A 69,192-nucleotide genomic window follows, 5' to 3' on the forward strand; every position below is an offset into this window, starting at 1 on the left:
CGTTTCGTACAGCAATAACACTCGCAAATGAACACACATGATTGTGTTACTATAACCCCTCCAAATGAATTGCAAGGGGATAAAAGAATATTTCAGCAAAAATACTCTAAATGTTTCTTTCATTTAGTCTAACACCAGGCAAGAAGATGCAATTCTATGTACTTTTATAAACGATATCTTTGACGTACTATACAGCCATGCGTACAAACATTCTGTATACATGTGTACCATGAAACATTTATCATATTGTAAAATCACATATTTTTTAGGGGTCAAATTTTCGTGGTTTGACGAAAACATAATGATTCACGGGGATTTTATTTCGTGATTGAAGAATTGTTTAGTAATAATGAAATTGAATTTCGTCGTGGACATAAAGTAGGTATCTTCATACGTTAAAAAACAACGAAAATTAATCCCCGCGAAAATTAGTGATTTGATAGTATTTATTTCATTTTTGTTTTGTTGCTATTCATGTGAACTTTATTTCTTTTTGATCTTCGGAAAAAAACATGAAGTTAAGTCCTTAAATAATTTTTTTTGAAAGAAACAGGATCAGGATGTGACTCCCTATACCTTTGATTTTATTTCAGGGATGTGATAGTTTGTCTGAGGATAAAGAAAATGCTACCTGTCACCTCTGTCAATCTTAGACTGAAGTTTGGAGTCCCTCAGTCTGTGTCCAAGTAAGTTATCCCCACAGTTAAGATCTGTTTGAAAAATATAAAACCTAAGATCTATCATCTTTAAAATATAAAATAATGCACATACATACATATATGATTAATAATTTCCATGCAACAAAGATGGATTATGTACAAACATGGGGTTTATTATTTTAGTCGTTTTATATTGAACAAATGGCTGTGCAAGTACAGTGTACTTTAACTTTATAGTTTTGTAACGTATAAAGCTAAAACATAGAACTGAGTTTAAGAGATTAAGGAACGCACTTATCATAGATCTCCTTGAAGTAATAGAATAGCTACAGATTTTTCCGATAAAAAGTTTTAGGGGTGGATACTTCTCAAGGCATCGTCCATCTACGACTCCCCTGATACAAGCACTCACCTAGGCCTACTGTGAAGCTCAATTACAAAGATAGAAGTGGAAGAGATTTGTATCAGAAGATACTCTTGATATGGCAAAGGAATTTAAAATGTATTAAATTGTGTCTGACTATATAAACTCTCAAATTATTTGCTTTATTTTGAACATTTTCTCAACTTTTAATGAATTTAGATTTAACATGATATATTAATTTATATTACACAGTTGATATCAACAAAGTAAATGTTGCATTTAAGGGGGCAGCCAGAAATATTTTCTAAAAATAAATTTACTTTTGAAAAGAAACAAAGTAGTGACACTTTTAAAAATATTCAAAATTTCCATAAATGTTCAGTCAGATTTTTAAATATCAATGCGATTGTATTTCTATAGTGAACTGATGAACTTCACTGAAGATACTTGATTTTATTCACATGTTTATTTCTCCATCGAGCAACAAACAGATTGTCATATGTATCGGTACACAGTCCCCTGGGTTCACTCAGTCCACCGTCTAAATAACGGAGGAACTGTCCATCTTGGTCTATGATGTGGACGCAGTCATTGTAATAATCAGCTGTAAGGATGTGACTCTGACTGTCTGTAGTGATTCCTTGTGGACAGAATGCATATAATTTGTTCTTTGGAGTATATCCAGTGTACCTGAATCTCATTTTCCCGACCTGAGTGACCACAACTACTGCTCCAACTTTACTGTCAGTCACACAGATATCCAGATTCCTGTTCTCAATAATATGTCTGTAATAGGGACCAGATGAATAGAGAGGTTTACCTTTACTATCAAACTGAATACTTTGTTTCTTTGTGGAAACAGAGTAACGAACAACTTTAGTTTGTTTGTCATCATCACTATACATGATAACCAGGAGGTCACCAGAGGATGAACTACAGACACCTTTAGGACTCCAGTTCTGAAGTCTGATCACCTCCTCTATCTTCTCATTCTTCACAATATTCACAGTTCTACCATTAAAGTCGGTATAAACTAGATCTCCACTTTTTGTCACTGCTATGTCGGATGGCCTGTCTCCTGACTTGGTTGTGATTGTCTTTAGTAGTGATCCTTGATTGATGCTGAAGAGTTTCTTTGTGCTGTCATCTCCACTTGTCCAGATTTCTTCATCACTCAGACAGGCCACATTGTAAAGGTATTCATACCCAGTGTTTATGGTGGTTACAGTCTCCGGTTCATCAAGCAGCTGTTTGACTGGAGGAGAGGATCCAGCTTCGGGTGATTTCTTTGTGGTCTTCATGCTATAGCCTTTCTCTTCTGAGGATAATGAGGTTGAAGATAAAGTTCCAAACAGTTTACCGAGTTGCTGTTCATTGATTCTGCCTTGAGTGAATGTAGGTGTAGAGACCACAATTTTATGTGGTAGCTGGCTGTACTTATCTGCGTTGAATGTAGTGCTAAATAGTTTAGAAGTATCGTGAGAAGTAAGAGATTTGTCTATGGAATTGATTTCTTCTTTGATTTCAACAATTGTATTGTTTATTTCATCCAAATGTTTCTGTAGAGTCTGAATCTGTGTGTTTTTCATCTCATTAACTTCAACTTGAAGGTTCTTGACAAGTTTGTCAATTTCTACGTGCCAGTCCTCTCCATGTTTTGTTATGGCTGTTGAAAGATCTCCATATTCATTTTCTAACTGGTTCATTCTGTGTTGTACATCAGAGGCAATGTCCTGGTAGGTTGGGTACATAACTTCATTTAATTCTGTTTGATCTCTGCTTAGTTTGTCTTTTCTTTCATCCAGAATTTCACATATTTCCGAAAACCTATGACCTAGATGTTGATCAGATGAAATACACTTCGTGCATACAGGAATGTTACAATACCTACAGTACATTTTACATCGTTCTTTGTCATGAAATGTACATCCAGGGTAAAAAGGAGTAGAATTCTTGTCCTTGAAGTCAACAATTTTATGAGGTTTTGAAAGATCAGCAGAGAAGTGTTCTCCCACACAGGCCTTACACAGGTTGACAAGACATGTATCACAGTGCATCTGTACTACAGCGGTCTCACACAGATCACATCGCATTACATCCTGGCAACTGGTACGGGGGTCCATGATCAAACTTTCAATTCTGAAATGTAATTTTTAAAGCCAGTTTTGCTTTTGTAAGTCAAGTTATCTTAAGAAAAAACTTAATTGAACTTGATTGAATTAAGTAACATATTGATTTCTGTTTTAACTTGTTAATGTCTGTAGTATATTATAAATTGATTAGTAAGTTATTCCTTCTTGACTACATAGAGGCAATATTTTGGAGATATGAACAAAGAATTTCCTTTTTTTTAAGTTAGCTTAGCTGAAAGCTTAATCTGATCACACGTTATCTGGGATCTGTCCATCCATCTTTCCTTCTATATTGTTCCGATCATGACACCAGGGATAGGACGGTTCCTCAATCGGGGATTGTACATTGAAAATACATAGGGTATTCTTAAAAATTTCTTTTCAAGATCCATTATAATATGATTAAAGTCGTATAGCAGTTGAGGTGATTTTTTTATTCTAAATTATTTAAATTGTGGCCCACAGTGATAGGATGGGGCAATAATGTTTTTTAAAGATTTACATTTAAATATACATATGCACACGGGAAATATTTTGGCCAAGAACCATAGGAACAGAAAACTTGTAATTCATATGGAGGCTACCTAATGTGATGTACATTATAAATTGTTTAGATCATGGTTCCCAGATGTAGGATGGGCCACACTGAGTTTACAGTTAAATCTTCCCAGAAACTATTGGGACAGAAAAGCTGAACTTTAATTAAAAGACACAACTGAGTTTGCCAATTAACAACTAATTTATATGACAAACAAGATGACTTTATGTCTCGAAACTTATTCATGAATCAAGAGCTTTCTCGGAGTACGATCAATTTTTAAAGCAAGGCATGCTATGCACTGATAAGTTGATGTTACAGGAAATTCAACAAATTCGTTGGTATTTTACTTATTAGCAATATATACTATTATTTGGTTGTATTATGGTTGATTTCTTTCATACAAATTGTTAGGCTTATATTTTATGCTGAATTGACTTCGGATACCTGATCAATACATTGGGCTCACAGCGGGTGTGGTTGGTGAATAGGGGATGTTTACTCCTCCGAAGCACCTAATCCCACCTCTGGAAATTCTAGAGGTCTGTATTTTATGCTCTCTTCACATATTTGCATTGTTTATATTTTTTTAAAAAAATATTAATCGATTGCTGTTCGTCATCTTCACTTTTTACTCTGGAAGTTTTCTAAGGCAGTGTGATTTTTTAATTCTTCAAATCATGTCACATGGAAGTAGGATAGGATCACAATAGGGGAATTAAGTCTTGCTATGCAGTATGTATTAAGCACAATATCGAAAAATCTCCCCAAGTACCCTTTGACTAAAAAAGCTGAATCTTATTTTTAATCTCACTGAGATAGTGTGTATTGTATATAATTCAGCTTATGGTCCCTTGGGTTAGTATGAGGCCACAATATGGATAATAAAGAGAAACTCTTTTAAACCTTTCTTCTTAAAGAACAACAAGTCATGTTAAATCACATGAATGTGGTAGCATCCTGTAGTAATGTAAATTGATATTGAGTGTTGTACGTCCTAATTGAGATATCTCGATATGTTTTATTTTACTCCTATAAAGACTGCATCATACACAATAGAATCAATAAACTATTTCTGGAACATGGTCAATATATCTTCGTTATCTAAATTTAGTTATATCTCACATGATAGATACTTTTTTGTCTCATTAATATCAGTTTGAGTTCACATTTTTTTTAAATTAATCTATTTTTGTATTCCTCATCTTGTTCTTTGATACAGTGTTCGGCCATTTTTAAAATCGCATACCAATGACACGGTTGTAAAATATTGAACATGTTGATATTTGAATTCTTAGAATAAGATCTTCAGTGAAAAATTAACTTATCATAATGTCATGTTACAGAATCGTGTATATATTACCTGACATCAGAAAGTAAAGACAGGTGTCCTATCAATAAACAATATGCCGTAGATAAACAATATACCCTTGACGCTAAACACATACACTTTGAGTTTGAATATCTAGCTAGACAACGTGACACACACCTGTGCACCTTTTTTTACTTCCGGTCCTAGAAGGAGGGATTTAAATTCAGGTTTTTTTTACATCTATCATTTTGTTATTATTGCAAAAAAACCATTATTTCTGTCGTTTTTAATTTGCTCTGCAGTATTTCAAATTAACATTACAAGTTATAACCATACAAGAATGATATCTATATGGACATTGTAGAAAAGATCACAGTTTTTATAAACGCTAATGTAAGTTAAATGTTTACTTCAGATTGACATGACAAAAGAAATAATTTTTCTATAGAGCGTGATACTCCAGCGCAAGTTGACAGACTTGATTACTTTAAAATCAGTTATAAGTATCATATTGTCACACATTTTCGTGACCGGCAGCATTCATTAATAATTAAACTTTTTCATCACTTTTATTTTAATATTGCTAAAATATATGAACAAATTTGGAACAATCGTTAATTTGTAATTTCTTACATTTTAACGCTTAATATGGGAGATTTTGCGATATTTTAATTACATCTAGACAATTTACTGTTCATTGAGTCTACGGATCTGCAATACAATTCACCACTAAGTATTTCAAGATTACAGTCTCTAAGATAATTGAATCTCCTTTAATTGTATTTTTATTTTATTTTATCATGATGGCAAAGAAAAATTTCATAAATTTTAGTTTTAGATTTTGATCATTTTATCATATTTTTATATGGAGTTCTTCTTCAATCCAAAATGTTATATATAAGCTATTTTTTAATTTATTAAAATGATACACATACGACTTTATTATTCCTATGCAGCCAAGAGGATGTTTTGTAGAGACATGACGATTAAGTATTGTTGTAGTATTGTATGTACGTCGTATTGATGGATTTGTAAGTAGCTATATAACTTTATTGCAGTTAAGAACATGGAGAAAACATGAAGAAAATGCAATATATTTATGATTAGTATATTAACATAATCTTACTATGTATTGCTGAGCTTGAGTTGCAACATTTCATTCATCTGAAAAAAAAAACTCACTTTTCTGTGGCACCTGATCTTAACTCTGATGGTTTGGGGAACTGTGTTTGACTGTTTGTTCTGCTCCTGTTTTGCATTGTTTTATGGAGTTTTAATTTTGAATACTGTTCGCTATCTCCGTATGTTTCATTTCAATGCTTCTCATTTGTTGAACAAATGTAATTGAAATCAAATGAAATTATATATTGTGCTGACACCAGCAAGCATAATCAACATGTCCCATTTTTCATTCTGATTCACTTCAAATGCAATTTTTAAAAACATACTTTAGTCATGTTAAATCAACGATGAAAATGAAACACAATGTTCAGTGCTCATAAGTTTTTTTTTTATCAAAATATTGTAAAATATAACAAAATATAACATGTATGATGTGTGATAAAATAATAACAACTATCATTAAAAAATGGCAACATTGAATTGAGAATTGCACTAAAATGTCTTCTTCATATCTCGCCTACACGTCTCCATCATGACTGTTATTAATGTGATATACTGATGGTCTCGATTTGATGACAACCAATTTTTTCTCCCAACTGCTTCACACTGTTCAGAAGTCTGTCAATTAAAAGATGCAGTAATTATAAATATTATAAGCTCAAGATGAAACTGGTATGTATATTTAAAGTATTTCTGTTGAATATTCAAAGTGGTCAAAATTCTTACTATTTTAAGAATATTGTCTTTCTTGTGAGAACATTTCTGAGTAAGATGTTTTAATAGTTTTATTAAGTATGCATACCCATGACCTAGCTCAAAATGATCCTGGATATACCTTTACTATCAATCAAATGTCCTCTAGGTTACAATATGATATTTTCATCAATAACAATAATTGTTAATTTCTTATAATAAAAATAAATTTTTCCCTTTATGGTGTATCTCATTATCTTTGATTATAATTATAAAAGGCTAGAAAATTGTCCTCAAAAAGAATAGTTCCATTTATTCAACATCCTCAAGGTTTTGTGATTTCAGATTTCCAAAATCACAAAACTTTCAAGTTGACATTGGGAGGATATTTATTGAAAAAATCTTTTCCAGCCTAAACATCTTTGATTTCAGCAGCTAGACTTTTTTTTTGCTTTAAGAGGCGGCTTACGTGTCACTCAGCTGCTGTTGGTCTGCCTGATCTCGATCAATGACAATATCTTTAATCCATCCAACCTGCAGGAAAACAAAGTCTTTAATAAGTGTATGTGGACATTTCCCTGAAATAAAACTTAAAAAGATCAGCGACTAGATTGTGTTTTACCTTTGGACAACTGTGGTTGAATTGTAATTCTGTTACTAGAGTTGCCGAAGAAATCACCCTATTTGTTGATGTGTCTTCAATGACTGTTACATAGTAATTATCTGGCGATGATTTCATGGCATGAAATTGGCCTGAAAATAAATTTTTGATCTAATTTAAAGCAGTTGAAGGCTACAAAGCTATGAACCTTAATATATATGTAACTCAAGTATTTTAGATTTCTAATTAGAGAGTATGCATTTTGCATGTGATGCATTGTTTTAAAGGGACATTGACATAGTTTCAGCTAAAAACTTTCCATTTTCACAAATATTTAACTAAAGTCTTTCTAATAATCATCTAAAATTTAACTTCAGTTGTCAAGATACAAGACAGATTTAGAGCCCCAAACCTTATGTTATGTAAACATGGTCCTTTTCATGTTTTTGTTTACTTATGTTTATAAAATATAATAATATATGTTCGTCCAAAGCAGATTTTCAATAAAAAGTTAATTCTTAATACGATTAGACAGTTTCTAGTGATTTGCTGCATTTCATTTCATTATAAATATGATATTTTCTTTATGTAAACATAAACAAGGCACGAGTCTTGTTTACGTTATGAAGAACATTAAGTTCTGTATCTCGTTTGTTCATCAAAAAATGATGTTCAAATTTTCGCTGATCACTAAAAGATGCCTTCGTAAGGAATTAAAAACATTAAAATTGGTTTAAAAATTAAATTCAGTTTAAAATGTCTTCATGTCCCTTTAAAAGCTTCTTTGAAGAAATTTCAAAAATGCATATTTGTTACTAATAGATACTCAGATACTCCAGTAACTATATCAGTTTACAAAACTCTCTACTTTAAGATTAAATGAGAAGAGAAAAAAAAAAAGATTCTGTTATATTGCAAAGCATGTGCAGCAGAACACTTACTAGTAAACTCAGGTTTAGAGATATTTCCTATATTGCCTCCTTGAGATATAAGTTCAAGGAAACCTGAAGTAAAAAAAAAGTAATAGAATGTGATTGCATTCAATGCAACTGCAAGTCAAATTCTGTAAATACTGCTTGTGAAGTTAATCTAGGAGTACATTCCTTTCCCTAAAAACTTTCATATCTTCAAAGCTTTATTTATCACCTTACCTCTGTCAAAATCTGACAGCTGAAGAGGTCTGACCTGAAGGTCTGGGGGCAAAGGTTGTTTATTTTTATCCCGGGAGTACAGCAGGGAGACGTCATACATCCTCATCTCTTTATCTTCTACTTGTTTTAAACAAGACTTCCAGTCCCCTGTCTATAAATTTTGACATTGCACTTTATGTTTCTGAAGTGCCACCTTGTATTCTAAATAAACTGTTAATGAGATTTCATCTCTTCTTGCAATTAAAAGTTATTTAAACAATAAAATGCTTTCTTTGTTTGTTGTTACTGGAATGAACGGAAGCAGCTGTTGCAGAAAAAATACATAACCCGCGTAAGCGGGTTATGTTAATTTTTTCTGCAATAGCTGCGACCGTTCATTCCAGTAACAACAAACAAAGAAAGCATTTTATTGTTTATATTTATATCTGTTTAAATAATCAATTAAAGTAGGATTAAAAAGATTAATTCTTGTATTAATGATGCGAACGTCTTTATACGTTTCATTGATGGAACAGCCACTGATTAAGAAATATGTACAGGCGACCTGCCTACTGTAGTTTATGCAGTGATGAACGCAATGGGGTTTCTTAAGAAATAAAGGAGAAAAAATATTCAGTGGATGTAAATATTTCACAATGAAATATATGTACATGTATTTAAAACACAGGTAATCATGATCACATAAATCACAAACATATTCAATGGTCAGTTATTTGAATTTGATATAATTTTCTATAGAAAATCTAAAGATCCTGGTATAATTTAAATATGAGGCAAATATGATTAAATAGTTAACTTAGTCCCTAATATATGTAAATTAAATATTACAGAGGGCAAATAGCCCAATCAAATATCAACTTACTGGTAGTTAATTTTTTGCATTAATTTATAGCTATCAATCATGATGATCATAGGTATAAAATCCCCTTGAATACGACAATATACATCGCAGTTTATTAATATACTTAATATTACAATGAAAATCAAAGTAATCATTTACCGCTGTTGCCTCCACCACCCCCTGGATGGCTGTTACCCACAATGCCTTATCCTCGGGGGTGTCCGTATAGTACATCCTGTCCACTGGTCCACCCCTCAGGATCACCCCGTGAACAATGAACGTGTTAGGCTTCGGTTTTTCTTGCTGTATTATGGTAACATCCTCTATCGAAATAAAAAACAATCAATATCATTATATTTTTTAATCAACAAACAAACTGAAAAATAAAGCAATGAAAAATATAAAGTTTATGAAATAGTCTCGTTCTTGAATATGTTTCTTTGATTGTTCTGTTAAAGAATAATATACATGATTTAATATGTATCACAGTCTTTATAGGAACCTGATGGAGGATACACATAAACACCAAGTGGGGATCAAACCTTGCAACTTAAAGTCGTTCTGGATGTCTCCTTTAATTAAACTCTCCTCTCGAGACTTGTATCCGGAAAACGTGCCATCAGCTCGTAGGATATAGTAACGCTCACGCCAGTTACGAATAAATTCACCTGCAACATCAAAGATAATCATTTTAAATAGAGGCAATATTATTGATATATTTAAAAAAAAATTATAGATTCTTTGTTTCAAGTTATTATAGTCAACATTTCTTAGTGTTCATGACAAGTCTATACGGTTAATGTCATTTAAATTGTAGAATATTCCACTTTCATTAACAAATATGGCCAAATCAGCCCCTGCCCCTTATGTGAGCCTTCGAAGTTGTGTCCCAATTTCTCACCTCTTTTCCACAGGTATCCCTCTTTAACTATAGGAGCTATCTCTTTCGGATTTTCCGTTGCCTCTCCTATTGCAGCACTGGAAAATTCCAAGCATTTAATAGTTTGAGCTAGGTATACTATAAATATAACAAAGTACAAAATTCGTACAACCCCTCCCCATTTTTTCTGAATTCGAATTACCCGTAGAACGTAATAAATTAGCACAATGATACACTTTAATTAAAAATCTAGTTTCATTATGTATCGATTCATTTCCTTTCGAGATCTTAAGTAACAAACTCTATCAAATCGAAACAAGCTATAATCACATTTTTATACATGTAACTGAAATAAGTTCAAATAACATTAAAAGGACAGTCCGATATTTCGACTTTCTTTCAATCTTCTCTCAAAATATACTGAAGAATTAACCTACCTCCCAACTCGGGATTTCATTGTAGCGTTCTTCACTTCAGAACGGTTGACGAATATTCGTTTCTAACTAGTGTTTTTTTGCTTCTCCTCCAAATCACACATGATGTACTTCAACTATCTATGTTTGTGTAAACTTTCCCTAATTCGTCATTCCTCTTCGGTGCTATGAACGTATATATTTAGAGCAAACTTAACCATGTGTACCCGATGAACAAATCAATATGTTTATGAGGTTTAAAGCCTTGCTTCACTGCGAAAGAATTTAAAGAGATCAATATATTGGTACTGATCTACCTTGTTTTCAAAGGTTGGATCGGTGAACCAAGAATGTGCATTTAAATGAATATCTAACGAGAGCTGATTGTCAAATTTAAGGCATATGACGTCATTTTTCAATGAGAGAGAAAGGGGGTGAATTATTGATGAGACACGAGAAAAGTATCGTAGAAAAAAATTGACGACCCCCCCCCCCCAATAAAACACCATTCCTTTAAAAAAAAAAATCGAAAAAATTATATAGTTGGTTTTGCTGTTTTGCGAGTACGTTTTACGTTTTTAATTTATTGCAATTGTTGAGGGAATAAAACAACAAGAAAATACATAACAAAATAGTTTCTGCAAAGTATTATATAGTTTAAACATGGAAACATCAAAGGTTTCAATACCCTTTTTTTACATTGACAGAGCTACTTTTTTTTCATTTTTTCTCCTAGCGCTAACATGGAAATTCTTTTTTAAAGCGATTTTTTTATATTCTAGTGCGGAATGAATTTATCAAATAAATTGGCTAAGAAAATATGACAATCAAAGATGTTACTTCCTATATATATATGCATACATTGTACATGTTCATGTGCCGTCAGTTTGTATTGTGTGTTTTCTGCGAGTTGTTTTTAAAGGAATCCCATCCTCCTATGATGTCATAGGGTTTTTTTTTTTTTTTTTGGCAAAATTGTCATTAGTTAAAATTCGTACCTAATAGAACAAAATCTTTTGAAAGAATGCTTTACAATAGGTGTAATGATAAATGTTGTTAAATAAAAGAATTTTAGAAATGCATCTTTTCTTTATTTAATCAATTATTCAATCTTTAAAAATATGTTGATAATGGCAATAACTCCTCATGTCTCTTGATTCGGGCACGTGCTTCATTGTACTTCTAATGTAAAATAGTTTCCCTGATATTCACAATTCAAAAGTATCTTATAAGTAGGAAGTATATAGGAGCATTCAGCATCAGAATTATGCATTTTAACCAGTTTTTACATATTTTTCATGATACGGTTTACAAAAATTGTGTGATTTTTTAATGTACGTTGACATACACTTCTGTTTATTTATGTGTCGCATCCACAGGAGCCTGAAGTTTTTATCGTCAAAAAAAAAAAAAAAAAAAAAATCCGGAAAATTTTTTTCCTACCCTTAACTAGTTAGATCTAAGGGTAGGAAATTTTTTTCCGGATTTTTTTTTTTTTTTTTTTTTTTTTTTTTTGACGATTAAAACTTCAGACTCCTGTGGTCGCATCTTAAATAATATGGTGACCTATACATTTTTTGCAATAATTGAATAATTTAAAGAATATTAATTGAAAACAAATGCAGTTTTTGTACTTTGAACGATAAAAAAATTGAGGGTGGAAACACCTTAATACATTTACGTTAAAACAGCTTATAAAATGTATTTCATCTTATTTTTTTTTTTATTTTTTAGGGGGTAATATACTTTTATTCGTTGAAATAAAATAAATATATATATATATATATTTTGGCCAGTTTAGCACTTTAAAATCCTCGGGGATCGAGGGGGGAGGGGGGGTGCAGGCTCCTACTTATTTTTCTTTTAATGAAAAATAAACCCTTATCTACACGTAATAATAAACATGTTTATTATTAGGTAGGGTTATATTTTTTATTAAAAGAAAAATAAATAACGTCAGGTCCCTGATGGCGGGGGGGGGGGGGTATAATTGGAACAACTTAAAAGAAATCACACATACCCTTTGACTAATATTGAAAGTGTATAATAAAATATGCATAAAAGTTTCAATTCTTCACGTTAATCTTCATGAAAGTACTTCGTGTTTGATCATATTTAATATTAGGGTACGAAGCATGTATCTCTCTGATTTAAAGGCATCGGGCTCGGCATACGTTTTATTAATGTTGAAAATTCTTGCTAAATATTCGTAAACAAAAGAAATCAAGATTGGGGAAAATTAATAAGCAGATTGTAAAACCATAGGGTTTAATATGTCAAAAACAAGGCGGGCCACCCATGCAGGGAGCTGGTATACAAATGATGGTAAGTTTTATAATTTATTTCCATTACTTAAAGCGAAGTTTCTAACAGCTTTCTTTCATGCATATTTAATAATTTTTCTTGCAATGTAAATGTTTTGCGTGGAGAGCAATGAATGCATTATACATGGCTTTTAAGCCCTGAATATTGCGATGACAAATCTACATTTTCAAAATGTCTTTATTTTCCATGACAATTAATTTTCTTGATTTTTAAAAATGTTTAATAATTCATGGTCTTCATGTACATTGTATTGTATTATATCAGGTTATAATTTTGTGTTTATTTTCAGGGAGGGAGCTGAGCAATCAGTTGGAAGAGTGGCTGTCAAAAGCTACCCCATCTTATTCTCCAGCAAGAGCCATTATTGCTCCGTAAGATTTTTCTAGATGAAAAGCGATTGACTTTGATATTGTAAATTAACAGACTGGGACCATTGACTACTAAACCAAAATATTTCATGTTAAGACTTGGCAGTGTGAAAAATGAGAGAAAAAATATTTACCAAAATGATAAATCACCATTAATATACAATGAAGAAGACAATTGATTGGCTATCACATTTTTTATGATCTCCAAAAGGTTTTCAACTTAATTCTGTTGAGAGGATCTCCTAGAGCATATGAAAAACATCGTTGGAATCCCACGGTCGGTCTCGCTTCTCTTTCTCTTAAGTAAGAGAAGCATGACTGACCATGGGATTCTGAATATGATGAAAACAGAAACTATATGATCAGGGTTCGACATTAACGTTAGTCCGTTAGTCTCAGACTAATACATTTCCATTCGGACTAATAAAAATTGAAGCTAATTAGTCCGAACGGACTAATAAAGTTTTCTAGGGAGAAAAAAGAAATTACCGATGTTCGACAATTTTCACTGGAAAACCCCATATTTATTTTTAGCTTTCTAGCTTTCGGCGGGAAGTTAGGTAATTCTGAGTCAATTCGGTGCTTAATTTTAGGACTCATTGGTATGAAATTAAACATTTTAGTGATAAATGATTTAGTATGACACATAAAAAAGATGTCGGATGTTTAGATGATGTAATTATGCATAGAGAAAAACGAATGAGATCGGGAATACGATCGTAGTTCCTGATTGAGCGATTTCAACGAATTCTTGGTATAAACATTTCATGTAAATGCTTTGTTTATTTCAAAAAGTATAAAAAGTACATTGCAACATTAATTGTATTTATTTATTTTTATATTTGACGGACTAATAAAATTGCCCGTGGACTAGTAAAAGTAAAGAAGCACTAGTCCGGCCGGACCAAAGCCTAAAAATGTTAGTGTCGAACCCTGATGATATACATTGTATATTGATGTGGGGTTTTATACAATGTAAATAATTACATGAAATATATGGAAGAAAAAAATTATATTTTGTGTTATGAGTCTTTGATATTTAATATTTGCTGTCATTTTTCAGCCATGCGGGTTACTATTACTGTGGAGCATGTGGTGGTCATGCCTATGGACAGATTGATCCAACCAACGTGTAAGTTAACTGAATGTTTGTCAAACACATTAAAGGAAAAAGCAATTGTAAATCAACCAACATGTGTAAGTAAACTAGTTGTTAATAAACCACACGTAAGCATAAACCAACTGGTATTCAACCAACATGTAAGCAGGGATGGGGTAATGGTAATGTGTAATGGTAATTGACTGTAATTAATTACAAATTTTGATGTAATTGAACATGTTGAAAGTCATGTGTAATTGACCGAATTTTCAATTACAAGTAATGGTAATTTAATTAATTACTTTCCAAAAAGGCATGTAATTCACAATTACTTTTCAATTACGTTCAATTACACTGGTTTTAAATGAATGAAAAATAGTCTCCTCTCCCTCAATTTCATTAACATTATTTAATATTTATAAAAGGTTAATAACTTATATTTTGGACCAAAAATTTTAATAATAAAATTTCTTGAAAAGAACTTCCCTTTTTATGTCAATTGTTGTTTAAATACAATGCCCCTTTTCATTTAAAAAAAACTTTTAAATCAAATTAATCTTTGTAAAGTTTACAAATAAAATTCATATTTTGATTTTTTAATTAATTAATCCATATGAAAATAAGAAGTCCAGTGGCTTCTAATCCTTTTGTTGGCCAAATCTTCAGCTTGTGTAGGAAGTTATTAACAAGTGCTAGTTAGTGTCTTGGGGTCATATACTTATTCCTAAATAAACATTTTTCACATCTTTGACTTTGTCTGTTGGTGTTTTTATACATACTCTTTGACTTTAAATTGTAGTTTGGCCAAAATAAATTGATAAGTCAAATACCCACATTTTGAGGTAAACCTATGATGCTGAAATAAGGAAATATAAAGGCAGATTAAAGCATCAAAAGTACATTTAGCATAAATTTTTCATTTGTTTATGGGAAAACTAAAAAATGATTCCAAAATTTAAACACATGAATTAAGGTAAAACCATCTGTAAACTTTCTACTAGTCAGTATCTACATGTATGCATTTTTCTCACAAATACCCCAGTGGAAAGAATCTTCAGCATGGCAGGAAAATCTTCAAATTAATAGAAGATATATTAGGTTAGGGGACACAGTATTTGAAAAATACATGAAGCTTTTAATATTATTGTAAAAAATGTTATAAAATAATCTGTTATAAATGCAAAGGAATATACATGACTATTTACTTTTATACGTGTATTCTTGAATGTAATTTGTAATTTAATTAATTACATTTGCAAAGTAATTGTAATTTAATTAATTACATTTCAAAATCCATGTAATGGTAATGGTAATTTAATTGAAGGTTTTGGGAAAGTAATTGTAATTTAATTAATTACTTTCCTATGTAATTGACCCCATCCCTGCATGTAAGTAATCCAACTGTAGAATGCAATCAACATGTGAGTAAATTTTATCTATAGAAAGTTTTATTTTATTGATGGATAAAAATGTTTGGTTTTATATTTCAAATAGAAAGGATTAACACAAAGTATGGGTAATTTTAAAGCATAAAACCTTGTTTTCTAATTTTAATTCTAATTTTTATCCATTACATAAATTATATTTATGGTGAGTTTTATTTTGTACTTTCAGAAAGAGAGTGTTTGTTCTAGGACCCTCCCACCATGTCCGTCTGTCTGGTTGTGCCCTCACCGAAACTTCCACATACCAGACCCCTCTGTATGATCTAATTATAGACCAAAAAAGTAAGTGTGAACATCAAAACAAAAATGTTGAATTCATGAATACTGTATACATGGAAATATTTTGCCACATTAATATGTTTTATATGTACACATTATGAAAAACAGTATATCATTTTAAAACTTGTGCATATTGTACAGATTGGCATTAATTTAATTATACCCCACGCAACTAGTTGCGGGAGGTATAATGTTTTTGACCCGTCCGTCAGTCAGTCCGTCAGTCAGTCACTCAGTCCTTTTTTTTGTCAGCGCAACTCCTCATAAACCACTGCACAAACTTTGCAGGTATTTAGGACACAATGTGTAGATGTGCATATTACCAGGAAATTCCGATTCCATTATTTTTTCCGGGAATTTCTGCACTTTTTAACTTAGGCATTTGGCAATACCTTGAATACAGAGATGAACAGTTTGTCAGTGCAACTCCTCATAAACCGCTGCACAGAATTTCGTCAAACTTTGCAGGTATTTAGTACACAATGTGTAGATGTGCATATTACCAGGAAATTCCGATTCCATTATTTTTTCCGGGAATTTCCGCACTTTTTAACTTAGACATTTGGCCATACCTTGAATATAGAAATGAACAGTTTGTCAGCGCAACTCCTCATAAACCGCTGCACAGAATTTCGTCAAACTTTGCAGGTATTTAGGACACAATGTGTATTTGTGTATATTACCAGGAAATTCCGATTCCGTTATTTTTTCCGGGAATTTCTGCACTTTTTAACTTGGGCATTTGGCCATACCTTGAATATAGAGATTAACAGTTTGTCAGCGCAACTCCTCATAAACCGCTGCACAGAATTTCGTCAAACTTTGCAGATATTTAGGACACAATATGTTGATGTGCATATTACCAGGAAATTCCACACTTTCCAACTTAGACTTTTTGGCCATATTTTGAATATAGAGATGAACAGTTTGTCAGCACCACTCGTCTTAAACCGTTGTACATAGTTTCGTCAACCTATGCAGATATTTAGGACACATTCCATCATTTATCCCAAAGAGTTTTGCCTATTATTCAAGAAAATTTCTCCCCCCCCCCCCAACCACTTCAAATTAATGTTTGGATTTGTATAATGCCAAGAAATTTTGATTCCATTATTTATCTAGAAACTTCATTCCACATTTAAATGTCCTCATATGCAAGACATTTTGATGTGAAGATTTTTTTGCAATTATTGCCCTTTTTGATCTATACTATGTATTTAAAGTGCACTGTGCCTTTCATTATGTGTTTCACCGTCAAGTTTTGGGGGAGCGTGGGGTATGTGAGCTAGCTCACTTTTTCTTTCATTATTAAAAGAATCTTGCATGTAAGATTTTTTACATAATTTCTACAGTAAATGAAGAATTAAATGCCACAAATGCTTTTGAGAAAATGAAGATTGGCACAGATGAAGATGAGCACAGTATAGAGATGCAGTTACCCTACATTGCCAAGGTTATGGAAAGGTATGGATTCCTTGTTTTCTTGCTTGATTTTTTCTGAAGAACCAAATTAAGAATAGAAGAACTCCAGAGGCCTGCATACATGTGATAATTTCTAGACCCAGATACTGTACAGCAGCCTTTAAAATACTGGAATTTGGGTGAAAATACTGTACATTGCTAACCAAAAAAACGGTACAAAATATCGACCAAAAAACAATGTAAGGTGTTTATTTTTTGATAATAAATTTCAAATCAATGTTCAGGTGCACCACTGCATAACATGTATTATGATTTAATTATTTTTTCATTTCAAGAAACTCTTGAAGAATTTTGAATTTCGGCATAAAACTATGCTAAATGCTGAACTTAATAAAAAGTACAGTGTTTAAAAACACTTTATTGTATGAATCTGGTCGTTTCCATTCAGCTGCATTATTAAAATGTTACTAAAAATCATTTCTCTTAATCTGTGTTTAAATAGACAATACGTATGGCAATAAGTATGCCTGATCAAATAATGGACGAATTTTCGTTTTGCTGTCACAAAGTGTCTCCGATTCTTGTGAATGGTGTTTTCTTTGAAATGTCTTTACTTTTAATAAATTACAGTTTAAAAGAATCCTTGATAAACCTGTCCTATTAAAAAGTAATCAGCCAAACAAAACGCTTTGATATCTCCTAATTACGATGTAATTATCGCGGGAATATTTCACACCTTCGTTCATGCTGTTTTGTTTACATTAATCAAGGGCAGTAAGTCACGCATACTTCGAGATTTCCGGTGTTGCGAGAGTGGGAAAAAAAGAAAAATGGCGGTTTCCGGTAAACATTTCAAAATACGGTACACATTTTCATTTCCCGTGAATTTTGTTGTACCGCCTGTGACACTGTGATGGGGGTCGAAAATACGGGACATTTCCTGTACCGCCGGTACATATCACATGTATGGGCCTGTTCAACAGAGCGAGCACTCACCAAAATTCCCTTTACCTTCAACAGACATGTTTGCAAGTGCTTGCTCTGTTGAACGTGCCCCATGTATCAAAATAATACACCAGCAAAAATTTTTTTTAGCCTTATTCTAATACTGTAAACAAACTTTTATTAGTGACATTATTTCCCGATTTACCGGGAGTAAAATGTTTCGTGACAATTAATATTTGGAAACAAACCTTTGTGGATTAGTTGTTAAGAGATACCGAGACTTTTAAAGATCGGTTCACAATGTTAATATTCGGGATGACAATGAAAGCTCTCGTGAACCTCGCAAAAATTTCTCGCATGCAAATAAAAGTTAGTTTACAGTATTACGTAAGAATATTATATGTAATTTCATGTGACCCTGTTGTAGGAAGCGTGGGCAGTTCACGGTGGTACCAGTTTTGGTTGGTTCCCTGTCCTCAGACAAGGAGAAGCTCTATGGGTCTATATTTAGTCAGTATCTTGCAGATCCCACCAATTTGTTTGTGATATCCTCCGATTTCTGTCACTGGGGACAACGATTCCGTTATACATTCTACGACAAGTCCTGTGGTGAAATCTGGCAATCCATTGAGGCCTTAGATAAAATGGTAAGAAAACTTGCGAATCATTTTCAAGAAGATAAAGTATTTGTAATTATATATATATTATATATATGGAGACTTGACATTATGCATGTATTTATCTATATGCCATTTTTGTATAAAGCTTTATTGAATAATTGATTTCAATGTACCTGGTTCTAAGTTCTAAAAAATGTGGAACAACAGATTGATTTTCTTGGTGTCTTATTCCCCAGTTTTGTTCTTTATTTGCAGGGAATGAATGCAATAGAACAAATGGACCCTGTTAAATTTTCTCAGTATCTTAAAGATTATGAAAACACTATATGTGGCAGATACCCTATAGTTGTTCTACTAAATGTAAGTTTCACTGCCTTTTTACCGTAGCATATTTCAGTTTTTTTAAATATTGATTCATTTATTTGAATTTGTTCGACCTGCAGGCTGCTTGATAAACCTTAAATTATGAATATTAAAATGACTTTAATGAATTAAAAAAAAATTATTTACAATCTAATGAAATATATATACTGGTTTTCAGGCAATAGATGTTCTAAGAAGAAATGGAAATGGTCACCGAATGTCCTTCAAGTTTACAAACTATGCCCAGTCCAGTCGATGTAAGAAGACCAGCGATTCGTCGGTCAGTTACGCAGCAGGTGCACTTCTGATGCAGTAATTCTAATATCGTATATTGTCAGTGGTCCGTTAATTTACACGAAATTTTCGAACTTCATATTATTTTTTGGATATTTATGAACACAGTTTAAAGTGTACACTCATAATTGGGTAATATATCCCTTGTCTTAATATGTGTCGAAATAATGAATTAGATACGACTATAAAGTAAAATTCTGAGTTGTCAGTCTAAATTTGGCTTGAGTCAAGTATGAATGAGTTGCCAATTTGCATTTACATGTACATGTATTTTGAAGTTGCCTTTTTTTCTTTTGTAATAAAATGTATAAAAAAGAAGTTTGTCTTATGCATATTAATTTCTATACTAGTAGGTAATGAAATCAGTGCATTTCTTTTTTACTATTGAATACTTATTGAATTAGGTTGAATTGTAGAGAGGGCTTTTATTTGGCTGCTCATACTCGCTTCATTTCCTGAAACAATAAAATGCTTTCTTTGGTTGTTAGTATGGGAATTAATGTTGCAGCTGTTGCAGAAAAAATACAAAACCTGTACACACAGCCTGACACAGGGGACCTTCTGAAGAAAGATAGAATTCTTACTACACAATGAAAAAAAACCTCACTGCTTAAAGCCGAGTAAAGGTCTAAATGTAAAGCCCTTCACTGGTATGTGACGACATCTTTCTCTATATATGAGTGAAAAATTCTCGAGTTTTAAAACATATATAATCAAAATTCTTCCCATAAAGAGTGAACCAGTGTACATTAATGTCGGAAAGATCACTGGGGAAGAAGACTGGGAAAAAATATTGTTTTGGAAGGTTGTTTTGCATTATTAAATAAATTATATTGCATTAATACTAATATTTTAATTGATGCGGTATTTAATATAATCAAAGATTAGTTTTGTTCATTACCTAGCGTTCTAGTATTTGATCTTTTCATTTTGGGTTGTACAAGTTTTATTTGTATTGTAATTTATTTTTTATTTATATTCTTTTCATTTGTATTGAGAGAAAAAGAATAAGTTGTAGATCTGCAGTTAAGTTTACGCTTACTCCTTGCAAAAAATCGTAAGGAATCTTTGTATATTAGACATTTTCGATAAAATTGTGTGTATTTGATAACCGCTGATGAACAAATGGCAAAAGACAATAGCAAAGGACGCTATTATTATTTATATTAAAATCATTGTAATTGTCATCTAGTTAGAATTCTGTCTTCAGAAGGTCCCATGTGTGTGCGAGATCACTACCTCATCTGTTTTAGGGAACAATTAAATGGAAATTCAAGTGTTTGCAGTTGTAAATTTCTTGGAATTGTTTGGGACAGATGACGCTGCATGATCCAATTGATTTTCTTAGCAGATAGAAAATGTAACGTTGCATAAGACAATGACGCACACCATGCGTCTTTGGGCCACGCCCACAAAACATAAAATTCCATATCTTCGTTTATTTGAGCAAATAACTTGTCATAATATATATTGACGTAAAATGCACCAAAGAGAAATTTAAACTTGAAAAGGAAATGTTGATTATCTTTCATTCTAAAAGGACATTTGCCCGACCATGAGTTGTGTTTTCTCTGATATAATTATGGCGGTTGAATTTCATTCTTGCAGAACATTGCCAAAGTTGAAATCAGCAAGGAAACTCTTAACCCACGTTTTTTTTGGTTATTCATAATAGGGAAAATTATTATAACATTAAACAGTTTAAATACGCTTGAAAAGTCTTTATTTTTTGTATCAAATTGTTAACGTGCCAGACTAAATGTGGCTGGTAATGCATATCTTTAGTTCAAGAAACTTCAATGCTGTATTTCATGTGTTTTATTTAATAAACTTCATATTTAAATATCTTAATATAATAACAACAACAGAATGAGCAATATACAATTATTAGGGCCCCGCAAGGATTTGCGGGTGCCCTATAGTAATCACTCTGTCCGTCCGTCTGTCTGTCTGTCTGTCCGTCTGTCACTCTTCCGTCCACAAATTTTCTGTTTTTTTCTAATAACTTTTTTTATGGTTGCCCAATCAAGATCAAATTTGGTATGGTAGTTCAGTAGGCAGAAATACATATTTTGATGTTAAGTTTGGTTCTCTATGTCTTCTGGTTTGGAGCTGGGGTGGTTGGGTAGATTCCTTAACTATGCATAAGAATGAATGGGCAACTTTTTTTATGGTTGCCCTATCAAGTACAAATTTGGTATGATAGTTCAGTAGGCAGAAATACATATTTTGATGCTAAGTTTGGTTCTCTATGTCCCCTGGTTTGGAGCTGGGGTGGTGGGGTAGATTCCTTAACTTTATATACAAAAGCATTGGCAAAGAGAGATAACTGCTGAAGATGTTCCTATTATAAAACTGAATGCTGCTATGAGTCCCTTGAGATTAATTAGCTTTCCTCCTGAAGAAAATCCAGAGCATTATCTTTATCTGTCAAATTGAGATGAATTACCACCTCTGTCTGCAAATGAAGTTTGTTCTTAGATGAACACTCTGAAATGTGGATTTAAATATTATAATTTTTTATAATTTATATTTGTTAAATAGTTATGATTTCATTGAATTCTAATAACAAGAAATAGATTAAAGAAGATTTTTTGAACCATTTTTTGATTTACTTTTTTCACTTTATGTTAATTCAAGCATATTATTAATTTTTAGAATAGTTGTATAAAAACCCCATTCTATCATTAATACTGAAAAAGTTCTTATTGTACTTTAGAAGAAAATGATGAGAGAGGTACAATTAATCCCTTGGGATTAATTATCTAGCCAGCTGCAGAAAATTAAGTAGGCTTTTCTTTATTCTGTCACTTTAAGATTAATGAAAACCTTTGTCTGCAACTGCTGTTTGTTTGAAGTTAAGGTCAAGCCTTCATGATATTTGCATTCATTCAAGGCTGGCATTTTATATAACACAAATTTTTCATAATTGTTTAAATATACATTAAGTTGTTCTTTACTGCCTAATGTAAGTACAAGGATATTATTTTCAGGTTTTTGAATATTCAGGAATTATCTTGAAATTTTAAGAATACAGTTGCTGTTGCTGTTGCTTATTCTTCGTACATTTTTTAATCATTCCGTAAGCTGCACCCTATTAAATCTACCCCATGGCGGGGCCCTTGCTGACTGGTCAGTTTTCTAGTATTTTAAACTATCTAAGTGCATGGTACCCGTGTTACTTTACAAAATGCTTCTTTTAGCCCATATATTGTACTTAACACAGGAAAATACATTTCATTGTCTTCTTATTACATCTCAAAATCAACATTCATACATACACATGTATCATATCGTTATTACATGTAACATATTTATGAAGTTTTAATCATGACAAAAATAATAAAAATTGTAAAAATTAAAAGGAATCACACACAGAGAGAGAGAGAGAGAGAGAGAGAGAGAGAGAGAAATTGACATGATTTTAATGTCTAGAGAATATTGCATGATGAAGATTTGTTTCCATTGTTTGTCGGAGCACTTTTAGATCTAGAATTTGATCCTGACTGGTTTAGTTGGTTACTTTGTGAAGTGGGAGTTTCTGATTTTGGTTCGTCATTAGTCTTTTCTTTCGATTTACTGGGTTGGCTGTCTTCTGAAGTGGGAGGTTCTGGGCCATTTTCTGTTCTTTCTTTAGACAAGCTGCTTTCTTTTGGGGATCTGGAAACAGCATTTGATGAATTTGTCCCCTGTTTCTTGGAGGGAAGTTCCAATTTTAAAAGGCACTGCATAAAAAGACATTTTGAAATTGTAAAATTTTAAATATTATTGAATTTGATAAAATTAAATAAATCAGTATTTCAGAGAGACAGACATGTATTTACCTTCTGCAATTCAAGCATCACATCTGAGTTTTCTTTCCTTGCTTTTGCAATGATTGGTGATGGTTTAGACTGTGTGTGACTGAAATGAAAGTGTTTACGCTATTCATATCATCAGTTGCCATAGCTAAATTACAATTTTAATCTGTTGTTTTCTTATGAAACTTGATGAAAGAGAGTATATAGTCCATCGAACTGACGTTAAAAAATCGAGAATATATGTACAAGCATGTTATGAGAATATAATCTGGAATAAAATCAAAGGAGTTGGTACAAATTTTGTTTTTTATCAATGTATGTACAAAAAACTTTATTTGACAAAAAGATTTTTCCCTTGCTAATTCATTATCAATTTTTTAATTACAAACCCTGCCAATTCAAGCAATATGTCATCTGCTAATTTGGTCATGGCTGCAAAGTCTTGCGATTTGTACGAGAATGACCCTCTCAATTCCATAATATCCAGCTTGACTGTTTTACTTGATTCTTCGAACATATTCTCCCAAAACTCATCCCACAAACACACATCTACTGGTAATAAATTTGCAAAGGCCGGTTTCTCTACTTTTGTGGTCTGACAGACGTATAACACCTTCCTCTCTTTATCACTCCGCTGGCGGATGATTGCAATTAAAAGTTCTTCCAAGTGATGCTTTGACTCTAGGTACTGTTTTGATATGAAAACAACAATCTTTTGAGCTGTCTGTAAGCACTTCAAGTCCATTCCTGTATTATCGCTGATAAGAACTATCTTGATGTCCGGACTAATTTTCTGAAGCTGAAACAACAAACTTGTGGCCAAGCTGAGGTCATTCTGACTGACACTAACCACCACGTGACATAATGACTGGTCTAGGGGTTTCATATCATAAGGAACTTTTCTCTCGATGCTATTTATTTTCACGTTGTAATTGTCGTAAATTTCTTTTTTTCTATTTTCTGACTGCTTTGCAAAATATTGAGAAGCCTGTGTAAGAAAATAAACGTTTTTTACTATACAAGTTCAACTCCGACCAAAGATTAAAGGTAAAATTATGTTCTGTTGTGATTAATTAGAGTTACCTTTGTTGATATATTAGGAAGATACTTTGGCCTTTTCTTTTCTAGAACCCAATCTGCTACATCCTTGACAAGATTTGGGACCAGTTTATTGTACTGGTTTCCTCGACCGTCTATCAGTTTATGTTCACAGTAGACTTCAGGAACAGACAGCAGATCCTCGATGCAAACGAGAAAGAGAAGAACTTCCCCTGGCTGAAAAGGTATCATTTTAGTATTCTATATCAGAAAAACAGTATTTGCAACTTTAATTACCTAATAGTATATCCTTAATGTGATAAACGTAATGGCTTTTACTTTTTAATCGTCAACTTTTCAATCGATTTAACACACAAGAGCATGATTTATGACAAAAAAAATTATCATCAGTCTCGTTTAAAGTTATTATTTCGTACGTTCGAAGGTACAATGACCCTGTCAGCAAATATAATCTATCATGAAGTAAAGTTCTGACTGTCGTTTTTCATACTAATAATTGTTAGGCCAATAGCTAGCGCTATACGCTGAATTGTCGGTGGATGTTTCTGTAATTTCCCAATCATGACAAGCTGCACATGGCGGGTGTGATCTGTCGGGAAGGGATGCATACTCGTCTATGGAATCTTTTCCAACCTCTTATCGATGTTTTTGAAGTCCGTATTTGATCTATCTGCTCCTATTTTATAATTTTAATGGACTTTTGAACTTACATGTATATACTGTTTGTTATCTCCACATATATCTTTCAAATTGAGTTAAACAATGTAATAATGACAATTGGCGAAATTCATTTTATATTCCAAGAAAGACTTTACAGGTAGTAGTAATTCTAATTTGTACAGTCACAAGGAAAAGGAAAGAGCTCCTGTGACCAAGTGTTTGTACTAAGAAACATGATAAAACAGTGCAAGGAATGGCAAAGACAACTCATCATAAACTTCATTGACTTTTAAAAAGCTTTTGATAGCATTCACAGAGACAGTTTGTGGAAAATCCTGAGGCACTACGGTATATCATCTAAACTAGTTGACCTAATAAAAGCATTCTATGCAGAATTTAAGTGCTCTATTTCTAGTTCATCAAACACAAGTTTTCTTGTTAAATCAGGAGTGAGACAAGGATGTGTGATGTCAGCTCTATTGTTCATCGTGCAGCATTAGACTGGGTAATGCGATCAACCATTAGTGACGAGAATAAAGGCATCAGGTGGACTCTTTTCAGGAAACTAGGAGTTGTTGTAACATCTGGTGGCGGAGCTGACAAGGACATAATATCAAGGTTAGATAAAGCCAGATGATCCTTTGTCAAGCTTAAGAATATATGGAAGTCAAGCAGCATCAGCAGACATAGCTGTGTACTATCTTTCTTAACGTATGGTTCTGAATGCTGGAGGATGACTAAGAGTGACATAAAGAAGCTATCGAGTTTTCATAACAGGTGCCTCAGAAAGATCTTGAAGACATTTGGCAAAAAAAATAACCTTCAAAAATTTGTATGAAACAGCCAAAACAACAGACATGACTTATAAACACAGATGGAGGTGGATAGACCATGTCTTGGGAAAGCCCACAAATGACATCACAAGAGTAGCACTTAGATGGAGCCCAGAAGGGAAGAGGAGGAAAGGCCGACCAAAACAACTTGGAGGCGAACAGTGCAGAAAGAGCTTAAAGAGATAAATTTCACCCGGGGAGAGGTGAAGAAGATTGCAAAGAATAGAGAGGAATGGAAATCCCTTGTCCTATGTGCCTCCGGGTGCAACAAGGACTAGGTAGATAGGTTAGTGCATTCGCAAGGAGAATTTCCACTACATGGTTAAAACATATTTATTGAAACATCTTCGTTGGTTAGCTTATCGTGAGAAGGCTTGTGTCTATAGAGTAAAATGAAGCGTTTAACTTCACAGGTGCTGTTTCACCTTTGATTTCAATACTTACCGTTTTGTGACATCGATACAAAGCGATATTGAATTCTTCTTGACAAACCACAGACGACAGATAACTCTGTGATACAAGGGCGATAACACATTTCACCGAGTCCAGGGAGTAATATAGACTCTTCTGCCACAAACCACCTGTGTCATAAGAAAAACGCAGTCTTTAACATGTTTAATGAATAATAATTCCTTTACTTTAAAGATTAAATCCCCTCAGACAGAGAGACAGATATAAATGCAGATGATATACTCATTTATACTGATCTTACCGACTTGTAGATCCTGTCTATCAAAGAAAACATCAAGTTCTGGAAACTGTTTTTCAAATTCCTCAAGTAATGAATGCGCTTCAGTGGGATTTTTGTGGGCGTATGAAATGAAGACGTCATCCTTGAATTGGTCTTCTTTCTTGCTATCGTCCTTTTCCTCCTCTTTTGGCTCTGTTAACATAAGTTGAACACATGCGGCCTCCATTTTCCCTTCAGCGGTATCACCCTCTTTTCGCACCCTGTAACATGTACATGTACCAAGTGGTTATTTTTAACCAGTCATAGATTTTGTTTTGTCTTGGAGAGATTATTAACAGACATATTACAAATTTTTGTCCTAACTGGACAAATAATAAACACAGGGACGCCTTAGTAACTTTAAAGTTCCATGATTAAAGAGACCGTTGCAAATTTAAACAATCTTATAAATCAAGTACTGCATGAATTCACAAAAAATGCCAAAAATTATTCTTACTGTGAAACTGCAAGTAAATGATGGTAAACTTTTAAAAAGGTATTAGGGGTAGACTTAATTTTCATTTCACTAAACAGGATTACATGTATCTCTGGCTGTATAAAAATCCGTAAACACTGCAACAGTGTTCACCTTTAGCTCTTCCCCTTCTCTCCCACCACCAAATCAAAGGATATAATGGTAAAAATGGTATTATTTTACTTTTGTTGTAAAAATTCTTAGGACTCTTATGGCACCCAGCAAATAATGTTCATGTACCTGCAATCGAGAAACTGAACCAGACTAATGCTGACTGGAATAATCTGAATTGTCTCGAAATACAACGGGACCAGAAAATCCTTCCCACGGCGACGTGTACAGCAGATCGCCATATTGAACATCTCCAAACACTCTCCACTCTGAACGAAATTACAGGTCAGTACTGGGACAATTCTGTTGATAGATTGAAAAAAAAACAATCAGGAATATAAACATAAATCTTAAGGAAAAATCATGATCAAATCTTTGATTGTTTTAGTACATAACGCAATGAAGATCATGGTCCGTAGTTCCGCATATGCAAAAGACATGGAAGTAAATGTAATAAAATCTATTTTTCCCCTCTGCGTCTCACGAACCTTTTACTTCCCATCATAAGATCAAAGATTCCTTGCTGCCATACTTCTTTTTCATTAAACTTTGTGGCGTTAGAGTATATATTTAAATCTTTATTCCGGTTGCTAAGATTCTTGGACAAGGTTTTCACCAAAGGAATATCACTTGGTTGGTAAACAAGAAATATATCATAAGAAGGATTATTCTTCTTCTACAATGAAAACAAAAAACAAAATTTAACATAAAATATATTGTCAGATCCATACATGTAATAAGTAGATAAAAATTATATCTGTATAAATCCAGATAAAAGTACATATAGTGTATATTTGAAAAGAGGCCCGTGTATTATAAGGCTCACATCATAAATTACTTTGGCCCTGTCGTTCTCCAGTAAAGTGAAGTTTTGAGAAACATTGAAAAATTCCATTGAAAGATTCAAATATCTAATAACATGACCCATTCCTTACTACAAAGGTCTCTTGCAAACACACTTTTTTGTATATTTTAAATAAAACAGAAAAAAAAAATAAAAAGACGAACCTGTTTTCTATTCGCCTTCAAATGTTTTTCTTTTAAACTAGAGAAACACTTGTTGAGACCATCATCTTTCCCGCCAAACACGATTATTTTTAACTTTTTCAGTGGAAGTCCCGCCTGGATCCAACTGATGGCCCCCTGAACTGTCGCATCTAGTACTATATTCTTGTCTGAGCGCTGCATAAATAACATTGTATTGAAATTTCACTCATTTAAGCATTGAATTATCTTTTTTTTTAAATATGCAGTCACTGCAATGGTGTGCGCTAACAATTGAATAACGCGCGTTAGCGCCTTATGAAAGTTTGTTGCACACACTATTACGGTTATAAGACTGCATTTTTCAAGAAATGATAATTCAATGCTTATATTTACATTTTTATACCCTGTATTTTTCGCAATAAAGATTTTTCTATTTAATATTCCTTCCCTATCCTTCAGTTGTAATTAATAGAACATCCTTTGGAACAGCTTTAGTCAGGAAACAAAAAAGTTCACAATGATGACAGTTAACAATAATCAAATTTTATTTATTTTTTCAATCTAAAATGATAAACTATATTTTTCCAACAATAAAATACAAATGAATCGTATAACAGACATAAATCATTCGCTTTGTTTAAACAGTAGCGGCGTAGTCTTTGTATTCATACGCCAACAGACTTTGGTGATTGGGTCTTGTGTGTTATTTGTATTTATCACTTGTAATTTTATAATGCATGTTATTAAGGTCAAACAAATAAATGTTAATATTATTGCAAATCAATCAATGAATCATACAATTTGTCGAGGTCTTCGTGATATTGATACCATTTTTTGTATTTTGCAAGATATAATGTGCAATTGAAATTTCGTATCGTGTGAACGTTATTTTCTTTGGTTATTAACTGTAAGATAATAAACATGAATTATATCACAGTTATACTCTCCTTTTGACCAAAACCCTTAAAAATAGTTCACCTGGCATCCTGTCGCAAGAAGAGGTGTAATGATTGTCGTGCTCTGGTTTTTTAGGACCGGGACCAAAACTTTGAACATGTCTCTGATTTGTCGAGTGAGTGAATCATCACTGCTACCCCTGGTTCTACAATAACAAATGAAAAAAAATGACATACAAATCAACGCCGACACAATTAAGAACTTTTTAAATGATTGATTTTATTCCATTTTTATGATTATATATACACTGATGTACATGTATAAGCAATTTTGGATACTGTATTTTCTCCTTATAACATGCAGTTTTCTCTACCTTTTGATGAAAGGTTTTTATTTTGCATCAGTTTTCATGAAGAAGCTTTGTAAAATACCGAAGAACTACATGTAACGAAGTATTGCAAAAGTCTAATATACTCATTTGAAACGAGATTTCCAGAAGCAACGTACTGCACTCATATACAGAGAACAGTCTCCTTTTAATGTGACCTGCATGAATTTTGATCTATTAAAGATGTCAACATTTAACTGAACAGTTTCCAATATTAATATTATTGTAATAATGACACTATTCTGAACTACAGTGCTCTTTAAATAGTAACAAGATATGTTTGTGAATAATTATTCGCCCAAGGGCAAAAAGTTCGAAAAAGCAATTTTTAGCATATAGGTCACAGTCAAGGTCACACAATCATTCTCCTTAGTGTCATTTGAAAGCACTTAATTAGTAGATTATGCATACCAAACATGAAGTCTCTATCTCCCATGGTTTAAAGTTATGGCGAAAGTTCGAAAAAGCTATTTTTAGCATAAAGGCTACAGTCAAGGTCACAAGAATATTGACCTTGTTGGTATATGAAAGAACTTAATTAGTAGAGTATGCATTCCAAATATGAAGTTTCTATCTCCTATGGTTCAAAAGTTATTGCGAAAGATCGAATAGCTATTTTAGCATATAGGTCACAGTCTACATGTTGACCTTGGCGTATTTTGGAAGAACATAATTATCGAAGTAGGCAAACCACATATGAAGTCTCTCTCTCTTAAGGTTAAAAAGTAATATCAAAGTTCGAAAAAGCTATATTTAGCACATTTGTAACAGTCAAGGTCATAAGGTCTTTGACCTTGGTGTCAGTTGAAAGTGCTTAATTAGTGGAGTGAGCATACCAAACATGAAGTATGTATCTTTCACGGTTCAAAAGTTATGGCGAAGGTTAAAGTTGACAGCAGACAGACAAACAGGCAAACATAAAGATAGACAAACAGACAGACAGTACAAAAACAATATACGTTTCGAATCTGTCGATTCGGGCGCATAAAAAGCAAAAAAAAACATTAATACTAGTCTTACTTTTCAAAACACAACACCCGACCAAATGGTTTGCCCGTGGGTAAAGGTTTGGAAATCCAGCACGAGTAGTGAACACGGAGGTCCATGTCTTTGTCTCTGGCCAGTTCACGCACGGATATATCCAGATTGTGATGGAGTGCTCCTATTAAAGTTCTATGCACCGGGGAATAGTCGCCTACAATACATGTTTTTCTTAAAATTTAACACATTGTTATGAAAAGCTTAGAGTATCATAAAACATTACGGCCATTTCTGTTTCGTAAAAATAACGAAAATGAATTCAGACAATGTTATTTTAATTAAAAACTTGAGTCTGCAGCAACCGCTGATAAAATACGGGTAGATAATACAAATATCATTAAGCGTTGTAATACAACGCTAAAATGTCATAATTATGAAAATTTATAAATTATTGCGTCTAGAAACTGTTGTGTCTTCAACAGCTTAATTTAACGGTAATATAGCGTTAGCGGTGGAGAATGTCAACTTAATGCAATAATAAATAGCAGTAGACGTTGAATTGCATTTTTTTCTGAAGCAGATAATTTCAGTAAATTAAGTTATGAGAAAATTGTCAAAAGCCATAACGCAATTTTCAAGGAAGAAGAGTGTACTAAATCAAAGACTGATATGATAAATGCTTATTAATATTTCAGTGGAAAAATTATTATTTTCAAAATTCGTCAGCCTCACCTCGGAATCAAATCAATTAAATATATAATTAATACACAATAAATCATCGCCTTAACCCATCCTGCTATAATTATGATTAGCGACATCTAACCTACCAATAAAAGCGGAAACCATGACGATGTCCATCTTCTCCTCCACCGGAAGTTCTGTAATGTCGCCATAACACAGCTCTATGACGTGTTCCCCGAAGGTTGTCTCCACCGTGATGGAATCTTGTATTGTTATGGGTTGTTTTGACATCCTTAATTTAAAGGAAAAAAAGGAAGTGAAAGTAATTAAACTTGAATTCTCCATCATCAAGAACCTTCAAGTTGCAGGGGGAAAATTGCATTCTCTTTTCACGTATTTTATTTCAATTTATGATTATCTTAATTTTTATTACAGTTTTTAAATTATTTGAAAGTTGGTTTGATTCGGGTTTTTTTTCTTCTTAAATTTATGTCAAAGTACTAAGTAACCCAACCTAGAAGCATTCAAGGTTGTTCCCATACCACAGTCTAGTCGGCTAAAGAATGTAAAATAGTTCTCCTCTTTGACTCGGGCTAGTAGCAGAAAAATGTTTTGTGCTTCCGTATTATTATAAATCAATAATAACATTTGCTTCAAATATTTTTAGGCTTACTTTATGGTACTCGGAATTGTTAACTGTATGTGCAGAGAAAATCACTGTGTGAAAAGTATACATATCTAAAAGGAGTCACTGTACCAATACACCATTAAGTGCAATCTTTTAAAATATATTTAATTAAATCGAAAGTAGATCTAAACCTAATCTTTATGAACAAGTACAGTATCTATGCATGTTACGTTCAGTGAATTGTATCGAATTTAATTCGGAACTTCATATCAGTCGGGAGCATAATGTGAAATAACACAATAATATACCAGTACATCGATAAAAAAAATTCTCCTTTTGGTCAGGTCGGAGAGAATACTCGAAATCGGGTATTATCCCTGAAATCGCGTATAATACTCGATATTAATCCGCGAAATCGGGTATTCCGTGCAACTTTCTATAAAAACAAAAGAATAAAGCAACGGCGCATTATGCCAGTAACTATTACTTGTACATCAGTATCTTGTGGATTTATTTTTATTAAACCTAATTCATAAGGTTGTCAAATAAGTTTAAAATCACACGACAAACACTGCTGGGGTAACAAAGAGGACACAATGGCGTTATTATTTTTCAATATAATTTCTAAAAACAAATAACTACACTTCGTTTGTCTTTATTTCCCATTAAAGTATTCCATATACTTTATTTTTTAATTTGTGCACTATTCACAAAACGTGAAATTTTAAAGAAATTAAACGACTAACGCCGTGTTATGTATTTTTACTGAAAAATGTATGGCGTCCCTTTCTCGTGAAATATAAATTACTCGTAACAGTTAGAGAGTACAGTATAAGCGAGTCATAATTGTATATCTCTGCAATAATACCAACGTTATTATAAAGAAGAAAATAAAATAAGATGAAATAAAAACCCACGGGTCAACAGTTTGAAAATAGCTAATTGAAGCTGAGTATCTTTTTTTATGCCAATTTAGCATGAAATTTTATTCAAAGACACCGTAAATTTTTGGTTGCATTTTAATCGGTACAAAATATACTATTTTACTTTTATTTTATGCATTTGTGTGAAAATTGAGAGCGAGAAGTCATATGAACAGGATTTTCTTGTTTGTTTGTTTTTTTTTTTGGGGGGGGGGGGTTATAAATAAAAGTCAAATGTGTTCATCTTTTCATGTAGTTAAAATACATTGAATTTCTCAATATAGATCGAGGTACAGTCATATTGAAATATGAATTACATAGTCAAATTTTCACATTTCTTACAGTTTTTACGTTTATGAACATGTTAATGAACAAACTGAAATAATGGAGTGTTCAATTGCCTTGGAAACTCTTGTCTTACTTTTTGGGAATATAATTCCTCATCGGACATTAAAATTTCATAAAAATCGTAGCCACTTCCTTTCTTTATTATACTATTTGATAGACATGGTAAATTTTACCTCTTTACCTTCTATATTTTTTTTTTATATCGCTATATCTTATGCCTCATTATAATATGATAATACAACGCACTCTGATTGGTTCCAGACAATATGTCACAGTTTTCTTTTAGTTTTTTTTATCTATGATATGTATTACTCATGGCAATAACTTTTCCTTATACTCATCTATAATGAAAAAATATTTTAAAAAATAAACATGAATTCTAGTTACTTGTAGTCTTATGTTGTGTTAGAAAATAACAGGTTGCTTTTTGTTTACCTACAATGTATGATTTTTATTTGATGAATAAATCTTCCCTACGATTAAAAATATATGACCGAGTTAACCGACCGTGACATTCAAAGAGAGGTCTCGTAGACACATATAGAACACAGTCGAGGTTGTTTTGTCAGAGGTGGTCAAGAAGCCTTTAGCACCCCCCCCCCCTTGAAGTCGCCGAGAAATGGTAAAATATTGATGACTTAGGGAAATTAAACGATCAACAGTTATATATGTTCTCTCATAAGCTGTATCTCTGAAACTATCACTGTCTCTGCTAAAATTTTGAAGACATATTCTGCAAATATGTTTGAATGATAAATAAAAAAAAAAGATTTTCAAAAAAAGAGAGAGGTTCTTTTTGCCGAAATTTTAGACATTTTTATCATTACATTTTTTATACATTCAAAAATAAATTTGATTTTATGCACAAAATGAATGTGAAAGTAATTAATGACGCATAATTAGATACGATAGACAATCCCTTCTTTATACATGGCATCATATCTGGTGTGTGAAATGTGTTTCCGTATAATTTGATTTATTTACAAATTGTTCATGTTTGTCGTGTTGATGTGGAATTATTATGAATTCCCGAATTCTGATACTTTACAATTCTGTTGTGTTGGTAATGAACATTAGGAAGGTGCTTATACTTTCAACATAAGGAAAAATATAAAGCAAATCGAACGCCTTTTTGTGTGCAGATCATAAAATGTACTGAACTCCACGGGTATTTGTTGTCCCGAGCGCATTAATCTTGACGTCCAAATTCTTACTTGGCTAGTGATATCTTTAGAAAACATGTGTATCTAGATGAAAGTTAACTTGGCAACATGCGCCATTCCATTCTTTAAGTTTTATTAGGTGATTACACCTCCTATACCCGATTTCGCGGATTCAACGATACCCTAATATCGAGTATTATACGCGATTTCAGGGATAATACCCGATTTCGAGTATTCTCTCCGACCTGTTGGACTCGGGGTAGTGGCAGAAAAAAAGTTTTGTGTTTTCGTATTATCATTAATTTGCTTGAAATATATATTTTTTAGACTTAGGTTATGTTAATCGGAAATGCAGACTGTAAATAAAATCACTAATTGTATGAAAATTTTACGTAGCAAAAAGGAGTACCAATATACCATAAAGAACCAAATCTTTCAAAAACTATATTTCATTCAATCGATTGTAGAATGCATATTTAAATTTCAATTTATTTTTTTCATTAGTTAAAAAATCTTATACCAGTTTTGAAAACAAAGCAGGGTACACGACGATAAACATGGAACAGACGATACACTAAGTTTGGTTTTCACTTTGTTTAAAATTGGATTCAATTGTACATGTATTACAGTCTGCATGTAGGAAAATTATTCTCCTAAGGAACTAAGCATATTTATCAACAATTATGTAGAATTATTTATGTCTAAAATATATTTATTAAATCAAGGTGTGTCTATCGTTATCTATTCTGGGAACGACCACAATTTTAATTAATGTACACGTACTTCTACACATGTATCTAAGAATCAGTGAATTTTATCAAAGATTCGAAACTTTAATTTTCTATCGAGGGGCAGATTTTGTTGTGCCACATGAATGGCCAATATCACAAAACTGCATATATTGAATGTACATTAATTCGATCTTACAACTAAAATGCTAGATTCCTTTAATTCTTCTATAATATAAAATAAATGTATACACCATTCACTCAGACAAATTTATTTGAAACAATACAAATACATATCACATGAATGAATGGCCTACCTATCAGATATTTAAAAGTATTGCGAAATATAGGATCACATTGTTCACCTGTTCACCAGGCACGGGCATGTGATAAGCATTAGCCATGATTAAGATAAATACCCTTTTCCTAAAGATGTGACATTAACATTAAAAAATGTTGTAAACCAGAAGAAGTAAATAATCGTACCTGTCAACGTTAAATCTTTCACGTGTTTCTACATTACATAGTGTTGTCAAAGACGCTTTTGTTGTTAAATGTAAACAAAGAGACAAGTTAACTCGTACGATAACTGGGTCATGTCATGGAACTTCAATATATATGCATATTAGAAGCCATAATATTGTACGCTACAGAAAACTATCAGGCATTTTTCATGAAAACTTTAATTAGTAAAGAAGTAGAGACGACTCTGCATATTTCAAATATATTTTTAAAAGAAAGGGGATGCACTACATTATAATGGAAGTCTAACACTAAATAATTTCTGTGTTCAGTTTTCAAATGCACTGAAAATATTGAGTGTAACAGAACGATCAAAGTTGCAATTTAAAAAAAAAAAATATATTCAATATTTTTTTTATCAGGTGTAACTTTGTAGTTAAAAGTCCATGTATGTTTATTTCAATTTTGGAACGTTAGCACTATAAATGACAAAATGTGAACGCATTGAAAAATTAAAATAATAATGTAACAAAATTTATATAACATAATTTGCAACTTAATTCTAGGAGTATTTTTTTAACAATAAAATGCTTTCTTTGGTTTTTAGTATAGGGATTAATGTTGCAGCTGTTGCAAAAAAAAATACATAACCTGCACACACACGGGCCCTTTTAAAGAAAGACAGAATTCTTACTATACACGATAAAAACCCCTCACTGCTCAATGACCATGAGTGCCGAGTAAAGGTCTAAATGTAAAGCCCTCCACCGGTATGTGACGACGTCTTTCTCTATATTAGTATATATGAGTGAAAAATTCTCGAATGGGACGTTATTTAAAAACATATACAATCAATATTCTTCCCATTCCAATGTACATGAATGTCGGCAAGATCGATATCACTGGGGGAAGAAGATTGGAAAGCAATATTGTTTTGGAGGGGTGTTTTGCATTGTTAATTATATTGCATTAAAACTAATATTTTAATTGATGCGGTATTTAATATAATCAAAGATTAATTGTCTTCATTATCTAGCGTTCTAGTATTCGATCTTTCCATCTGTGTTGGATAAGTTTTATTTGTAATGTAATTTATTTTCCATTTATATTCTTTTCATTTGTATTAATAAAAAGATCTTAAAATTCAGTTCAAGAATAAGATGAAGATCTGCAGTTACCATATTTGAATTTATCAGATCTTACTCCTTGCAAAAAACTCGTAAGGAATCTTTGTATATTTGACATTTTCGGCAAAATCGTGTATAATTGATAGAACAAATGACAAGAGACAATAGCAAAAGACCCTTTTATTATTTAAATCAAAATCATTGTAATTGTCATGTAGTTAGAATTCTGTCTTCAGAAGGTCCCACGTGTACGAAATCAGTTTTTCAACTGTTTTTAGGGAACAATTAAATGGAAACTCAAGTGTGTGCAATTGTAAATTTCTCGGAAGTGTTTGGTACAGATGACGCTGGTCCAATTGTTTATCTTAGAAGATAGAAAATGTGACGCTGCAAAAGACAATGGCGCACACCATGCGTCTTTGGACCACGCCCACAAAATATAAACAGATTTTTGTTTATTTGAGCAAAAACTTGTCAGAATATATATTGAGGTAAAATGCACCAAAAAGAAAAGAAAATTTGAAAGGAAATGTTGATTATTCTTTCTATTCTAAAAGGACATTTCCCTGACAACGAGTTGAGTTTTCTCTGATATAATTATGACGGTTGAATTTCATTCTTGCAGAGCATTGCCAAAGTTGAAATCAGCAAAGAAACTCTTAGATCACGTTTTGTCTTCTGTTTTGTTTTTTTGTTTTTGTTTTGTTTTTTTTTTGTATTTTTGTTTATTAACCACAGGGAATATTATATAACAATTAAATACGCTTGAAAAGTCTTTAATTTTTTATCGAATTGTTAATTTGCCAGACTGAATGTGGAAGGTAATGCATATCTTTAGTCCAAGAAACTGCAGTGTTGTATTTCATGCGTTTTATTAAATAAACTTAATATAAAAAATATCTTTATATAAAAAATAATAACAACAACAGAATGAGCAATAGACAATACTTTAAACTATCAAAGTACATGGTACCCGAGTTACTTTACAAAATGCTTCTTTTAGCCAATATATTGTAGTAAACATAGGAAAATACATTTGGCTGTCTTCTTATTGCATCTCTAAATCAACATTCATACAAATGCATATCGTTATTACATGTAACATACTTATAAGTTTTTATCATAACAAAAATAATCAAAATTGTAAAAAGTAAAAGGAATCACAGAGAAAGAGAAAGAGAGTTGCAAAACTAGAAATATGTCCATAGGACATGAATGCCCCGCCGAGGGTATATTATAAGAAAAGCAACATGAAAATTTGTATAAGTGTATATGAAATTTGATCAGAATATTTTGAATAGTGATGCAGTTGTATTGCTTACATTAGTATGTATAAGCATAAGAAGGTTTGACACTAATTTCATTAAAGTAAGGTCAAGGTAAAAGGGAATACCAAGGTCAAAAACTGTTGATTCAGTTGAAAAGCTCTCATCAGTAAGTATCAGCATATGAAGTTAAAAAAATATTGTAAATGGTTTCTTTAAAACAGACTTAAAACACAAATGAATTAAAGTGAGGTCAAGCTCTAATGAAAGTTCAAGGTAAAAAATGATGATACTTGAAATGCTTATCTCAATATCTATCAGCTTTTGAAGTTTGAAGTTTGACACTAATTTAGGAAAGTAAGGTCAAGGTCAAAGCAAAGTTCAAAATCAATAATGTTGATGCAGTTGCATATCTCTCATCAATATGTATCAACTAGGGATGGCAATTTGTAACCGGTTAATCGATTAATCGGTCGGAACGATGCTAATCGGTTAGAAAACCCGTAATCGGTTAGTCGGAAAAATAAAATATTATGTTAATATGAGCGCAGTTTCCTTAAAATCCTCTCGGTTTTTTTTAAGAAAGGAAAGCGCTGCATAGATTTTTATTTAGTGTTTTTACACATCTTGTAATTAAGAATATTTGGAGGTAATTATAGCTCTTCAGATTGAGATCGCAGGGTAATTGGTCAATTCGTAAAGTGTTAAGTACAGCTATTTGTAAGAACCAGGCAGGGGGTGATTCATGACCAATTCAGATTTTTACAAATTTTTAATATGTTGCTTCATGGACCAAGGGAACATCATTGGATAACATAATTTTTTTGGCCAGCCTCTGTTGCCTCTGTTGCCATGGAAACAGTGCACCATGTAAATGCACATGGCAACCAAGCAAAAAATTGAAAAAAATGTGAATTTAGCTATTATTGAACACAGGAACAGAGCTTTTTTGATGATAGTACCATAAATAAATCTTTTTTTCCTGAGAAGTACATACAAAATGATAAATGATTACCATAAGCATAAAATTATATCGGATTTATTAAAGGTACTAAATTTCAATTTAACATTTTCACATAATTTCTTCAAATGCAACATATTTTAGAGGCATATTAAGAAAAAGGCCAGCATGTTGGAGAAATCTGATAACATTGGATAGAAAGAGCACATTCTTAATTTTAATAAAATTAAATAAAACCCATGGGTTTTTGAAAATTATTCTGTTACCATGGCAACGAAATGTCACAAAAATTCATTTTTCACAATAATAACCATTTTTAGGAGCATAGTAAGAAAAATTCCCACATGTTAAAGAAATCTGATAATGTGGAATAGAAAGAGCACTTTCTTAATTTCAATAAAATCAAATAAAACCCATGGGTTTTTAAATAATATTCTGTTACCATGGCAACAAAATGTCACAAAAATTCATTTTTCACAATAATAAACATTTTTAAGAGCTTAGTTAGAAAAAAACCCAACATGTTAAAGAAAAGTGAATGCATGGGATAGAAAGACCACATTCTTAATTCTAAAAAAACAAAACAAAACCCATGGGTTTTTCAAAAATATTCTGTAACCATGGCAACATAATATCACAAAAATTCATTTTTCAAAAAAAAACCAAAATACATCATTTTCAGTGTATGTTGTGAAAAAATACCACAAGCACAACAAATTTGATAATATAAGATAGAAAATCTCCCAAACCTTTAAAATATTAGATAAAACCAGTGGATTTCTCATAAATTTTTGTAACCATGGTAACAAAGAAGAGGGTCAGTTTAAGCATAATTGTGTCCTAAAAATTTGATGTTCTTAAAAAGTTATGAAATTGGCTTTAACAATAGTTGAGAGGATGAATATGATAGATCATTAAAGAATATGGCATAAAATAGCACCTTTTGGGAAATATGACGTCATTTATTCGGTACATTTCTAAGTTTAATGCAGAAAAGCCCCAAAATGATCCATTTCTGTGCTAATATTCCTTTGGAAAATAGTGTCTGCCACCGTCGCCCGCTTCAATTTTTTGATATACTGTGTAAAATGCTATGAAAAATCACATATCTCAACATTTTCCTGGGTGACAGTGGCAGACTATGTATTCTGAAAGAAAATTCCACTGAAAATTGATGTCTTCTGCAACTTTTTAAGAAAATACAGGAAAACGCACAAGTTAATGATGTCACAATTAGCATTTAGGAGGTCATATGAGAAAAACGGTTGTTTTCTTACTGCAGGGAGTTCTTATAATTCAGAAAGAATGAATTTTTATTTTTTACATCACTTTCTTATTTTAGAAAAATATAGGGCATAATTTGTTTTGAAACTGACTACCTTCTTCTTATTCTGAAAATGCTTTTTTAAATAAATTGTCTTTACAAAATCTCCATAAAATACAAAATAATTTTTGACTTAAATACATGTATTATTTTTACAGTTTATTGTAAATACATGAAAATATGTATTTTTAATATGCTTTTGTGAATTGTATCTGGTTACCATGAAAACATCTCCAAAAATATTGTATTTGCCTTTAGAGTTTAGCCAAAGTGGTTAGCTTGTATGAAGAAAACTGTATGAGTTGCCATTTAGCTAAAATATTGAAAGATACATTTTTTTTTTGTACCTAACTTTTTAAAAACAAATATTTGGTTTCTGTGGTAACTGCAATTAACCATTCATGAGAAATGATCTAAATATTTCAATTGTATTTTTAAAGCAATTTTTGAAAAATCACCTGTAAATGTACATTTTGCTGAAATATATAGATAAAAAATAATTACATCTATGAATTTGAGGATGAAAATTAATGTGACTGCTCTATGTCGCCAGATAATTGTGTCAGTCGATCATGTTCTTTCAGCCCACAACTTAGTTGCTAGACCATTGGCTTAAATGTGACCTAAGCATAAGTTGCGAAACTCGCGAATATTTATCGTTTACGAATTAAAGTCAGTTTAACATTATAAAGTATATCAAATGTCAAAAAAATCCATGTTCTTGACTAGATAGGCAAACTAAAATTCAAAATGTTATGTTGAAGGGGTATAATATTCAATATCCTTGGGTGTATCCTAGTGTTGGTTTCAATAAAACACCTTTTACTTTTGGAGGAGCTTAAAAATCAATGTCCTTTGTTTCCGGTCTGGATTTTTAAAAAAAGTTTTAAACTGAAAGTGGTGTCTTTATTAGATTTTTTTGGCCATCGTTTAGAAATGTGCTGTTGAGATTATCTGTATCAACTGTACAGGTACATCTATGTGTCCTAGCTGCTAAATAGGTGCTCCAGCTAAATTCCTCTGACATAATGCATGTGGTTGATTCATCAATCTGGAAAAAATATAATTCGAAAATTGAACTTTATTAATGAAAATAGGCATTCCATAAAGCAATTTTTTATTGTTGCTGTTGAAGGAAGAGAGTAGCTTAGGTTCGTTTCTCTATAAACAAGATCATGAATACAAGAAGGCCATGGTCCATAACACTCACCAGAGTAACTGGTCATGCTGTTCTACACCAGATTTCCTACTTGTAATACCAGTACCTATTGTGGTCTAGGCCTATTCTTAGGGGGAGGAGGACATGATTTAAACAATTTAGAATCTACACTTAAACCCTGGATGCCTTAACATAAGTTTCAGCTTTTCTGACCCAGTGGCTCCCTATTTTTTCTCTTTTCTTGATTATCACCCCTTGTAAGGGGTCTTAGCCCTGCCAAGTTTGGTAAAAATTGGCCGTGTGGTTCTTGAGAAAAACCTCAGCTCTACAATTCTTCTCTAAATTTTCACATGCCCATGTAACCCCTTCTTTTTTTTCTTTTTTTTTTTAACACCAGAACCCTTGACCCTGGGGCCATAAAATTCACAATTTTGATAGAGGCACTCATGCTTATCATAACTATGCACTTAGTTAGTTTATTTAATACCCAGGGGCAGAGAAGAAGATTTTGAAAAAATTAATGCATTTTCTCTATATATAATCAATAGAGCCCCTCCCTAACACCAGAACCCCTGACCCTGGGGCCATAAAATTCACAATTTTGTTAGAGGCACTCTTGCTCATCATAACTGTGTACTTAGTTGGTTTATTTAATACCCAGGAGTAGAGAAGAAGATTTTCAAAGAAATAATGCATTTTCACTATATACTTATTTAGCCCCGCCCTAGCACTAGAACCCTGACCCTGGGGCCATAAATTTCACAATTTTGGTAGAGGACTCAATGCTGATTACAATCATGCAAACAGTTTGACTGCTTGATGTCCAGGAGTAAAGAAGAAGATTTTTAAAGATTGCATTAATTTTAGTGGGTTTGGCCCCACCCCTCAGGCCCCAGGGGGGCAGGGATCATGAAATTCACAATATTTGTTCCCCTTCACCCATAGATGCTTTGTGCCATATTTGGTTGAAATTGGTTCAGTGGTTGCAGAGAAGAAGCTAAAATGTTCAAATGTTAACACACGACGGACGACGAACGACGGACGACGACGGACGAAAACGGATAGCAATAGGTCACCTGAGTTTACTCAGGTGACCTAAAAATCAAAAATCAGCTTTGTATTGAAAAGCTTAAAAGCACATTTGGTCCTGACCTCTCCCTGTAAGGGAGAGAGAGAGGGGGATGGGTATGATTCAACATAACTGAATCTACACTAAGGATGCTTATGGGGTACTTATTTTTGACTAACCGAGTTTTTCCCTACAAGTTTGAAATTTTATTGTGGCCCCACCCTATACCTGGGGGGGGGGGGGGGTGTCATGTTTTGTTATGATTTGAACAAATCTACACTATGAGAAAATGCTTCCATATGTATATATAACTTACTGGCTTTTGTGTTCTTTAGAATATTTTTAAAGGATTTTTCCTCTATATTCTTAGGTAAAATTTTATTGGCCTTTGTGGTCCCACCCTATCCCCGGGGTCACGATTTGATCAAACTTTAATCTACACCACCTGAAAATGCTTTCATATTAATATTACCAATCAAGGCTTGCTGTATCCAAGAAGAATTTTTCAAATATTTTTTTATTTATTCTTATGTTAAACTTTGATCATCCGTTGTGGCCCCGTCCTACACCTGGGGTTCATGATTTGAAAAATTTGAATCTACACTACCTGACAATGGTTCCACATAAGTTTCATCTTTCCTTGGCCATTGGTTCTTGAGATTAGATATCAGCAATGCTATTAATTTTGTAATTCTCTCCCCTTGAAGAATGACAATGACAGATAAAAGACAAACTTTGATCAGAAGAGATCACGAGCCTTCGACTCAGGTGAGCTAAAAAATTCAGAGAATCAAGATCAGAAGAAATACCTGTTTCAAAGTCTCTTAATGGCTGTGTTCACTTTAATTCACTTTAATTTAGTCAGAAGATCCTTGATTGCTAAACAAAAAGGAATCTTATTAATGATAATTAAAAAAAACTGCAAGTTGTCAACACAAAATACCAAATTATCTAATGATAAATAAATTATATAAAGTATATTTAACACTAGTTGATTTGATAATCTTTTCTTGGTGACGGTGGTCCTCAATTTTAAAGTTTACATAACCTCAGCTGTGCAGGTGTTGTCAAAGGGGATTTTGAAATTCAGAACAAGGCTCAGATTGCATCTGAAATGATAACAAATCATGAAATTCATTATATGACAAGAGAATGCATACATTTATATAACAATTTAGCTTTTGAATTATTGATATTTAAATATTTATTTTCCTTCCCCCTCCCCCATGTACTAGTGAGTAGTGATATCATCATTAATTCATACTATTATAGTTATAAATTGAAAAAAAGTTATAGTTTTGTAAGATCAAATTTTATTTTTTAAGTTTTAAACCTATAATTAGACGAAAACATTGGCAGAAACACATGCATGTGGTATGTGCTCTCATATTTATAAATCTCTCTCCTTCTATGTGTGTAAATATTTGCTTGTAGGAATATTTGGTAAGCCCCCCCCCCCCCCTTTGGATAGGGTTTTTTGGCTTTTTTCGGATTTTTGGGGAGGTTAACACCCTCTCCCCCAATATCAACTTATAAAACCACAATTTTCTGGCCAGTATTTTATTGGTTGTTTTGCTTGTCAATTAAATTGTGTAGGACTCCCCACCCTTATTTATAATTCAAATAAAAGGAAATGCATATGAAGAATATGATACACATATAAGTTTGGAAATATAGAGTTTGAAAGGGCACTATTTTACATTTTGATTAAATGAAAAAGAAAAATAGTAATTATGGTTTTGCCATGGGTTTTTTTTTCAGGGCTTAATTAAATATTCCCGATTTTAAGGACCCATTCAGAAAACAGTGTTTGAAATAACAGTGTGCCTGACCGCCTGAGATGCACAAATTTTAATGTGGGCTTACCAATTTGCACATATCGATGCCCAGCTGGACTTGTTTAAAGTTTTCATTAATTAAAATTTATTAATTTGATTAATGGCTTCCAAATCAACTAATGGTATCATGAGCAGTACAGGATTTGTGATTAAAAGGGAAGGGGGGATAACTTTGTTCAGGCAAGGGGTCTTGATAATTATGTACCAAAGTACAGTCATATGTTAGTCATACCATAGCTTGAATAAAGGGGTCCAGGGGGCAAAGCTCCCGGAATCTCCTGGGATTTCATGTGTTTAAGATAAAAATTAGGCAAAAAAATAGTGGTACCGTACTGTACGAAAGTATGGCATTTTTAATATGATAGTTTCCTACAACAAAACATGGACACTATTATATTCATATTGGAGGCAGGGGGGAGGTATCATTTGCTCATTGCTCACAGTACCTCTAGTTTCAAAAATCAATTTTACAAGACAATTATTTTCTCAGGCTAGCTAGCTGGTAGATTTTTTGCAGGACCGATAACTTTTACTAGCAGTTAGCCTGTATGTTTGCTATCAATTTTTCTTGACTTTCCCCTTTTTTAGTTTGACAAAAAATAGTCAATAGTGTCTTTGTTTAGAGTATACATTAGTCTGAGTTGTGTATTAAATACCTGATCTAAATATGACATCCATAGAGGTGCCGAGACATAGAAAAAATTATGCTCCATCCAATCTCTGCTTTCATGATTCTTGCTATGACTTCATGTACGCTGAGGTCAAGGGCTTCTTCCAGTTGACTTTGTATATCATGCAGAACTAAGGGAGTATCGACGGAAAGGAGAGATACTCATCATACTGTAATCTCCAGCTAGTGTTGAAATTCCAGTACAAAATCAAATGTTTTTACCCAAAATTAACTGAATTTAAGTGGTTTTTGATTTTGATGTTATTGTTAAACAGGTTCATCTTTTTCAAAACACTCAAACTATCACAGTTCTCATTTAGATTCTAGCATGTTTAGGAAATAAAATTTTGTTTTTGTCAGACGAAATTAAGCAAATTGCAGGCAGTTATTTTTTTTATCTTAGGCTTAAATTTTTCTAATAAAAATTTTATACTTACATGCCCCAGCCCCCTTGGATGTATGAAAACAGACAAAACTTCAAAAATGAAGATGAAATCACACACATTTCTTAATCCCCACCTTCTAAACTGAAGAGTTAAATACACTCTTTTCAACTCCTTTTACTGAAGAGTGCCAAGGGAGATTTTAAATCACAATATTTATTTGTAATTAAAATAAACCATGGGTTTTTTAATTGTTTTTTACTCTTTGATACTAGATGTTCAATATTTTATAATTCACATTCAAGGAGAGTGCGGGCCTTCTTAAAAAATCACCTGCACGTACAGACACCTTTCAATGGATATTGTTGACTGTTTCAGTATATATTGAATTCATTTTTTAATCGACCATGCATGAAATCCATTTATAACTGTGATTAAGTATTTAGTTTGATGTATCTTAATGTAAGTATGATAGTTTTTGAAAAATCTATCACTATCATGAATCACTTATTTTCATTTCTGCCTGGTTCTTATAAATAGCTGTACTTAATTACTGCTTTTATATTATCATGCCGTTACCCAGAAAGTCCTGTTTTTTTTAAAATGATATTAAAAACATCACCGTTAAGGACTTTTGATTAAAGTAAGTCTATATTTTGCCGTTATCTATTAGATTATCTATTGAATTAAATTATTATAATGAACGTTGTAAATTGTAAATAAAGGGAGAGTTTAGACACAGACTAGTTCTGATTATGGTGACAATGCAGAATTAATTTCTTTAACATCTGCGTTGGATATTATTCCAGTTTGATTTCTCAATCAAGATCCATAGTTTTGTCTATTGAAATTGAAATAAAACATACTTTAATGTCCATAAAATTCCTCGATCAAAATAATAGACAAAATGTAACTTCTAACGTCTTATTAGCCTTTTGTTTTTATGAAAAGAAAATGTGAAAATGTATATCTTGATACGACTAACCGGTTAATCGGTCGGAACGTTTTGCGGTTAACCGATTGGCAATTCTGCAATCAATTGCCATCCCTAGTATCAACATATGAAGTTTGATTAAAAAAATATCTAGAATGATGTCTTTATTTAAAACTGACTTAATAAACTATTTGATAAAAGTTAGGTCAAGGTCAAATAAAGGGCCAAGGTCAAAATTATTGATTCAGTTGAATTGCTTACATCAGTATGTATCAGCATATTAAGTTTGACACTACTTAAGGAAAAGTGAGTTTCAAGGTCAAAGCAAAGGTTAAGGTAAAAAATATTGATGCAGTTGCATATCTCTCATCAATATATGAAGTTTGGTAAAAATATCTAGAATGATGTCTTTAATTAAAACTGACTTAAACACAATTTGATAAAAGTGAAGTCAAGGTCAAAATTGTTGATGCAGTTGAATTGCTTACATCAGTATGTATCAGCATATGAAGTTTGAAACTGATTTAAGAAAAATGAGGTCAAGGTCAAAGAGAAGGTAAATGTCAAAAAAGTTGATGTAGTTGAATTGCTCTAATCAATATTGCATATGATGTTTGATGAAAAATATCTTAAATGGTATCTTTAAAACTGAGCGAAACACTAACTGAAAATAGGTGAGGTCAAAAGAAAGGTCAAGGTCAAAAATATTGATGCAGATGAATAGCTCACATCAGTATATATCAACATGTGATATTTGATAACACCATCTTGATTGGTATGTTTAAAACTGAGCTAAATATTAATTAAAGAAAGTGAGGTCAAGGTCAAAGGAAAGGTCATGGTCATAAAATGATGCAGTTACATAGCTCTTATCAATATCTATCAGCATATGAAGTTTGATGAAAATATCTTGGATAGTTTCTTTGAAACTTTGCTTTGAACAGAGCTAAACGCAAAGTGTGATAGAAGGACAGACGGAAGGACGGAAGACGGACAAGACAAACATTTTATAGCCAGGTCATATTCATGGTGGGGCATAAAAGATATAAATCTGTGATCTGTAAAACAAACTGACATGATTTTAATGTCTAGAGAATATTGCATGATGAAGATTTGTTTCCATTGTTTGTTGAATTTGTCCCCTGTTGTTTGGAGGTAAGTTCCAATTTTAAAAGGCACTGCATAAAAAGACATTTTGAAATTGTAAAATTTTGAATATAACTGAATTTGATAAAATGAAAGAAATCAGTATTTCAGAGAGACGGACATGTATTTACCTTCTGCAATTCAAGCATCACATCTGAGTTTTCTTTCCTTGCTTTTGCAATGATTGGTGATGGTTTGGACTGTGTTTGTCTGAAGTGAAAGTGTCATAGCATCAATTGCCATAACTAAATTATACTTTCAATCTGTTCTTTTCTTATACAATTTGTTGAAAGAGTATATAGACTGACGTTTAAATAATCGAGAATATATGTACAAGCACCTTATGAGAATATAATCTGGAATAAAATCAAAGGAGTTCGTGCATATTTTGTTTTTTATCAATGCATGTACAGAGAACTTTACTTGTCAAGATTTTCCCCTTGCTTATTCATAATTTTTTTCTTTTAATTACAAACCCTCCCAATTCAAGCAATATGTCGTCTGCTAATTTGGTCATGGCTGCAAAGTCCTGTGATTTGTACGAGAATGACCCTTTTAATTCCATGATATCCAGCTTGACCGTTTTACTTGATTCTTTGAACATCTCCCAAAACTCATCCCACAAACATACATCTACTGGTAATAAATTTGCAAAGGCAGGTTTCTCTACTTTTGTGGTCTGACAGACGTGTAACACCTTCCTCTCTTTATCATTCCGCTGGCGAATGATAGCGATTAAGAGTTCCTCTAAGTGATGAGCTGACTCAAGGTACTGCTTTGATATGAAAACAACGATCTTTTGAGCTGTCTGTAAGCACTTTAAGTCAATTCCTGTGTTATCGTCGATAAGTTCAGTCTTGATGCCTGGATTAATTTTCTGAAGCTGATACAAGAAACATGTGGCCAAACTAAGGTCATTCTGACTGACACTAACCACAACATGACACGAAGATTGGTCCAGGGGTTTCATATCATAAGGAACATTTCTCTCGATGCTATTTATTTTCACGTTGTAATTGTCGTAAATTTCTTTCTTTCTATCTTCTGACTGCTTTGGAAAATTGAAATATTGAGAAGCCTGTTCAAGGGAATAAACGTTAACTTTACTCTACACGTCCAACCCTAACCAAAAAAGTAATTAAAACAAAAATTACAAAGTATGTTCTGTTCTGATTTATTATAGTAAACCGTTACCTTTGTTGATATATTAGGAAGGTATGCTGGTCTTTTTCTTTTTAGCACCCAATCTGCTACATCCTTAACGAGATTGGGGACCAGTTCATTGTACTGGTTTCCTCGGCCGTCTATCAGTTTATGTTCACCGTAGACTTCAGGAACAGACGGCAGATCCTCGATGCAAACGAGAAAGAGAAGAACCTCCCCTGGCTGAAAAGGTATCATTTCAGTAATCCATATAAAAAAAACAGTATTTGCAACTTTGATTTCTTAAATATCTTTAATAGGATAAACACAATGACTCGAACTTTTTAATTGTCAAAGTCTCTTACTTATGCTGCAATAGATACCTTTATTACCTGCATGCACACGGGTTTATATCGGTCGATTCGACACCAAAGAGCATGTTCTACGTAAGGACAATTTCTAAAATGAGCTATTTTTAAAATTAGTTATTGACAAACAAATTGATGACACAAGAATATCGATCAGCAGTCTCTTTTAAAGTCATCATTTTGTAAATTCTAAGTTTGATACAATGACCTTGTCTGCAAATAAATTCTTACGTGTTAATTTTGAATTGAAATGTCGGTGGATTTTTCTGTTATTTTTTAATAATGAAGATGAGCACGCGGCAGATGTGATGGATCGGGAGAATATGCATACTCCTCTATGGTACCTGATCCCACCTCTGATGTTTTAGAGGTCCTTGTTCGCTTTGCTCCTATTTTGTAATGTTAAATGGACTTTTGAGCTAAGGTATTTGTTGTTTGTTATCGCCTGTCACATATTTCATTCAAATCGAGTTTAACACACACATGGCATGGTAATTGGAGAAATTCGTTTTATATTTCAAGAAAGAATTTATAGTTAGTAGCAAATCTAATTTGTACATTTACATTGAAAATTTCATCTTTGGCTTTACACATATTTATCGATAAAACTTTATTGGTTATCTTATCGAGAGAAAGCTTTATAGAGTCAAATTAAGCGTTTAACTGGTAATTTTATGCTGTTATGACCACTGATATGAATACTCACTGTTCTGTTACATCGATACAAAGCGATATTGAATTCTTCTTGACAAACCACAGACGACAGATAACTCTGTGATACAAGGGCGATAACACATTTCACGGAGTCCAGGGAGTAATAAAGACTCTTCTGCCACAAACCACCTGTGTCAGAAGAAAACCACAAATATTATTTTTTTTTTACGTTCAAAAAAATCCCCTCTCCCTCTTCTAGACAGACAGAAATAAATGCTGCCGAAACTGCATGCTCATACCGACTTGTAAATCCTCTCTGTCGAAAAAAACATCAAGTTCTGGAAACTGTTTTTCAAATTCATCTAGTAATGAATGCGCTTCAGTAGGATTTTTGTGAGCATATGAAATGAAGACGTCATTCTTGAATTGGTCTTCTTTCTCGCTATCAACATTTTCCTCCTCTTCGGGCTCTGTTAACGACAGTTGAACACATGCTGCCGCCATTTTTCCTTCAGCGGTATCGCCCTCTTTTCGTACCCTGTCACATGTACATGTACCAAGTGGTTATTTTTATCCCAGCCATAGATTTTGTTTAGTCTTAGAGAGCTTATTAACATATGTTACATTTTTTTTTATCTTAACTGGACAAATAATAAACATAGGGACGCTTAGTATCTCTATAGTTCCATAATTAAAAAGATCGTTGCAAATTTAAACAATCTAATAAATCAAGTACTGCATAAACTCATAAATTCGTACTGTGTAACTGCAAGTAAATGATGGTAAACTTTTAAAACGATATTAGGGGTAGACTTAACTTTCTTTTCACTAAACAGGATTACATGTATCTCTGGCCATATAAAAATCCGTAAACACTGCAACAGTGTTCACCTTTAGCTCATTAACAAGAACCTCCTTTTCTCACATCTCTAAATTCAAGGGTCCTCGGTTTGTTCTCGACATATTCTTAGAAAATAATTAAATGCAGACACTTAAGTTTCTTATATAATGGTTCTCCATTTTTATTTCATGGCTCAAGCATTATTTCCCGAAAAGACAGAAAAACATACCAGTGTACCAGGTCAATGAGTATTTCTCTCATTTTGGAAAGGAGTGCCTATTGTGGTTAAATTTGTATTTTACTTTTGCTGTTAAAATCCTTTAGACTCTTATGGCACCCTATATATAATGTTCGTGTACCTGCAATCGAGAAACTGAACCAGACTAATGCTGACTGGAATAATCTGAATTGTCTCAAAGTACAAAGGGACTAGAAAATCCTTCCCACGGTGACGTGTACAGCAGATCGCCATATTGAACATCTCCAAACACTCTCCACTCTGAATGAAATTACAGGTCAGTACTGGAACTATTCTGTTGATGGATTGAAAAAAAAAATCAGTAATATAAACGTCAATCTTAAGGAGAAATCATAAACAATCTTAGAATGTTTTTAGTACATAAATCAATGAAATGATATTCTGTGGTTCTGAGGCATATGCAAAATACATAGAAGTTAATCTGAATAGAGTTAATTTTTGACCTCTGCATCTCACGAACCTTTTACTTCCCATCATAAGATCAAAAATTCCCTCCTGCCATACTTCTTCTTCATTAAACATTGAGACGTTAGAGTAGATAGTTGTATTTTTATTCCGGTTACTAAGATTCTTGGACAAGGTTTTCACTAAAGGCATATCACTTGGTTGGTAAACAAGAAATATATCATAAGGAGTATTGTTCTTCTACAATGGAAATAAAAAATAATTTTAAAATGAAATATGTTTTCAGATCTACGATAAGTAGATAAAAAGAATATCTGTATAAATCCAGATATAAATATATATATTTGATTGATTAATTGTATATTAACGCCGAGTCGGCAATATTTTAGCCATATTTCGGCGGATAACTTTGTTTATTGACCGGTTTTTGAAAGTTTTTGGTTTTTCTTGAGGCTCCCTATGAGCCTACTCTTGTTCGAACTCCAGAGAAACGATCTTTTACGTACCAAGGGGGTTGTTACAAGGTTGTATCCTTGACACAGGGCACCATTTATTGTCCCATCCGACGGACTTAAAATTTAATAAAATATGTATAGATTTTGAAAAAAAAAAAAAAAAGGCTCCTGTACCATAAGGCTCACATCAAGAGTCACTTTAGCCCTGCTCTTCCAAAGAAAAGTGAAGTTTTTAGAAAGACTAAAATATTCATTCCTTTGAAAGATTCAAATATCATGACCCGAATTTTACTGCAAAGGTCTATGGCAAGCCCTTTTACTATTTATTCGGAAAATAAATTTTATCTGAAAATTACAGAGATATCTCTCATTTTAGAGAGATATCTCTTAAAAAATAGAGATATCTCTCAACTTTAAGAGATATCTCTTATTCTTAAGAGATATCTCTAAAAGAATGAGATATCTCTCAAAGTTAGAGAGATATCTCTTATATTTTGAGAGATATCTCTTTCTCCTTAAGAGATATCCTTTTCGTGATAAGAGATATCTCTGAACGTTAAAGAGATATCTCTGATCGTTAAAGAGATATCTCTTTCAACTAGAGAGATATCTCTTTCGCGTAGAGAGATATCTCTTTCGCCTTGAGAGATATCTCTTCCACTTAGAGAGATATCTTTCTAAGTTAAAGAGATATCTCTTAAAGTAAAAGAGATATCTCTCTAAGTTTATCTTAAGAGATATCTTTCAAATTGAAAAAGATATCTTTCAAAAGGGTCTAAAAGAGATATCTCTCAAGCAAAAAGAGATATCTCTTTATTGCAAAGAGATATCTCTCTTCTTTATTTTTATTTAAATTGCATTTGAAATGACTTCTCCCTTTCCCGGAAGTAAGCTTTTTATTCATTATTTCAAAAGCTGAGAAAATTCGGTCCAGAGTCTGTAAGTCTCGTCACGTGACTCTCGAGATTTTGCCCTCACATGGTCATGATCATGGTGTCAGCATCAGCATGTTTCTGGTTTACACAACGTTTTCGGGGGGAAATTAAATAGTTTTACAAAGCTGAAGGGTTTTCCGACTTACGATGGATGAAATTCATGTCATAAAAACTTGGGTGCGAGCGTCCACCAGGAATATTTCGATCGAATTAAGGTAAACAAATCAGAGAGTGTCATCCATTTCTTGTTTATTTTGAGGGAAAATGAACAGGGGCGGATACAGGATTTGTGGTTAGGGGGGGCGTGGATAACTTTGTTGAGGCAAGGGGTCTGGGGGCCGCCTTAAAGCCCCCAGTGGGTCCAGGGCGAAGCCCTGGTAGGGGCCCAGGGGGCGAAGCCCCCGGAAGCTCCTGGGTTTTGGTGTATTTTAGAGTAAAACCAGGCACAATAATAGTGCATATTTTTCCATTATTTTTGTTAAAAGTATATAGCATATATAGGTGGGGGCCCAGGGGGCGAAGCCCCCGGAAGCTCCTGGTTTTTTCGTGTATTTTAGAGTAAAACCAGGCACATATTAACCAGTGCATATTTTTCAATTATTTTTGTTAAAAGTATATAGCATATAGGTGGGGGCGAAGCCCCCGGAAGCTCCTTGGTTTTCATGTATTTTAGAGTAAAACCAGGCACAATAATATAGTTCATATTTTTCAATTATTTTTGTTAAAAGTATATAGCATATAGGTCCTGATGTTTGAATAATAAATGTATTGAATGTTTCTCATTCTCATTGTATTGTTACACATGCCACTATATAATAAAACGATATAATTACTTATAATTTAGTAATAGTAGTATTGGTTAGTGATGTACCAAAGTACGGCGTGTTTAATACTAGTCATATCATACTTTGAATGGTGGGGGCCCAGGGGGCGCAGCCCCCGGAAGCTCCTGGATTTTTGTATATTTTAAGAATTTTTGTATATTTTAAGAATATAACCAGGCAGAATAACAGTTATTTGGTTAGTTTTGTACCAAAATGTAGCATTATAAATATTAGTCACATCAGACTTTGAAAATTTTAGGGGGGGCGTGTGCCCCCCACACCCCCCCTTAAATCCGCCAGTGATGAAGTGTTTTTTTCTTAACCCAATGAAATATAGTTTCGAAATTATCTTTTGCCTTAATTTTTAACAGATTTCTCTTGAATCCGAGATGTTATTATCAGCTGATTATAGAGGAGGAGTTTTGTCATGGATGGGTACCAACGTCAGTGCATCACTTTTGACACAAATGTTTGGTAAATTTTTTTTTTAATATACTTTTTTTTTCAGTAAATTTTAACCTGTCTTGTATCTGTGGATTATTTTTTTGAGCATTAAAATGTTTGTAGCAATTTAGATCTATTTCACAAGGATAAGAATGTTCATATTTTTTGCCATCTCTCCTCATAAAATAAAATTCAGATGACCATATTTCTCACTTTAGATATCGTCGGAAACCCATGGGTGATCTCATCTTTACTTATCACCCGTGGGCAAACTCGCTGAAATATCGCCGTAAAATATGCTAATTTGTTGTTTTTGTCAACCAGTCAGAAAGTTGGAACTCTTCAATTTTGAAAAATACATTTATTACTTTGCTATTTATGATTAATATTTTGACGCTCGTTAAAAACGTGCGAAGATTGATTTAAAACAGTGAAAGTCAATTCGTACAGGTCACCGACATTAATATCCATCAGATGTAGGAGTACCTCTTTCTAATTGCAAAATGCACCTGTGAGTGGATTTATTAGCTGTGTTAACTACGGGATGAGTTTTTCATGTTTTTGGCAATGCCGAACATGCATACACATGTAAATAAAGTGAGCTTTGATTCATTGTTTGGCATTGCGACTCTGTGATGCGGCCAATCAAATGAAACATGCATATTTAATTACATGCAACGATTTTTCGGCGAGATAAGTAAAGACGAGATTACCCGTGGGTTTCCGACGATGACTTTAGAGAGTATGTTCCCTGTTTATAGAACATGGTTTATGGATTTTGGTTAATTTTTCTGTCTGTTCAAATTTGCCTGCATGGCACCATGGTTAGAGTGTCTGCTCTAGAGTCACGAAGTAAGTAGTTGATCCTTACATCGTGAGTTTTAATCCCACTGTGGGATGTGGAGACCTGTCCTTGGGATGATACAGTATAACCGTGGCCCCTTGTCGCAGTAAGTCAGGTGTTGGCACAAAAAAAGATCCCTCCCTGCTCAATTAGTCAATGGCCCTGAGTGCCGAGTATAGGACAAAATTTGCAGCTCTCCACTGGTGTTTCCATATGAGTGAAAAATTCTTGAGAGGGACGATAAACAATATACAATCAATCAATCTGTCCGTTCAATTTATTCACTGATATTACACAACTGTTTACACTAAAACTTATTTCATAGCAGAGGTCCAAGAGAACAAGTTACACAGATGAAAGATGCAGCTCCTAAGAGATCCAAAGTCAGCAGCACCTAAGACTATACTGACCTTGAATTATCAGCATCCAAAACAATGCAAATCAAATACAGGTATGAAATTTGTATAAAAATATGTCTTTTTTTGTAAGACATAGCATATCAAAATGATTAATATACTAGTCAACATTGGTCATCTTAAAAAATATATTTGTTTGATGTACTCCTACCCACTTTTTTCAAGGTTGCTAGGTAAGTCGGTAGGTACCAGTAGTTTTTTAATGCCCCACCATGAATATGGCCTGGGCATATAGTGTTTGTCATGTCTGTCTTCTGTCTCTCTGTCTTTCCGTCACACTTTGCATTTAGCTCAGTTCAAAGCCCAGTTTCAAAGAAACTATACAGGATATTTCATCAAACTTTGCTGATAGATATTGATAACAGCTATGCAACTGCATCAACATTTTTTGTCCTTGACCTTTCCTTTGACCTTGACCTCATTTTTCTTAAATTAGTGTTTAGCTCAGTTTTAAACATACCATTCAAGATGGTGTTGCAGCAAAACTCGGTTATAACGAAGTTGCTGGGACCTATGAAATTACTTTGCTATATCCGTAATTCATTATTATATAATCCTATAAGAAATTCATTGAATTTTTATAGCTGGGAATCCAAGATAACTATATCCGTGAATTCACAATATCAGTGTTCTTACTAAACGAGTTTTACTGTATCAAACTTACCATGTTGATACATACTGATGAGGGCTTTTCATCTGAAACAAACATTTTTGACCTTGGTCTTTCTTTTGACCTTGACCTCAATTTTCCTAAATTAGTGTCAAACTTCATATAGTGATACATTCTGATGTAAGCAATTCAACTGCATCAACATAACTTTGACCTTTCATTTGACCTTGACCTCACATCTCTGAAATTAGTGTCAAACTTCATATGCTGATACATACTGATGTAAGCAATTCAACTGTATCACTTTTCAAGATATTCTGATCAAAGAACTATATGCGGTATATTGCATATGTTTGCCCCCACAAAAGTCAAATTTTGAAAACTTCCTGAAATGTGCTGAATTCAATAAATTGTACGAGAAATATAAGTTAACAGAAAATATTATAGTTCCAGAGCAGTGTATTCACAATTTCTGTTTTTATGACGTCACAAACTAGTCCGATTTTATATTCTTTTTCAGAAAGAGGACAAAATGGACAAAATTGCAACAATTTAAGCTTTAAAATTTATAGAGCGCATGTGTGTTCAGGAACAATAGTGACATATTTCATTGATATTATCATTCTACACATTATATCAAAATATTTATCCTGAACACACATGCGCTCGGTGACTTTTATTTAAAATATCGACGAAATATGTACATTTTTCTGCAAAATTCATAAAAAACTGAAATTTACGTCATATTTGTAACGTCATTTCATACATATGACGTCATTACTTATGAAATTATTCAGCGCTTTGAAGTCAGCATATACTCCCCTGTTTAAGGACTAAATTAAATATTTCTCCATCAAAGTTTGATTTTGGGGGGCAAATGTTGGTTAATACCGCATATAGTTCTTTCCTACGAATTTTCATATTTAAAACCACAGACTCAGAAATCTGTTAATGTTTTCATTTAGTGAGAAAGACTTTGTATTTATAAATTAAAAAGCATCTTAAAAAATTATGATACCTTATCTTTAAAACATCTATGGAAATTAAGGGGGGGGGGGGTCCAAAATTTTTAAGAGCCCCCAAAATATGATTGCTAATGGGTTGGGGCCATTTTAACAGGTCGGTCAAAGTACATCAAACAAATCATTTTTTTATTGTTGGCCTTGGAAGGGTACCCTAAATATGAAATGCAACAAATATTTTTAAATAAAAAAATTTAAATGAAAATATTTTTTGTGTATAAAAAGGACAATTTTTATTGATTTTCTTGTAAAATCATTGATAAAATTTAATAAAGAAAGTTAAGATTTGTATCAAATAAATGGATATTTGTAAGATTTATAACATTATTTGTCAGGTACCTTAGTCCTACATTATTATCAGTTGCATATACAACTATGGCCTATATAATAATTCAAATGACATATGTTACAAAAGCTTGCTAAATTACAGGTTTTTGTCTGTACATCTGGCAATCTTAGGACAATACTGGATGGTTTTAATTAAGAACTGATCCAGCATGAAGACCAGCCATATGCCTCACCTGTCATGACATTATTAAAGGTAAGTGTCCCTATAAGCAAAGAATCTGACAAAGCAAAACCTTCATCTTAAAAGATTTACATTTAATACTTATTTGATTGGTAGTTTTAATTATTTTTTTTTCTTCTACAAAGCCTTTTATTATACCCCCTGCAAACGAAGTTTAGGGGGGGTATATTGGAATCACCATGTCTGTCTGTCCGTCTGTCCGTCTGTCTGTAGACAAGATTTTGTCCGGACCATTACTCAGAAACTATTGGAAGGATTTATCTGAAAATTTGTACACATATTATTCACCATATGAAGTTGTGCACCTGATATTTTTCATCTTGATTGGATTATTATTTTGAATTTTACAGGTGTTTTTTCATTTTTATTTTGTGGTTTTGTTTGGACTGTTTCTCAGAAACTATTGCAAGGATTAATTTGAAAATTTGTACAATTATTATTCACCATATGAAGTTGTGTACCTGGAATTTTCATTTCTTTTTGTTCATTTTTCTGCATTTTACAGGTTTTTTAGCTCTACTGGTCAGAGACCAGAAGAGCTTATGCGATAGTAATGCGTCCGTCGTCCGTCTGTCTGTCTGTCTGTCCGTCTGTCTGTCTGTCTGTCTGTCTGTCTGTAAACAATTTTTCAAAATGCTACTCCTCCTACAGTTTTGGTCTGATTTCATTATAACTTGGCACACAAGTAAACTACACTAAGATACATAATTCTGTGCATCGGTTTTTGATTTTGATGAACGGTGTTGCCATGGTTACTAAAAATAGAAATTTCTGTGCAATTCTTTCAAAATGCTACTCCTCCTACAGTTTTGGTCTGATTTCAATATAACTTGGCACACAAGTAGACTACACTAAGATACATAATTCTGTGCATCGGTTTTGAATTTCGATGAACGGTGTTGCCATGGTTACCAAAAATAGAAATTTCTGTGAAATTCTTTCAAAATGCTACTCCTCCTACAGTTTTGGTCCAATTTCAATATAACTTGGCACAAAAGTAGACTACACTAAGATACATGATTCTGTGCATTGGTTTTTGATTTCGATAAACGGTGTTGCCATGGTTACTAAAAATAGAAATTTCTGTGAAATTCTTTCAAAATGGTACTCCTGCTGCAGTTTTGGTTTGATTTCAATATAACTTGGCACACAAGTAGACTACACTAAGATACATAGTTCTGTGCAATGGTTTTTGATTTCGATGAATGGTGTTGCCATGGATACTAAAAATAGAAATTTCTGTGAAAGACTTTTAAAATATGCTACTCCTCCTACAGTTTTGGTCTGATTTCATTATAACTTGGCACACAAGTAGACTACACTAAGATACATAATGCTGTGCATCGGTTGTTTGATTTCGATGAAAGGTGTTGCCATGGTTACTAAAAATAGAAATTTCTGTAAAATTCTTTCAAAATGCTACTTCTCCTACAGTTTTGGTCTGATTTCAATATAACTTGGCACACAAGCAGACTATACTAAGATACATAATTCTGTGCATTGGTTTTTATTTTGATAAGTGGACCATTTTCTATTAATTGCTGTTTTAAAGTTTCAAGTGGCTACTGCTACTTTTCTCTTCCTTTGTTTTAAGTATAAACCAGTAGAGCTACAGTCTCGACAGAGACTTCTGGTTAAAATTTTAATTGACTTGTTCATTTTGGGCTCATGTATAAGGTTTGAGACATAGAATCTAGAATATCTTTACAAAAACGTGAACTACAGCTTAAAACTACTCATAAAAACTTTTTTAAAAAAAAGAAACACCAAGTGTTAAAAACGGTTTTTACATTGCACAGAAGATAATGTAATTTCATTTGTCTCTTGGGAATAATGACTGGACATGCATCCAGTTAAAGATAAATTAATGAGTTTGGTGTTGGAAGTTGTTTAGGCATACTGGTATCTCTTATCAAGTGTGTGTGTGTTATCAAATCTTCAGGGAATAAGGCACAAGAATTAAAGATCTCTCTTCTCTTATTCTCTTAATTGTAATTTATTGTCTGTCAAAACACTTCATTACTGGATGACCAGTTCTTTATTTTCAAAATGCATTTCAAAATTGATATATCAAGATTAATTCGATTTTGTATAATGGTTTTTTTTTTCAACAATCAGTTTGCAGAGTGACATAACACATAATTGCAATATATTTTTTAATGCAGTAATGAAGAAAAATTAAATGAAAAAAAAAAAAAATGTTACAATGGAATTACAATATATTAGTATTGATGTTTCATTTGGTTGCACCTCCATTTCATTCATTAAGAAACATGATGAGCAATTATATTTCACTGCAAATTTTTTTAAGTAAATTGTGAACATCTCTAGATCCATTAAGTATTTTTGAATTCTCACCTTCTCTGAAAAACCCAGCGGGGGGTAATTGTCCCTATTGGACAGTTCTAGTTTAGCATTTCTGAGTACTGGTATATGATTGCCATACTTTCCAAAACTTTTTTTTTTAAATGCTTTATTTTGAAGCTTTTTCCATATCCATATATACAAACACATACAAAACAATTTTCACCCACTCACCACCACAATTGCACAAACTCACACAGTGCACTTTCCAAACTTAAAAATAACAAGAGATGTTTGTAAAACACTTATGCCCCCCTCCCCCCATATTGGACTTTTTCTAAGTCCAAAAGAAAATGATGGAAACTAAATGGACCTACAGACAGCAGCAAAGCAATATGCCCTCCTTTCTTCGAAGGGGGGCATAATAAATGTACATATGTAAACATATGACAGTTAAACATACAATTTATCCAAAAACAAAACAGATGTACCAAAATGTGTAGATATAAATTAACAAAAAAATAAAATTTTGATTTTTTCATCACTTGTTGTCATATGACACAAGGCCAATGACCTTGTGACCTTGACCGTGACCTATATGCTAAAGAAAACTTGTTTAAATTTGTTGCCGCCTGGTGCATAGTGTTTCACAAACACATCTTGTTTTGAAGTAGTTTTAATATTTGAATTTTTGTAGAATTTTATGTTACATATAAAAACCAAAAATATTTTTAAAATCAAAATCATTTTTATTTCAGTACTTTGTGACAGTGGGATGATGGAATTTAAAGAATGGACATGGCTCTATATTACTGCATCAGAGATCAATCCAGGTTTACTTATAAATTGAAGAAAAACACTTTAACAGTCAAGCATCATTTGAAGCTACATATGTCACCGCTTTAACAATATATCTTCTTATATAACCAAGAAAGCACAGTGACCAGTTGTACCTATGATGTCGGACAAGATCCTGAAAAAACTTCCAGTACACTCATCACTACCTGCAAAGAATTAAAAATTCTAAATGACTTGTATCAACACTTTTGTACTTCATCTGGCTTGTATTTTCAGTACTCATTACGCTTTTAGCTTCCTTCAAACAAAATTTCATAAGTACTAACTTACTTAGCAGTGGCATGAGCAGTTGATTGATGTCACAGTTCCATCGGCAAAGTATTTGTATCTGAATGGTGCCACGTAAAACACTTTTCACAAGAACGTGGAAAACATCCTAGAAGTGAGCATCTACAAGAAATTAAGTGAAAACTCTCTTGAATATTTTCAATGTTATAAAATGCTTGTGTACATCCTTTATAAACTAATTATGCATGTAACTACCAAATATACAAATTAAACTTCCTTAATTTGTTCTTGTTTATTTATAGTGTATTAAAATAAGCATGCAATATTTGTCTTGTTATTCTGAAGGATTCAATGTTAAGAAAATGTAGTTCATTGAAAAAATTGTGCTTTCTTTCTTTCTTTTTTTTTTTTAATATGGTAAGCTTAAAGAAAGCTGATTATGTTTTTAGGGCACAATATGTAATGCTTACCTGCCTCCCCCCTCTCTCTATTTCTCTCTCTCTTCATAAATTTTTACACTAATTTTGTATGTTCCAACTATAATTAGTCTTGTTTGATTTTGATTGTACATATATCCTTACAGAAGTTTGTAATGTTTGTAATATGTGTGAAAGTTTCAATAAAAAAAAAAAAAAAAAAATGTGCAAACATTTTGCACAGTTAGCAATTTTTATGGAGAACCTATCAATGTGCATTTTCAATCGGTGGGATTTAATGACAGGCACACAGTAGGAGAATTGTACTTGTTAATAAATGTTTTTTTTTACCAATCAAATTTCAAATTGATAATTTAATAAGAAAGCATATGACAAATTTAACGAACATTATGGTCCATTGATTTACCATGGTGTTAAAGCTTTTGTGGACTTGACACTGAACTAGTAAGTTTGAAATATTGAAGTAATTTTTAAGAAAAGTGAAGCCCAAAAATTTATCCTGTACCTGATTTAAAATGAGTGCCATCATTAACTACTTGGAAGTTGCCAAACTCTTCATGAGTATAAGAATTATTGGATATGCCTCATTAACAGATCTATACTGGTACATGGATGACACATTCAGTCGAAGCATTGTCCCTTTTTCAGTACCTTCTGGATCCCTGTAAAATATAATGACAAATGTAGATAAAATGTTCTACCATTGAATGATTAATGTCCTATGGACCCAGTGCGGACCTGTTGGGTGACACCATTAGATTGTTCTAGCTATGACAAATAAGAAAATTCCTATATCTAATGCCTATTTTAAGAAAATGTCTTTCTCATAATTGTAAGAGTATTTGGGAAGGGGGTCATAAGGCTTTACAGTTAAGATATTGATCGTACATGTATGTTGTTTAACGTCCTACGGTTAATATTGAAATTCAATATATACATCCCTGTGTGTACATGAACATGATGAAAGAAGTAATCGATGTTGGACGTTTTTATTTTTGGATTATTAATAAATTAAACAAGATGTGTTTGTGAAACACTATGCGCCCAGCGGCAACAAAGTTCAAAAAATCTATTTTTAGCATATTGGTCACAGTCAAGGTCACAAGGTCATTGACCATGGTGTCATTTGAAAGAACTTAATCGGTGGAGTATGCATCCCAAATATGAAGTCCCTATCTCCTATGGTTCAAAAGTTATGGCAAAAAGTGTAAAAAGCTATTTTTTAGCATATAGGTCACAGTCAAGGTCACAAGATCATTGACCTTGTCGTCGTTTGATAGGACTTTATTAGTGGAGTATGCACACCAAATATAAAGTCCCTATCTCCTATGGTTAAAAAGTTATGACAAACAGTGGAAAAAGCTATTTTTAGCATATAGGTCACAGTCAAGGTCACAAAGTCATTGACCTTGATGTCATTTGAAAGGTCCTTATTAGTGGAGTACGCATACAAAATATGAAGTCCCTATCTGCTATGGTTAAAAGGTTATGACAAACAGTGGAAAAAGTAATTTTTAGCATATAGGTCACAGTCAAGGTCACAAGATCATTGACCTTGTCGTCGTTTGATAGGACTTTATTAGTGGAGTATGCATACCAAATATAAAGTCCCTATCTGCTATGGTTCAAAAGTTATGACAAACAGTAGAAAAAGCTATTTTTAGCATATAGGTCACAGTCAAGGTCACAAGGTCATTGACCTTGATGTCATTTGAAAGGACCTTATTAGTGGAGTATGCATACCAAATATGAAGTCCCTATCTTTTATTGTTCAAAAATTATGGCGAAGGTTAAAGTTGACAACAGACAGGCAGACAAACAGATAAACAGAAAAACAGACAGGACAAAAACAACTAGTGCTAATTGTAACGGGGACCGTTACAGATGTTCCCCAAACGCTCCCCAACTCCCTTTTGGTGCCATATTCCCTGTTATCTCTATTAAATAAGAAATACTTTATGGAATTTAGACTTAATCAAGGTCTTCCAAGAAAAATACAAAATATATTTAAAAAATAGGCATTGCACGCGTGTTCATGTGCGTAACGACCATATTATCTTGTCTACACTATCTAAAATTTTAATAATATCAAAGCATTTAATCCAAAAGTATTAAAAAAATGCACTCATTCGAGTGTATTTTTTAGTTTACTCATTTCACGTGCACGCACGTGCACAATGACTACACCTTCTTGTAGGAGTCCCTTATATTTATCCAAGTTCTAAATCCAATCCTGTTTGGTTGAAAAACAAGAGAGTTATAGCCATTTGAAGTTTCAGCCAATCAGATTGCAGCACACGTGCATGCGCGTGATTTCATGAATATTTTCTATATCATATTTTAGGATATCGTAATGCATGACTATGTTTTAAATTTCAAAGCATTTCGTCAAAAAACAAAGGAGATATAGCCATTTAAAGTTTTAGCCAATCAGATTACAGCACGTGCGCATGCGCATGCTTTTATTAAAATTTTAATATATCATGCTGTAGATCTTCATAATGTAGGATCATGTTCAAAATTTCAAAAGATTATGACAAGAAACAAGAAAGATATTGAGACTTTAGTTTCAGCCAATCAGAGCAAAGCGCACGTGCATGCGCGTGAGATCTTGCTATTTTGACCATGCCATCTTGTCTATACTACTAATGTATCCTTACATTATGAGTTTCAAAGCATTTTATCAAAAAATAGAAAAGTTCCGACTATATCTATTATATTGGTTATTTCAAGTGTTGCACGTGCGCGCTCTTGCAAGCACGTGCGCGCAAAATGACCTTGATTCCGCAAATCTGCATAACATGTCTACTTACCCTAAAAAGGTTTTACCTACCTCGGACGAACAGTTTACAAGATCATTCCCGGACAAAAAAGTACCCAGGAAGAAGAAGAAGAAGAAAAATAATAATAATAACTAGTGCTAATTGTAACGGGGACCGTTACAGATGTTCCCCAAACGCTCCCCAACTCCTTTTTGGTGCCATATTCCCTGTAAGCTTCATTATATAAGACAAACTCTGTGCATTTTGACTTTAACAACGTTTTCTCAGAAGGATACCAATTATATTCAAATTTTACATTGCACCCGTGCGCATGTGAATGCATGTCCGTTATGATCATATCATCTTGTCTACACTATCTACATATTTTAATATGCAATATATTAAAGCATTCAGTCCAAAAGTATGAAAAATCACTCTTTCAAGTGTAATTTTCATTTCACTCGTTCGAAATGCACGCACGTGCGTGCACGTGCATGATGACCATACCTTCTTGTAGGAGACCCTTACATCTATCTATATTCTAAATCCCATCCTGTTTGGTTGAAAAACAAGGGAGTTATAGCCATTTCAAGTTTAAGCCAATCAGATTGCAGCACACGTGCATGCGCGTGTTTTCATGTTTTTTTTCTATATCATATTGTAGGATATCCTAATGCATGACAATGTTTTAAATTTCAAAGCATTTCGTCAAAAAACAAAGTAGATGTAGCCATTTAAAGTTTCAGCCAATCAGATTGCAGCACGCGGGCATGCGCATGCTTTCATGAAAATTCTTATATATCATGCTGTAGATCTTCATAATGTAAGTCTATGTTCAAAATTTCAAAGGATTATGACAAGAAACAAGAAAGATATTGAGAATTTAGTTTCAGCCAATCAGAGCGAAGCACACGTGCATGCGCGTGCGATCTTGCTATTTTGACCAAGTCATCTTGTGCATACTACTAATATATACTTATAAAATGAGTTTAAAAGCATTTCATCAATAATTTTAATAGTTACGTCTGTATCAATTATATTGGACTTTCTCGTGTTGCACGTGCGAGCTCTTGCAAGCACATGTGCATGCACATGCTTTCATGAAAAATCTTATATTACAGGCTGTAGATCTCCCTAATGTATGACTATGTTCAAAATTTCAAATGATTTTATCAAAAAACAAAAAAGATATTGAGACTTTAGTTTCAGCCAATCAGAGCGAAGCACACGTGCATGCGCGTGCGATCTTGCTTTTTTAACCATGGCATCTTGTGCATACTACTAATATATCCTTACATTATAAGTTTCAAAACATTTCGTCACAAAATAGAGAAGTTACGGTTATATCCATTATATATTGGTCATTTTAAGTTTTGCACGTGCGCGCTCTTGCAAGCACGTGCGCGCAAAATGACCTTGATTCCGCAAATTTACATAACATGCCTACTTACCCTAAAAAGGTTTCACCTAAGTCGGATGTGTAGTTTACAAGATCACTCGCGGACAAAATTTTCCCAGGAAGAAAAATAATAATAACTAGGGCTAATTGTAACGGGAACCGTTACAGATGTTCCCCAAACGCTCCCCAACTTCCTTTTGGTGCCTTATTCCCTATAAGCTTCATTAAATAAGACAAACGCGATACATTTAAGACTTTTACCAGAAGTACTATAGTATTCAATTTCAGCATCGCACGCATGCGCATTTGAATGCATGTGCGCAATGACCATATCATCTTGTCTACACCATTCATATATTTTTATATGCTAAATATTACAACAATTAATCCAAAAATATCTTTAATCTAGTGTATTTAGAATTTTACACATTTCACGTGCACGCACGTGCATGCCTGTGCATGATGACCATTCCGTGTTGTAGGAGTCTATAATATCTATCTATGTTCTGAATCCTATGCTGTTTGGTTGAAAACCAATGGAGTTATAGTCATTTAAAGTTTAAGCCAATCAGATAGCAGCGCACGTGCATGCGCGTGATTTGATGAAAATTAATATATATGACATTGTAGGATATCCTAAAGCATGCCTATGTTTGAAATTTCAAAGCATCTCGTCAAAAAACAAAAAAGATATTGAGATTTTTGTTTCAGCCAATCAGAGCGAAGCGCACGTTCATGCACGTGCAAGCATGTTCATGATGACCATACCTTCTTCTAGGAGTCCATTATGTTTGTCTATGTTCTAAATCCCATGCTGTTTGGTTGAAAAACAAGGGAGTTATAGCCATTTAAAGTTTAAGCCAATCAGATTGCAGCGCACGTGCATGCGCGTGATTTCATGAAAATTCTTATATACCGTATTGTAGGATATCCTAAAGCATGCATAAGTTTTAAATTTCAAAGCATTTCGTCAAAAAACAGAGAAGATATTGAGATTTTTATTTCAGCCAATCAGAGCAAAGCGCACGTGCATGCGCGTGAGTTCGTGCTAATATGACAGTGTCACCTTATATACACTATTAATATATCTTTATATAATGAGTTTCAAATCATTTCAGTAAAAAATGTAAAAGTTATAGCTATATTTAGTATATCAATCATTTCACTCATATCACGCGCACGCACGTGCATGCGTATGCGCGCAAAATGACCTTCGTTCCGCACACCTACACTACACACCTATTAACCCTAAAAAGGTTTTAGCTCAGTTGGGTGAACAGTTTCTGAGAACACTCGCGGACAAAAAAGTCCGGAGAAGAAATAAGAAGAAAAAAGAATAATAATAAGAAACAGAGTAAAAACAATATGTTCCCCAACTTCGTTTGGGGAACATAATAATAAGAATAATAATAATAAGAAACAGAGTAAAAACAATATGTTCCCCAACTTCGTTTGGGGAACATAATAATAAGAAACAGAGTAAAAACAATATGTTCCCCAACTTCGTTTGGGGAACATAATATACGCTCGGGATCTATCGATCCGGGCGCATAAAAAGAACATTAATTCTATCAGGATTATGTTAAATCGACATAGTAATCAACCGTGTATTCCCTTGATCGATGAATTTGGGTACATGTATTTCCTATTTGTTTTTATTGACTTTGCATTCTATATCCCGACCTCAGCTGTCCCGTGAGCTAAATAAATGAAATAAATATACTATGGAACCAATCTTTGGGGAACGTTTTGGTTTGAAATCCTGTTATTTCCGCTTAAAACAATAAAGCAATTAAACGTTGTTTACTTGTATCAATCAGTCCATTCTCCCCTCTTCTTTTCAATAATCAGAAAACGAACGACTTAATTAACAGACTTTACTTCCTGTTTCGCTTTCGTTTTTAACGGGAGAATTAATTATTTCAATTAAAGGGTGATTGGAAAAGAGATATCTCTTTCATTAAAAGAGATATCTCTTTAGCTTAGAAAGATATCTCTTTTTGAAAATCTAAAGAGATATCACTCTAAGTAAGAGAGATATCTCTTTTAAACTTGTTAAAGAGATATCTTTCTAACTTTTAGAGATATCTCTCTCGCTTAAAGAGATATCTCTCTAGCTTATAAAGATATCTCTCTTACAAAAAGAGATATCTCTCTTTCAAAAAGAGATATCTCTTTTGTTTGAAGAGATATCTCTTTTGTTTAAAGAGATATCTCTATTAGTCAAAGAGATATCTCTATAAGCTAAAGAGATATCTCCATAAGCTAAAGAGATATCTCTCTTTGCTAGAGAGATATCTCTCATTTTGAAAGAAAAAATTATGTTACGAATAAATAGTAAAAGGGCTTGCCATAAAGGTCTCTTGCAAACACGCTCTTATATGCATTTTAAATGAAGCAGAAAAAATTAAAAAGACGAACCTGTTTTCTATTCGCCTTCAAATGTTTTTCTTTTAAACTAGAGAAACACTTGTTCAGATCATCATCTTTCCCGCCAAACACGACTATTTTTAACTTTTTCAATGGAAGTCCGGCCTGGATCCAGCTGATGGCCCCCTGAACTATCGCATCTAGTACTATATTCTTGTCAAAGCGCTGCATAAATAACATAATGTTGAAGAGTATTAAACAAATCACTCATTACTGCAAATCAATCATACCATTTATCGATACCATATTTATATTGTGCAAGATATGTGCATTGAAATTTAAATGAAAAAAAAATTATTAGTGAAAAAAAATTTCACAGTTCTCGTTCAATTTTACGTAGAATTTCGTACATGTATCACGTGAACGTTATTTTTTTGGTATATATCTGCAAGATAATAAACATGAATTATATCACAGTTATACTCTCTTTTTGACCAAAACCCTTTAAAATAGTTCACCTGGCGTCCTGTCGCCAGTAGGGGTGTAATGATTGTCGTGCTCTGGTTATTTAGGACCGGGACCAAAACTTTGAACATGTCTCTGATTTGTGGAGTGAGTGAATTATCGCTGCTCCCCCTGGTTCTACAATAACAAATAAAAATTTGACAAATACAGATCAACGCAGACACTATGGAGAACTTTTAAAATGATTGATTTTATTCAATTTATGTAATTATGTAATACTAAGCAATTCGAATAGTTCTTTCTTTAACATGACGTTTTTCCATCTTTCAGGCACGTAGCTACGGGGGGAGGCTCCTTAGGTAGTGTAGATTCAAGTTTGGGGGCCACAATGGCTGTTCAAAATTTTAAATTGGAATATATAGGGAAATGTTTGAAAAATGTTCTTCTCCAGGACTATTGAGCCAGGAAAGATGAAACTCATATGTAAGCATCCTCAGGTGGTGTAGATTCCAGTTTTTTTTCAAAACATGACCCCGGGGGATAGGATGTGACCACAATGGGCAATCAATTTCAAAGTTTTACATAGGAATATATACCTGTAGGGAAATCTTTTTTTAAAAAATTCTTCTCAAGTACTGCAAAGCCATGAGTAGTGATATTCATATGGAAGCATCCTCAGGTAGTACAGATACTAGTTTGTTCAAATCATAACTTCCAGGGATAGGGTGGGGCCACAATTGGGGTAGGGAGGGAAACAATGGGGAGACAAATTCAAATTATTACAAAGTAATATATACAAAAAAAAATGTTAAAATAAAATCTTTAAAAATCTTTTTCTTAAGAACTTTCTCAATAGTTATATGCAGTACTGATATGGAGGCATTCTCAAGTTGTATTAGAATTCAAGCCACCTCCCCCCACCACCACCCAATCAGTAAACTTTTCAATTCGGACCAGATTTGTGCTTTTGTTCCTAGCTCAGGTTAGCGATGTGGCCCCTAGGCCTCTTGTACGGTTGAGTAAT

At 32.9% G+C, this 69,192-nt stretch overlaps 5 protein-coding genes and 2 long non-coding RNA genes across 8 annotated transcripts; 2 read left to right on the forward strand and 5 right to left on the reverse strand.

Annotated features, from left to right (window-relative positions):
- Window positions 1-1,361: 1,361 nt before the first annotated feature.
- On the reverse strand, window positions 1,362-5,102 carry LOC134258088 (uncharacterized). The gene is made up of 2 exons (XM_062740654.1): window positions 5,057-5,102; window positions 1,362-3,162 (listed from the first exon to the last, which is right to left on the reverse strand). The coding sequence occupies exon 2, from the start codon at window positions 3,144-3,146 to the stop codon at window positions 1,458-1,460; it is 1,689 nt and encodes a 562-aa protein (XP_062596638.1). The 5' UTR covers window positions 3,147-3,162; window positions 5,057-5,102; the 3' UTR covers window positions 1,362-1,457.
- Window positions 5,103-6,515: 1,413 nt separating this feature from the next.
- Window positions 6,516-10,955, reverse strand: LOC134258080 (RAC-alpha serine/threonine-protein kinase-like). Its single transcript, XM_062740648.1, has 9 exons — window positions 10,731-10,955; window positions 10,315-10,391; window positions 9,956-10,081; window positions 9,573-9,736; window positions 8,573-8,723; window positions 8,363-8,425; window positions 7,443-7,573; window positions 7,290-7,354; window positions 6,516-6,745 (listed from the first exon to the last, which is right to left on the reverse strand). Exons 1-9 carry the CDS (start codon window positions 10,748-10,750, stop codon window positions 6,670-6,672), a joined length of 873 nt encoding a protein of 290 aa, XP_062596632.1. The 5' UTR covers window positions 10,751-10,955; the 3' UTR covers window positions 6,516-6,669.
- A 1,916-nt stretch (window positions 10,956-12,871) lies between these two features.
- Window positions 12,872-20,184, forward strand: LOC134258087 (protein MEMO1-like). Its single transcript, XM_062740653.1, has 8 exons — window positions 12,872-13,031; window positions 13,321-13,402; window positions 14,463-14,531; window positions 16,113-16,225; window positions 17,575-17,686; window positions 19,017-19,236; window positions 19,465-19,569; window positions 19,751-20,184. Exons 1-8 carry the CDS (start codon window positions 12,980-12,982, stop codon window positions 19,886-19,888), a joined length of 891 nt encoding a protein of 296 aa, XP_062596637.1. The 5' UTR covers window positions 12,872-12,979; the 3' UTR covers window positions 19,889-20,184.
- A 2,850-nt stretch (window positions 20,185-23,034) lies between these two features.
- LOC134258091 (uncharacterized) lies at window positions 23,035-35,807 on the reverse strand. Its single transcript, XM_062740657.1, is given in 13 exon segments — window positions 23,035-23,591; window positions 23,691-23,769; window positions 24,056-24,630; window positions 24,702-24,941; window positions 26,663-26,799; window positions 26,931-27,169; window positions 27,664-27,837; window positions 28,023-28,210; window positions 28,543-28,716; window positions 29,500-29,623; window positions 30,827-31,001; window positions 31,615-31,760; window positions 35,745-35,807. Coding segments are annotated over 12 exon segments (2,544 nt in total). The 5' UTR covers window position 31,760; window positions 35,745-35,807; the 3' UTR covers window positions 23,035-23,297.
- Window positions 35,808-47,446: 11,639 nt separating this feature from the next.
- On the reverse strand, window positions 47,447-68,345 carry LOC134258086 (uncharacterized; the record flags this gene model as incomplete). Its single annotated transcript, XM_062740652.1, has 10 exons — window positions 47,447-47,628; window positions 47,728-47,806; window positions 48,073-48,674; window positions 48,791-48,982; window positions 49,814-49,950; window positions 50,061-50,299; window positions 50,962-51,135; window positions 51,322-51,506; window positions 67,755-67,928; window positions 68,222-68,345. Coding segments are annotated over 10 exons (1,996 nt in total), but the record flags the coding sequence as incomplete, so codon positions are not given.
- On the forward strand, window positions 52,730-60,542 carry LOC134258093 (uncharacterized). 2 transcript variants are annotated; one of them, XR_009990068.1, is made up of 5 exons: window positions 52,730-52,871; window positions 53,852-53,954; window positions 55,094-55,219; window positions 57,247-57,357; window positions 60,408-60,542. It is a non-coding gene; the product is annotated as an uncharacterized LOC134258093 (long non-coding RNA). The 2 variants fall into 2 exon arrangements; XR_009990069.1 differs by having other exon boundaries at window positions 52,731-52,871; window positions 55,097-55,219.
- On the reverse strand, window positions 60,378-67,243 carry LOC134258094 (uncharacterized). Its single transcript, XR_009990070.1, has 4 exons — window positions 67,141-67,243; window positions 61,678-61,834; window positions 60,778-60,897; window positions 60,378-60,653 (listed from the first exon to the last, which is right to left on the reverse strand). It is a non-coding gene; the product is annotated as an uncharacterized LOC134258094 (long non-coding RNA).
- Window positions 68,346-69,192: the final 847 nt, after the last annotated feature.

Source organism: Saccostrea cucullata, unplaced genomic scaffold (assembly GCF_032062105.1).
Source record: "Saccostrea cucullata isolate Sc308-1 unplaced genomic scaffold, CSIRO_AGI_Scuc_v1 ctg7584, whole genome shotgun sequence".
Lineage (NCBI taxonomy): Eukaryota > Metazoa > Mollusca > Bivalvia > Ostreida > Ostreidae > Saccostrea > Saccostrea cuccullata.

Bases quoted from the DNA above. Each gene is read 5' to 3' on its own strand.
- LOC134258088 (XM_062740654.1), bottom strand. From the start codon at position 3,146: ATGGACCCCCGTACCAGTTGCCAGGATGTAATGCGATGTGATCTGTGT.
- LOC134258080 (XM_062740648.1), bottom strand. From the start codon at position 10,750: ATGAAATCCCGAGTTGGGAG. The intron at 10,392-10,730 runs GTAGGTTAATTC...GGAATTTTCCAG, and splicing joins ATGAAATCCCGAGTTGGGAG to TGCTGCAATAGGAGAGGCAA. The intron at 6,746-7,289 runs GTAAGCCGCCTC...TTTAATTGACAG, and splicing joins CAACAGCAGCTGAGTGACAC to ACTTCTGAACAGTGTGAAGC.
- LOC134258087 (XM_062740653.1), top strand. From the start codon at position 12,980: ATGTCAAAAACAAGGCGGGCCACCCATGCAGGGAGCTGGTATACAAAT. The intron at 13,403-14,462 runs GTAAGATTTTTC...GTCATTTTTCAG, and splicing joins GCAAGAGCCATTATTGCTCC to CCATGCGGGTTACTATTACT. The intron at 14,532-16,112 runs GTAAGTTAACTG...TTGTACTTTCAG, and splicing joins CAGATTGATCCAACCAACGT to AAAGAGAGTGTTTGTTCTAG.